General features: G+C 39.1%; 2 protein-coding genes and 2 pseudogenes across 2 annotated transcripts; 3 read left to right on the top strand and 1 right to left on the bottom strand.

Annotated features, from left to right (window-relative positions):
- Positions 1 to 5,552: 5,552 nt before the first annotated feature.
- Positions 5,553 to 6,104, bottom strand: LOC148791119 (auxin-responsive protein SAUR67 pseudogene; annotated as a pseudogene).
- Positions 6,105 to 12,661: 6,557 nt separating this feature from the next.
- LOC104604361 (auxin-responsive protein SAUR64 pseudogene) lies at positions 12,662 to 15,128 on the top strand (annotated as a pseudogene).
- A 28,089-nt stretch (positions 15,129 to 43,217) lies between these two features.
- Positions 43,218 to 47,723, top strand: LOC104604360 (lysine histidine transporter-like 8). Its single transcript, XM_010268663.2, has 5 exons — positions 43,218 to 43,675; positions 43,758 to 43,891; positions 43,989 to 44,416; positions 45,984 to 46,115; positions 46,899 to 47,723. The coding sequence occupies exons 1-5, from the start codon at positions 43,302 to 43,304 to the stop codon at positions 47,385 to 47,387; spliced, it is 1,557 nt and encodes a 518-aa protein (XP_010266965.1). The 5' UTR covers positions 43,218 to 43,301; the 3' UTR covers positions 47,388 to 47,723.
- Positions 47,724 to 60,071: 12,348 nt separating this feature from the next.
- Positions 60,072 to 64,406, top strand: LOC104604359 (lysine histidine transporter-like 8). Its single transcript, XM_010268662.3, has 5 exons — positions 60,072 to 60,780; positions 61,058 to 61,191; positions 62,137 to 62,564; positions 62,709 to 62,840; positions 63,714 to 64,406. The coding sequence occupies exons 1-5, from the start codon at positions 60,311 to 60,313 to the stop codon at positions 64,203 to 64,205; spliced, it is 1,656 nt and encodes a 551-aa protein (XP_010266964.1). The 5' UTR covers positions 60,072 to 60,310; the 3' UTR covers positions 64,206 to 64,406.
- The last annotated feature ends 7,683 nt before the right edge of the window (positions 64,407 to 72,089 follow it).

The following is a 72,089-nucleotide window of genomic DNA, read 5'->3' as shown; positions in this document are numbered from 1 at the left end:
CAGATCCAGCCCAGATCCAAGAGCCTCCAGTTCATTGATATATCCCATCATCCGGAGACAATGGTCGTGAACTTGTTGGCCCTTGGACATTTGCGCGGTCATGAACTGTTTCAAGACCTTCTGCCGAGTAGAACGATTCTGCTCTTCGTACATTGTCTTGAGACTGTCCAATACGTCCTTAGCAAGTTTGATCTGATCAAACTGCCTCTGAATTAGGTTGTCCAAGGAGGTAATGATATAGCAGCGGGCAAGGGAGTTTTTCTCCTCCCATTCTTGGTATTCTCTTCTCCGGGCCTCAGAAGCCCTATCTCCTGGACGATCCGGGGCAAGATTCTTGGCTACCTTGTCCAACTTTTCAGAGGTTAAGACCAATATAAGTTTCTTGTACCAGTCGGCATAGTTTGGGCCTTTCAGCTTGTTGTCATCAAGCAGCTTTGCAAATTATCCGTTTGCCATTTTCTGATAAAAGAGCAAACATTAGTCCACAACCCAATTTGATTCACGTTCATTACATAGAAATGGATTTTAATCTACGTTCCATTTTCATTTATTCATCTCTGAGATTTCCCTCCTTTCTCAGTGACGGAGACCACGGGTTGTCTCTGGAAATGTGGGAAATCACATAGGGTGCATGGAGCCAACTGTTTCAGCTGCAAAACCCCACCACCTTTCTGTGAAGGATCATATCCACTCATCATATGAGTTTTCCCTTTAGCCTTTGTCAGATAAGGTTCAGAGCCGTTTTCAGGTAAACATTTCTGTCCAGTGAGTGCTTATCCATCATGTTCGTGAACGCCAAGGTACCGTGAGAGAGTTCCCATTTTCTGGTGAAGCCCCTCCCACATCGGTCTATGACGCCCCTATCATCTTATGAAACACTTAGACAAGCCCAACAGCAAATGGATAGTCCATTTTCTGGTGCGTTTCCTCATTACTGAAGGACCCATCCTCATGCTAATGATGGAAGGCCTTTAGAGAGTTCATCATATGAATCTCCCTATCACATGCACTCATATTAGCCGGAGGGAACAATCAATTACGCCCTAGTTTGATCTAGGTCAAACCCAAGTGGCTCCCACTGACTTTCATAAAGTCAGATTTCGGTGGGCCCAAATCGACTAGGGTCCCGCACGTAACCTCTCCATGAGGTGTGGGGCCCACCACTGAGGGAGGTCATCCAATGACCAAAAGGGACACAATGGCAATGATGTGCATTCAACCATGGTGTGTGCAAGAGCCATTATCGATTCAGCATGGGCCAAGCACTTATGGCCCATGTACGTAACACATCACACATCCATACATCACATGCAAGGATAAATTGATCCAATCAATCAATTATCTATAAAGCCCACTTGAAGCCCATTTTAAATCCATAATATTAACCATTTAATATTATCTAGGTATATGGGGCGAATTAGGGTTGATGGGTTCGGCCCATATAGCTTTATCCATAGAGTGGGCTTTTAGCAGTTTTAACCATTTAAAACTGGGCCTTTATAGGTTGGGCCGAATTAACCATTTAATTAAATATCAATCCTCAGGCCCATTAGTGGGAAAATTACGGCTGACTTTCAGCCTAGATCGAACCCTAGATTTGGTCCAAACAATTTGAACCAATCTTGGTTCGAATGGGTCTAGGGTTTGATCTTTAATTAAATCTTTAATTCAAGAAAATAATCTGAAATTAAATTATGACAAAAGAACAATCAAGAATCAGTGTATCAGGGCTGTTCGCACAATCCTTCTTGCAAAACAGAGGTTAGATCACAATTTGCAGCATAAACTGCAAATCGCAGATTGTAATTCTCCCATCTGCGAAATATCCTTCTCTACGAAATGTTCTTCTATGTGCCGCCTTCTTCGATCGAAAATAAAAAAAAATAGAAATCCTAATTTCTATTAATAATTACATCAGATCGAATACCTATACATTCAGTCTAAAAATAAAAAAAAAATTATTTTATACACCAAATGTAACAAAATAATCCATAATCTGCACAAATCGCAGGTTCCCTGCGCAAATCAAGATTTCGATCTCCTCTTGTACGAATAGCCCATAAATCAAGAAAATCATAAAGAACAATTCTAAACAATAATCAGATTTATATAAAATTAATTTCAGATTATTTGCCCATAAATTTTGGGAACAAATTTCCCAAAACCCATATCTACGCAAATTGGGTAGAATGCCTTCTGCCCATTTGCGCAGGTTCAGATCTGAAATAGATTGGTTCAAGATTTGAACCATGGCTCTGATACCACTGAAGGGATGAGAGATCCATCGTATGGACGCCCAAATCTTGCGGAATAAAGGGGCGAATTTCAAAAAAAATTTCTCTCCCAGTTGGGCTCACTTAACCTTCCTAACTGCTGCCCAGTTGGGCTTCCTTGTATGGCGTAGGACCCAAGCATTGATCTACACATCAGCTACATGGGTTCGGCCCAGCCTTTGTTACAAGGCCTGGCCGAATACACTGTTATGGGCAGTGCACCCCCTGAAACCCATCAAATGGGCTCTATGGGCTCAACACTTACCCTAAGTGGTCCCTGGGCCAAGCCACCTTGTAACACCTAGGGACTGTGGGCAGATACAAGATTAGCCCATCAGGTATTACCCTCAATGGTCTTACACTCAACCTCTCAGCCCTTAATGATCAAACACTGCCCGACAAGAGAGGACCTCTCCATCGGCTGCAAGGAACAGTGTTGCACTCTCTGCTTATATGGATCCCGGGAATTAAAACCTTTTGCAAACATTTTAGAAACCATAATATATATACTTTTATATCTCATATAAAATATACTTTGCAAAAAACAAATCTCAACGATTGAAATCGGTTGTCAGCAGTCTTGGTTTCCATCAGAGAGAGTGCATCCCCGATCATTACATTTGTCCGACAAAGGGACTGATCCTGTCACTATGATCACCCACTCAGATGAACTCTCAGATTGTCCCAACATACCCAGGTTTTGACCCCGCTAAGAATCTCACTGATTGGTACATCAAAGACAGCCCAATCCGACACCTAGTGCAGTATCATAATCGAGTGTAGGGGTCGAGTGTAACTTTTCAGTTTTGCCCATTAATCTCCAAGGTCCAGGGCAATACTGGAAATCTGGTCCAGTTCAAAGATTCAAGCCTTATCAGGATAGGTCTCCCCAGACCAACCCACTGGCTGTGAACATTCTAAACTAACACGAGTCTCACTAAGTGTCCAGTTTAAGGGTATTACACAGAAATATACTAACGGAACATGAATTAAATATGCACTTTTATTCATTTACAATAAACTCATAAAGTACATCATTCTGATTGAAGCTAAGGGCATACAAAACTGTCTAACAACTGATTCCCCGAATTCAACATCATCATCATCCTCGACGTTGTGAAACTGGTCATTCTCCACATAAAATCTAATGTGCTTGAATCTCTTCTTGAGCCAGTGATTCTCTATGATTTCTGGAATTGTTATTTTGGTCAGGGGGTTTGTGTCAAGAAGACAAGAGAGAAACTAAATAAGCTCCGGGGTGAATATCGACAAAGGCACTGGAACTCGCCCTAGTAAATCTTCGTGTACATGGCGATGATGTTTTAATCATGAAAGGGAAGATAACCAGCAATCAAAACAAACAAAATCATTCTCCAAGACTAGATATCCGTTTCCTAGGTTAAATGGGTTTTAAGAGAAAAAGGGCAAGAAAAAAAAAAGTATAAGGGGAACTTTGTAACTGACCCCATAAAATACAAAGGGGGTCTTTGTAATTTACCCAAAAATAAATTTATAATTTAGACAAAAAAATTAAAATGGCCATTTTTCATCCTCAAATTATGATGGAAAAGACTAATTTAAGGCAAAAACAGACGATGTTAGAGTGAGAGAGAATCATGAGGGCTAAATATTGAAAAATCAAGAGAGAGAATTTGGGAAGGAATCAAGATTATTCAGGAAACAAATTTTCTAAAAGAGATGCATGTATCCACCAGTTTGTTGACTGGCTATAGTTGCCAAAATTTTTAAAAGTAATAAATGAAAATTATTGGAAATTGAGGTTTCCTAATGGGTTAGAGAAGTTTTGGAGGTGTTTCAGTTATTTAGTGATTTCACTAAATATTGATGTTTCACTATTCACAGTATCAATAATTTTCTGATAATTACTAATTAATAATTCAGTTATTTAGTAGTTTATAATAATTTAGTAATTACTACAAATTAACAATTACTGATAGCTATTGATTGTTATTTGACTAATAATTCATTGTTAATTTTCAATAATCATTTTCAGTACACATTGAAAATTAATAGTAAATTTTGTGATAATTTACTGTTAATTTTAACAAAAAAATATAAATATTGTAAGTAAATTACAATAAATTAGTAATTACTGTAAATTAATATTTAGTTATTATTAGTTTTTGACAATAAATTTTATGATAAGTTGCCACTAAGTATAACAAAAAAATATAAATAGTTTGCTGAAATATCATTAGTTAACTATTAATTAATTAGTAATCCGTAAGTGATTTTTAGTTCATTTGTGGTAAATTATTAACTAATTCATTCAATCATTAATTTCTAAATAATTACCAAAATTATGAAATTAAACCAGTCCACAACTAAAAATTAAATAATTATTGTCGGGTTTCTATCGGATTAGGGTCCAATATGGATTGGACCCAACCCATTTGTATCTTCCTAACCCGTTTAGAGCTACCGTACTCACACAAACCAGCGAACATATATAATAGCCGTTCTGTATCATTTTAGTGCACTAATAGGCAAGTGTTGAGCACGTACAGCACTGTATAGTTGTCGGTAGCTCTTCCAAGTGCTGGTTGACCAAAATTGGTTTATTTTCACCTTGGTGGGTGAGGTGGAAATGGCTATGTTTGGTTTGAAGGAAAAAGTAGAGAAAGGAAAGGAAAAGAAAGGCAAGAAGACTTTTATAAACTTTGTATAGGTTTTGATACCTTTCCCTTCCTTTCCCTATCTTTTCATTCAAACCAAATATAGCCGTAAGAATTGCAAAAATTAAACTTCCTTTTTCCCTCACTCTAGTCCAATTCCAAAACTGCAAAATATCCTTGATTTGAAACTCAACAGATGTAGAATAGAGTGAAAGATCAATTCCACAAAAGAATGTACAACAAAGGAAAAACAGGTTGGGAAGGAGGAGTGGGGGAAGAAATTGAATGAACAAAATACCATTATTAGCAGGGCAAAAAAAAACCCATTGTTATCTAAAGATGTGAACTTTGGATAAAAATGCAAGAATAGAAGGGGAAAATTGAAGAAGGGGAAGACCTTCTGCTGGGGGCAATTTTCAAGTTAAAAGATGATGTCGCCTGAGCAAATTAAATACAACTCTTGTATAGGAATACAAGCATAGATTTCCATGAGAAAAGTGAACTCAATTTCATTCTCATCCAACAATTCTGCTCATGAAACAACTACAAAATTTGTATATGTATAATTATTTACAAAATTCAAGAAGAAAAATAGAAAAGTATTGAAGATCATGGTCCCCATGGACATAGCAATATGACTTGTTCAAAAGCAACTGGCAAGTATAGGCTGATTACTCTGTTCTTGATGGAGAGAAGAATATAATGAACACTGACATGTAGATAGGATCATAACTAAGGCCTTCTCTAAGTCTCTCGAAGGACGTCTTTGCACCATTGAGATAATGTACTTGGCAAACTCTGAATCGCATGGCAATGTGATAGGCCCATCGCTCGGTAGTCCAAACTCTTCTTCAGACATTCTAAGCAATTCTATGAAGATGGGATTGCTGAGATATGCCAATGGAATAACAAAACGTTTTTGATCAGCCGTATACACAACAAAGTGGTCTTTAACAACCACTATTGCGTTGCATTCATCCACATCGCTTTGCAGTTTAGTTCTTGGTGGTGAGATTTTTCTCCTGCCAATGGCTGCCATCTTCTGCCACTTTCTTACCATGGCTAAAAGCTTCCTATTGTTGATCATGTTTTGTAATTTGAGATTGAGAGAACTAAGGGCCTCGAGGATGAAGGAAGAGATTTGCTTAAGATTTGGAGAAGAGATTGTTTTGGGGATGGAAAGAGCAATGGGCATAGCTTACTTATATATAATTGCAAGCGGAGACAAGCCAGAAGAGAATGGCTTTCCTTCTGTCGGGTTGCATGGAATGCATAACCATGTGATGATTGGACTATTAAGTTCCATCTAGATTAAAGAGCTTGGCAACTTGGCACGATAGATTGTTGAGTGAATGATGATGGCATCCATATATGGAGGTCGTAGGGCATCACATCCGATGTTGGATTTCTTTCCTCTCAATCGGTGAGGTAGATGACATACTGGCTCCATTTATTTTAATGTGCCAATTCATTGACTGAAATTGTTGGCATGGCAATCACTAAGTACTGCTATACTGTTGAAGATGAAAATAATCTTGTGAAACATCGTACAAAGGAGTCAACATGATGAGTGCATTAAGGGGGTGCTTGCAAATGTCAATGGTTCAGAAAAAGTATGTGGGCCTGTTTGGTTTATGGGAATCGGGGTCCAGAATCGAAAAATTGGAATGGGCCATTTGTATTCTAACTGTTTGGTTTGATGGAATTGGAATCTCACCCCCACTGTTAGTGGAATGACATTATTCTATTTGAGAGAATGACTATTCTTTTCCCCTCTCTTGAAAATGAAATTCCATTTTAGCTAACTGATTCCACTTCTCTTTGGGATTCCTATCTAAAACAAAGACTATATAAATAGACTATTCCGATTGTCATTTTGATGATTGTAGGGTTTGGGTGGCATTTCGTTGCAAGAAGTCAAAGAAAATGGACCATTAAATTTGTTTTTTATCCTTTCTTGAAAGGGTGAATGTGGACAAAAAAGGAAATGAAAATAATAGTTGTGCCACATATTATACTCTTTTTTCTTTTAATTTGGTTTATTTAAGGCTGTGTTTGGTTCGAAACAAAAGGTAAGAAAAAGATAATTTCTTTAAAACCAAACCAACACTGAAATCCCTCCTTCCTTGTTAGGTGACCATTCACCAATGCTTAAACCATATATATATTCTCATTCGAACAATCGATGCATACTTAAAACCCTAAGTTTCACCATTCGCGCCTAATTTGATAAGTGGTCTCCACACCGGTACCCCCTAATCCCAAATATATGCATTTATCTATACAACAAAGAAGTATATAAATGAAGATAACGAGCAACGACAAGTGGTGAAAGACGCTAGGACAGCCTTCTCTATATCTTTAGACGGATGCCTTTGCATCAAATTGATGATTTTCTCAACAAAGTCTGTTTTGCAAGGCAGTGTGATAGGCCTATCGCTTGGTAGTCCAAAACTCCTTTTCAGATATTCTGAGTAATTCTATGAAGATAGGATTGCTGAGATATGCTAATGGAATGAGAAAACGTCTCTTATCGCTTGTGTAAACTACCTAATGGCCCTTACTGGTCACCAATTTGCTGCATCTGTCCGCATCTCTCTGCATGTCAGCTGTTGGTGATGAAATTCTTCTCCTACCCATCACAGCTAACTTGTGCCACTTTCTTGCCAAGGCAATGAGATTGTTGTGGGTAACCATGAATCTTAATATGAGCTTGATCAGAAAAGAACTTAAGCCCCAAATGACGAAATTTGCTTGCTAACAAAGGATATATATGTTTCGGAGGAAATTTTTTGTTGGACAAAGAAGGCAATAGGAATAGCTCAGTTATATATAATTGCAAGAGGCGACGAAACCATGCAAGTGTAGTTTTACTTTGTGTTAGGTTGTAAGGCAAACAAAGCCATGTGAAATTTGGGTTGGGGAACTGAACTGACATTTTAGAGGCGGGCATGTCTGGGTTGTTGTTAAGTCATAAACATACCCTCATGAAGACAGTAGGCCATAATTGAATTGAATCTCAATTTTCCTGTCATGCACAAACAATTATCCAACATGCTGGGTCCAATCAATTCAGTTCCAACTCATAAATCTTATAAATGTCTGTGGTTTCTGGAATCAGATATTAATACAGAAAGGATGGTATCGTGAAACATCAAAAAATTCAGCAGTAGAAGCAAAGAATTAAGGCAAGTGTTGGGGAGCTTTAGTGGGATCATACATTAATTACTCCTTTCTTTCTGGTGTTACTCTGCTCGCCTTCGTATATCAAACAATTTATACTTCGCCAGTCCGTCATCTGTTTTGGGAAAAACCACAAAAAATGAAAAGGTCTTCTATGGGACATTAATGTTCAATTATTAGCCCTAAACTAAGCCTTGATAGATGATCTGAATCATTTAGATAAAACGTCAAATAGATGGGTTATTTCTTGAAACTTGTCGGGCCAACTCAAATCCTATGGGACACTATTTGATTTATTTTGGCAGGTTTATATGGATGGCCCTAAGTTGAAGGTGGTTTGATGCTGACATCATGATTGTGTAACATTGGCAAATCGGTTCAATCAAGTGTAAACCATAACACTAACCTTATCCTTGAAAATCATCAATGTATTGGTAATTTAATATATCTTTATATGAAATCAGGCCCATGATATTTCTTGGTGGTTGAAATTGGTAACTTGTGTTTTGGATAAATGTAGGGAACTTCTCTTCAGAGCTGTTGGCGTCAAGATGCAAATAAGCTAGTTAGGCCCTCCACGTAGATGTAGGCCAGGCCTCTTAATCCTTTTTATTTTTTTGAAAATTTGTATATTAAATCATAACCACCCTTTATAAAAAATTCTAACCATGGTTTTTGAACCATTATTGATTCAGATGGTCAAATTATTTAGATTGGAAACCGTTCAGGCAATTGGTTCTATTTTACCCTAAATGTAATCTTATGTTAAAAATTGTTGATTTGGTCAGCAACCTGTTGACCTAGGTGGTTGAACTGTCGATCCGTTCAACCTGTTGAATGCTTTTTGACCATTTTTTCTGTTTTTAAATTGTGACGAGTCATTCGTTTGGACTAGGCGATTGAACCACTGACCCAGAAACCAGTGCCCAAAGTGGTTTCAATTCCAGGTCAGTTTTTAAAACATTGATTAGAACATAATTAATGATTGATGGAGTTTAATTCAGAATCTAAAGAGGCATATCTATTATTATATATTAAAACAAATGTGGTCACTTGGCCCACGTCAGATGGCCTCTCCTTTCTCTAGCTAGCTCTTTCCCCAATCAAGGCTTCTCCTTAGTTGTTTCTCTCTCAAAATACCACTCCTTACACTCTCGACTTGCCACATCAGCAAGATCCCTCTCCCTTTTCCACCGCTATTTGTTATGGTTCACACTCATTCACATTTCTAACATTAATAAGAATTTGCACAAAATAATTCTTGGACTAATTTCCCACCTCTCTCTTTTCTCCACATGGAGTAGTCGATTTAGACAGGGGCTTTCCTGTATTTCTTCAAGTATTATATATTTTTTTATTTCCTTCTTACCCTTCGTCTTGCTTAGAGATGAAACAAGGGCTCCGCCATATTGGTTAACCCTTTCTTACAAACAGTGTAGTTATTCAAATATTTCTCTTTTATCTTTCTTTTTCAGGGTTTATTAAATTTGAAGAGAAGGGAGAAGAGACATGGTGGATTTCTCCTTTTTGTCATGTATCCTTTCTCTCCACTGTGTCTTACATAGAGGTTTTGACATAGAGGTCCTCTTACTTTCTTTTCGATAATCTTTGGCTTCCTCGGTGGTGATAACTATGCTTTCGTTTGAATTTGTTGTTTTGTTGGGCAAGTACTTTTTACCCAATTTCTTTTATTTTCCAGGTGAATAAAACAATGATTGTTTTATCCATAAAAAGTCACTATTAAAAGGGTCAACTTTATCCCGTCCAAGTTTTAGCAACTAACTACCGGGTGGAAAAATTGTTTACCCACCTGGAAGATGGGTATCATTACCCAAGTAAATGATATCTAAGAAAAATAAATTTTCTATGAACCCCACACAAATATTAAAAAAGAAAAAACAGGTATTTTGGTCAATGGGAACCAAAATCCCATTGACCAACTTCTCCCCTCTCAAAATGCAAAAACCATACAGGCCCTTAGTGTTTGTTTTCATTGATGTTCCTTACTAGCCCGTCTATTATTTGTTTTGTATTATACTAGTTTATTTTGCAGGATTATTGTTTTGGTTTACCTTTTTGAGGTTTTTATCTGTATTTACTAGTTTCAATGGTATTTGTTTCTTTTTTTTTATAATTGTTCTTGCATTAGACAAAGAACAATAGAATTGAATCTCAGTGCTGTTACTTCTTCTATTCTCTTACTCGGGAGGGATGATGACTTCATGTGGATATAAGAAGTGGCAGTTTATTGCTAACAGTAATTCCATATTTTAAATCGAAAACACAATATTATGATTTTACTCATTGACCTTCTCACAACATTAGAGATTTAGAGCTAAGATATCATGAATGCCATTGCAATAAAAAAAAAAAAAAAAGTGGCGATTTGGTTGGAAGTGAATAAGGGCAATATTTGTGTGTTATATTTTTAATTTTTTAATTTTAAAGAAGTGAATTTCCAAACATAATTTTTTTTTCATTCCATTTGTTATTTAAAAATACTCTAAGGCTGCGTTTGGTAGAGGTGTAAAATCGAACCGGGGTAAACTTTACTCCAGTTCGATTTTGCAGATATTTGGTAAACATATAATTTTACACCGAAATCGGTGTAAATTTACATGTTTACCGTTTAATTGCATCGATAATCGATGTATTAAATACATCAAAATTATCGATGTATTTATTACATCTCTCTCTCTCCCTCTCTCTCTCTCTCTCTCTTCTCCTTCTCTCTTCTTCTTCTCCTTCTCTCTTGATCGCTTGCTCTCTATCTCTTTTTTCTTCTCCTTCTCTCTCGCTCGCTCTCTCTCTCTCTCTTCTCCTTCTCTCTTAACAGCAGGTGGTGTTTATCGGCAACATCGGAGCAAATCCAGATGGGCATTCTCCTTCACCACCACCACTTCCGACGGAGTTTGATTGGGGGAACTTGGAGAACTATTCAGATTGGGTGCAACCCCATTGTTTCTCTCTCTCCCTCCATGGCTGGAGCATCTCGTCGTTTCTGGGCATTTTGTTCCCGTTGTGCATCTGCTGGTAGCATGGGGACTTGGGGATCTGGTAGACTGACAGGGCATAGGGAAGTGAAAGGCAGAAGCACAGACCTCCCTCCATAGTTGCAGCATCAGGCACATTGGTTGTCAGTTTCTTCAATTCAGTCAAGGCAGCCTGGTTCAAATTCCACAGGTCGGTTTGTCAAATTCGAACATGGTATTGGAACTCAACGAGGCACCCCGGTTCCGCCCTTCCCTCCCTCTCCCTCCTCTGATAAATCTCCCGCTGCAACAAGATATAACCAAACAAGACGGTGTAAAAGTGCATTTACACCGGAAACAAATGCAGCCTAACAAACATTTCAAATGTTGAATTATGTCTATGGGATCCTTGTTTAAGACCATTTAATGTGTGAAAGGTGTCCCATTAGACAAGGTGCTCACACTCGTATCTCTGTCTGTATATATCTTTAATCTTTTACCCCCCAAAAAGATAATTGTTCATTATGATTGTGTTGGTTGCACTGCAAATTTATTTGCCTTGATGCAAAATTATGGTAGTGCAAATGACCATGAGAAGAAAAAGAGATAAACAGTGGTCCCTGTTTTTTTTTTTTGCCACAGATTGTGGTCCAAGTATACAAAATTTATAGCGAAGAGCATGAAAATAAGAGCTTGATATCAACCTCAAGTGGTGCACCAAACACCACCCTGACATCGTCTCCTGTAAGCACATGCATTCCAATTAACATCTATAAACTTGGCTCACCTCCTCTTGTATCTACGCAGGACAATCTGTGTCTGTTTGCTAAGATATGGTGTCCTTGTGAGATCCAAGTGGACCTCCATCCAGAAACAAACCTATCCTATCTTCGTACTACGTCCCTAATTGCATGAGATTAGAAGATCAGGTACATTCATAGGCCCACGCTTTATTTCAGTAATTTGCAAATATAAGGCCCCTTCTGGAAGGACAAAAGCTTTCTCATGAAATATTGGTTTTAAGCCGTCTGGATGAGCTCAAAACCACCACAGGAAAACCCTCCCAAAAGGACTCTAAAAATCTAAATATTACTAATTCATGAAATTCCCATTCTTCTGGTAATTATGATTCCCAACTGAGGGACGATGGGCAAAGGCCCATATAGGTGTTACGGTGGATTCATCAAGATTTTCCAAAACCTAATTGAAGGTCCATCTACGCATCTTGACACGTCAATTCCGTATGGATTTTGGAAAATCTACTACCTAAATTCCAAGTTGGCTTGAAAGTTACATCTATATATATATGGCAGTTGAATTTTGGGCAGACAAAGTTACATTATGGTTATGTTTGGTTTGAAGGAAAAAGTAGGGAAAGAAAAGGAAAGGTTGAAGTTTCCACTTGGGGCATAGTTTAGGGCATGATTCATATAGTAAGCCCACTGCCCACATACCTAACCAAGTAGAAAAGGAATGGGTAATGGATGTGTGGAGTGAAATTAAGACGAAGAATGTGTCCCCACAGTGCACTCATCGTGTTGATTGTAGTTTCTTCATCTTCAGCAGTATAGCAAATACTTCAGTCTCAACGGTCACCAACAATTTCATAGTCTATTAGTTGGCACATTAAATTAGTCGGACCCAATATGTCGTCTAACCTAACTGATGATCGAGAAGAAAGGAATCCAATATTGGATGTGATGCCCCCATACCCACATGTACATCAGGTCAGGACCACTCACGTACCCAACAATCTAGTCATCATGCCAAGTTGTTAACCTCTTTAGTCTTGATGCATGGCTCTTGATAATCCAATCATCACATGACTATGCATCCCATGCAACCCGACACAAGGAAAGCTACTCCTCTCTGACTTGTTTCCGCTTGCAATTATATATATAACTAAGCTATGTCCATTGCTCTCTCCATCCCCAAAACAATCTCTTCTCAGAAGCCTATATGCAGCAAATCTCTTCCTTTAATTTTTTCCTCAAAACCCTTATTTCTTTCAAGCTCACACAACAAAACATGATCAACAACAGGAAGCTTCTTGCCATGGCAAGAAAGTGGCAGAAGTTGGCAGCCATCGGCAGGAGAAGAATCTCAGCATCGCCAAGAACTAAACTGCAACGGGATGTAGATAAGTGCAGCGCAATGGTGGCTGTTAAAGATCACTTCGTTGTATACACGGCTGATCAGAACCGTTTTGTTATTCCATTGGCGTATCTCAACAATCCCATCTTCATAGAGTTACTCAGAATGTCCGAAGAAGAGTTTGGACTACCGAGCGATGGTCCTATCACATTGCCATGCAACTCGGCGTTTGCAGAGTACATCATCTCAATGATGCAAAGATGTCCTTCAAGAGACTTGGAGAAGGCATTAGTTGTGACCCTATCTACATATCGGTGCTCATTATCTTCTTCTCTCCACCAAGAACCAGGAAATTGCCCTATACTTGTCAATGGCTTTTGAACATTGCTATAGCCCATCAGGACCGTGATCTTCAATTCTTCTTTCTTTTTGTATATAATTTATACATATACAAATTTTATAGCTGTATCATCAGCAGAATTTTTTAATGAAAATGAAATTAAGTTGATACAAATATGTTAGTATATATTCCCATACAAGAGTAGTACTTTTTCCAGCAACCTAACCTTTATCTTGAGAAGCGCCCACCTCCTTAACCAAATTAAGTCGAATTGTGATTCAGTGATTTCTGTCCAAACTTTTTTTATATATGATAAATAGCAAACATTTTAGCTTAAAAACCAACCCATTGATCATTTTACACATGGGATAGAAAATCTTGATTTACCCTTGAATGGGGCCCTACCAAAAAAACATTTTTATTCAAGAGTTCTGTTTTTATAGTAGTTCAAAATTGTTTTCCCACTGTCCAAGAAAAAATACGATCACCCAATCAGATTGAATCTTCTCTCCTAGATTATCTTCCAAATTGGACCTTAGATTGCTGGTTTTGGCCTTACATTAAATTTATTGATATATTTAAATGAGCTAAGCTCTATAAGAATTATGTCGCCATAACCAGGTCCACGTATTGGGCCTACAAGTCTGATTTAATATCACAATATTCTTGGTCATATTTTGGGTAGTGCTGGTATTCTAGCCTTTTTGATAAAAGTGAAATTATTGTAGAGGACCTCTGGGTCTGGGGTCGCACTATACCTTTCAGATATAAGGTTCTAATAGCTGACCCCATGGCGGGCCCAGCTTGCTCTCTTTTGACATGGCACATGGATGCGGTTGGCCTTGGGCTGGGCCGAAGATGATCCCCATACCCTGTGTTAGATTGGAGTCTGGATATGTTAATAAAAAACAACACTAATTTGCTAGACCGTAAGAATCACACACAAGCATAAAATTTTGGTATGTGGCATATTGCTAGTTTGACTCTTTTAAAAGTTACGAATAAGTATAAGGGTTCATTTGGTTCATTTGGTTCACGGGAATAGAGGTCTGCAATTGGAATTGGATTGGGTCATTCCAATTCCCAGAGTTTGGTTGGGTAGTCCATTACCATTAAAAAGAAAAAAAAAAGAAGGTTATTTAAAGAGAAATTCCCTACATATATTAAACACAAGTTTTAGTTACAAAGACATACATACAAATATATACACATATATATATATACTTAGTTCTATGTAAGAAACATTAAATTGCAAATAAATTTTTCGAGGATAAGATTAATCCTATAGTTTAGATTTGATTGAATTGATCGAGCTCCTCTGTCATTTTTACACAATCATCCTTAGAGACAACCAAACTACATCCAACTTAGGCTTATCCAAATAAACCAGTAGAAATCAAGTCAAATAAGAGTCCCATAGGATTTGAGTTGGCCTTACAAGTTTCAAGCAGCAGCTTATCTATTTGATGTTTTATCTAAATGATTCAGATCATATATCATTTTCATAGTTTCTCTTTCTTTTAATAAACATCCTCCCAAATGATAACGTTTGTTTTATTGGATAGTCCCTAAAACAACGGGTGAAGAATAAGTTGTTTCACATACCAAGGTGGGAAGAGTCCTAGAGTAATAGACCAGAAAGTAAAAAGAATACTAAATCCCTACATGCAGTCACATTGGATGTTCAATTTGTTTGGACAAAAATGGATGATGAACTCCATTTTTACTTCTAAGGGGGTGTTCTTTTTTCTTTTGGATTTTGAGAGTGGAGAAAGTCGGTATCCCATTGATCAAAAAACCTATGTTCTTTATTCAGATTTATGTAGAGATATGGCAACACTTGAATGGGACAAAAATGTCCCTTTTAATAATGGATTTTATGATTAAAATGTTCATTGCCTTATTTATATGGAAAATAAAAGAACATAAATAAATGCACTTATTAAGTAAATCTTTCCTAGGAAACACTTACCTAAATAAATACATTTAAACCAGATAAATAAATTATCGAAAAACAAACAAGGGTCATGTAAATTGCCTACAACAAAACATATGGTCCCCCACCACTTGCCTTCCTTGCTTCTATACCCCCATTGCTTTGTATCTACTATGTACCTGATTCTTTTGGCTACTGGCCTACTACTTTTAATTATTTTTTCACGATACTATGTATCTGACACTTTTGACTCTTTGCAGGATTTATGAGTTGGCACTGAACTTATATATGGGATCAAGCATGCCGGATAATTGTCTAGTACAAGAAAATTGAAAATCAAGTCATGCATGTGATGGCCTATTGTCTATTACCTTCATGAGGGTGCCCACCTCTAAAATGTCAGATCAGTCCTCCAACCCAAATTTCACATGGCTTTGTTTCACAAACAAAAGCTACTCTTACATGATTTTGTGGCCTCTTTCAATTATATATAACTAAGCTACTCCCATTGCCTTCTTCATCCAGCACCAAATTTCATCCTTTGTTGCTCAAGTTTTCTTTTCATCAAGCTTGCATTAGCATCTCTCTCCACTTGTACCAATGATACTTGGGCTGCGTTTGAAAACAATGTAAATATGTAGATTATAAAACGGTTCATATAAATTGTAAAGTTGGGTTAATTTTGCACCGACAAATTTATCTTCTTACCAAACCGACTTTTAGCTGTAATGGTAATAGATGCAAATACGAATTCCAATAAAGTATATATTTTTTTATCAAAAACCCACTTGAATGCAAATTTACTTCTTTTTTTATTGATGTACTTTTACATCTTATTATCAATGTAAATATGCATTGGAAAATGCATTTTCTGTCATTTGTCAATACATAAATGTAACATTGTCAAATACAGGCAAAAATGAACCAAATTACAAATTTACCCTGAACCGAGATTTACAATCCATTGTAGTTGAAGTTGATTTCAGATTCGAAATAACATCTGCATTTACATGTGCCTAACTTCTTTTTTGCTACATAAAAGCATATATTAGGGGGTACCGAGGGTAGTTATTTTATTGAATAAAGCCAAACTGGCCTCATGAATGATGATAAAAACATATAATTCATGGATGGACCTTTGTCTTGAACTTGGATCACTCTAATTTTCGAATGGTGATGGGATGTCCCATATCAGATCAGCCCAGGTTTTGGGCTGGGCCTAAAATATTAGGATCGATCAGCGTCCATGACTGCTCTAGGTTGAGTTAGTTAGAATTCAGAATAATGCGCGGATTAGATGTGTGAACTGTGAAGTGAGTGTTATTTAAAAGTAAGAGCATCCTTGCTAAATCAATAATTTATATTAAATACACAATTGCTGAAGACATCAAAAGATTCGAGTTGGGCTGAAACTTCTGTGCTGGTCCTGGTCCTGACCCGAGGTTGGGCTGGATAGTTGTTGACCCAAAAGATTCGAGTTCACCAAACACTTGCTTTTCTCTTTCTATTCCCAGTCGTTGCCCATCCATTGAATGTTTGGATGCTTAAGTTCATCTATATATGGCAGTTTTGAGCAGACAAAGGTGCCCTGTGTGGGGCGTGTTTGGTGATAGCCCTTCAAGTAAAGAAAACACATTAATGAGAATGGGTGATAGCCCTTCAATGGTGACCGTTAAAGACCATTTTGTTGTGTACACAGCTGATGATGAGAGACGTTTTGTTATTCCATTGGCGTACCTCAACAATCCCATCTTCATAGAATTGCTTAGAATGTCTGAAGAGGAGTTTGGACTACGTAGCGATGGGCCTATCACATTGCCATGCGACTCGGTGTTTACAGAATACATCATTTCAATGATGCAAAGGCGTCCTTCACGAGACTTGGAGAAGGCCTTAGTTATGGCCTTATCTACTTGTCCGTGCTCACTATCTTCTTCTCTCCATCAAGAACCGAGTAATATTAATCGGTCTATACTTGTCAATGGGTTTTGAACAAGTCATCATATTGCTTTGAATTTGGTCCATTGGGAGTTTGATATACAAATTTTGTACAAAGCTGTATCATCAGCAGAGTTTTTGGATGAAAATGATATTGAGTTCATAACTTTTATTCATGCAAATGTAATTGTTCCCATAAAATAGTACTACTTGTTAACATAACACCATAGCCGCACAGTAGAAAGATCTCCCTATAAGTGATAATAAATAGTACAAGAAATTATTGTTCTCATACATCATGCCAGAAACACTTTGATCAGTGAAAAGCCCCATGGATTTTGATGAAAACCCACCTGATTGGTAATCACATTTTTTGGTTGATTTGTTATAAGTTTTTCAGGTATCACAACATTCTTGGTCATAGTTTGGGAAATCAAACAAACACACACTCCTACAAGTTTGATTTAATATCACGGTATTCATGGTCATAGTTTCGAAAGTCAGTGCTGGTATTCTAGTCCTTGTGATTGAATTTTTGTGGAATTATCGCAGAGGACCTCTCTGGGTCTGGGTCACACAACACCTTGCAGATAAAAGGTTATAATAACTGCTCCCATGGCCTATAGGGATGCAACTCAGGCTATTTGGGTCAACCCAAACCCAACCCTAAAGGCGCAAGCCTGTCTAACGGCCAAAGTTCAAGGGGGTTTTTGTTGCAAAAAAAGGTACAGGGGGAACTTTGTCACTGACCCCATAGTAGAAGGGGGGTCTTTGTAATTTATCCATTATATAAATATAATGCATGTATATATGTATTTGTTTGGACAAGCTTGAATTAGGTTGAACCTAGGTTAGGTTGTTCTGGACTCAGATGGCTCAAGCTATTCAATGTCTCAATCCAACCTCAACCCAAATTTAAGCCCGGCCCAAGATTTTTCGGTCCAGACCCAACTCAAAGCCTGAAAATATAGGTCCAACCCAAGCAAAATCTCAAGTTGGGTTGGATGGGGATCAGGTTAGACCCGCCCAAGTTGTAAACATAATGGCCCATGGCCCATGACCAGGGCTCAGCTTGGTCAAATGTATGTGACACACTGACATGAGTGTGGTCATCCGGAGATGATCCCTATCCCCCGTGGTAGATTGGAATCTCTGGATCGGCTAATAACAAACAACACTAATTTACTAGACTCTATGAATCACGCACAATCAAAATATTGAAATGGAATATTGATAATTTGACTCCTTTACAAACCACAAATTTGTAAAATGTCTCTTCAACCAGTCCCGATCTCTCCTGGCTTAGGATTCTTTTGTATTTAGGAGATCCTAATGCCCTTTCATCATTTAGCCCATTTATTTTTCTTTTAATTTAAATGCTATTATTTCTCTATTGGTTTTGAAATTTTATCCTTAATTTTGTTTCAGTTTGTACAAATTTTCACAAAAAAAAAGGAATTAAACAGTCGTAGCTTAGAATTGATTTTTTTTTTTTTTTGTGAAGTTTAGAATTGATTGAGTCGACTGAGTTTCTCTGCCAATTTTACTTAATCTACATTAGATCAGAAACAAATCACATCCAGCATAGGGTTATAACAAATCTGCTAAAATCAAATCAAATAGTCCCACAGGATTTGAGTTGTCCCGACAAGTTTCAAGCAGTAGCCCATCTATTTGATGTTTCAACTAAATGGTTCAGATCACCTATCATGGTTTAGTTTTGGACTAATACACATCCTCCTCCTAGAGGAGAAACTTTTCAGTGAGTAGTCCCTAAGGCTCAGTTTGGGAGGAGTATAAATACAAATACCTTAGAGTGCAAAACCTTGTATTTTATACATATATCTATACATATTTTGAACTTGTATCACAGAATAAACAAGTATAAATGAGAAATCAGGGGTCTTTTGATCATGAATTTCACATATATCTATACATATTAAATAAAATCTAATTAGAGTCATATTCTAACTAATCAGATCAAACAGGATTGGATCTGCATCCAATTATCAAATGCATGCAGTTTTTAAAATCCAAACCTGATCTATCCTTATATAAACGGATCATTCAAATCTAAAATAATCGGATTTTGTCCTAGATTATTAAGTCTGATACAAACAACCTGCTTTCTATTTGAAATCAAGGAGCCTGCAAATGAAAGTTTCCTTCTAAGGCTTGGAAAAAAATTTGAGTGGTTACAATACATTTAGATAGTTGCCACATTGAACCCAGGCCTCGGTCTATAATTGATGGATAGCATAGGGTCCATTTGGCGTGTCTTTTTGGGAAGATCTTCTGGTAGCTCTGACATGCAAAAGACACATTAAGCTTTTACATGAAGATCTGAGCAACCTAAAGCACGTTTGGCAGACACACGTCTTTTTGTGCGTCCTTCCGTGTCTTTCCGCGTGAGAATAAAAGACAAAAGACGCGGAAAGCTTCATTTGAAGCTTCCTGAAATCAGCCCAAAATGGGCTTCTCTCGTCTTTTTTGTGCTCCATCTTTTGGCAGCTAGATCTTCCACAAGCCAAACAGGAATAGACTGAAAACCGGTCTTCCCAGCTTATAAACAGCCAAAAGATCGCACGAAAAAACACACCAAATAGGCAGGTAATTATCTTGAAATTTCTTATGGCATATTTTACTAAATAAGAAAAAATAATAGTATATATAATATATTGTGTGTCATTTTATATATAGATATATTTTGCAGACTGAGCCAGGACCAGGCCGGGCCTAGAGCGTTGGGCCCAAGCCCAGAAATTTGCAGGCATGGCTCGGCTAGAAATGATCGCTTCTGTTGTTTAGCCAATCAAAAAAACAAAAAAAAAAGACCTTTGACTAAATGGAATATAGGTAAAATAATAATTACTCCCTATTTCTTTTTAATCATAAACATAGACATAGGTGTAAATTGGTGAACGTATCCAGCCTAAAACGCTCTAAACAGCATACGCTGTTGGGGGCCAACAGCTAAAGTTAACTCTAACTAAATTATGTATTTCGGACTTTAACCTTTAAAAAGCCCAACAATAAAAATGGGCCTAGATTAGCTAAACCCAAGTCAAGCCCAAATTTGCTTTGGGGTAGAAGTACAGCACTTGGCGCTGTGGAATCTCACACGTAACACCAAATAGAAATCAGTTGCTACAATTCTATGGGTGGGCCCAAAATAAACCCACAATTTTATGGATGGGCCCAATACTTGTAGGTTGACCATTAAACAATTTAAGAGAAAAAATTAAAAAAAAAAAAACTAAACGGATTTTGTGATATTTTGCTGATGATGGATGAATAAAAACAATAAAAAAAAACAACAAGATGAGTAACACCAAATAGAAAACAGAAACCATTCACGTTTTTATTTATTTACTTTTGAAGCTCAAAAAAATGTTTTCATTATTCTTATTTTTAAAACTTTCCATACGAGCAAAAACATATATTCTTGATTGTATATTTCTAAAACTTTCCATATTTTTTATTTGAAGCTCTTAGGCATTTAAGCGCGAGTTAAAATAACAAAAGTGAATTAATATCCATTCTATCAGCTGAATATCGTATGTTTCATGAACAAAAAAAAAAAGCATGTTTTTACCAGTGATTCAAGAATTCATTTATTTATGGTTTCACTTTTTTTTTTAATTTGGGGGGGAGGAAAATTAGCACACAATTAAGAACGTTTTTTAATGTATATTTTGTTTTAAGAAAAAAATATGTTTTCTCAAACAATTTAATGTGATCTTATCATCTTAAAATCACAACAAAGATGACAATTCATGTTGACAACGAAAACAGTGATTGATTGTCCATTTCTCCTCATAAGTTGGTAATTGGTATTGAAAATCAGCCTTCGAAGTAGTTAGACATCACGTCTAATTAATGTTATTATTTAATTTATTGATTTTTCCCATGATTTTTCTCTAAATATCCTGAATTCGACCCTTTTGGCACATCTTCCATGGAGTCCCCAGTCCGGATCTGTTTCTCACACAGCACTCTTCATACCAATCTCACAACCGTCTCAATCATACATCGAAAACTTTTATCATTTTTTTTATTACTATTTATGGAGAGATATCCAAATATACAGTGAAATGGGGTCGTGAGATATGTATTGTGAAGAGCAAATTCCGATCCTCTTTTATGGTGGATTACCATCATTTCATTTCACATACAAACTTTTAAACAAATAAAATAAAACATTATGAAGGCTTAGGTAGTTAGTTTGAACTTTTGAAGTTTGAAAACAAAAAAATCTAATACATCCACTGAGATTGATGTGTTCAAACTTCAAAGTTCAAACTATTCCTGATGGAGGCCCATCTCATCATATGGGCGACAATTCATAGGAAGAATTCAAGATAAGCCAAAGTATTCAAAGAATCCAAGATAATTCAAGAGGTTAAGATACATCAAGAATTCAAAAATCCAAGATACATCAAGAATTCAAGATAAATCAAGAATTTAAGAATCCAAGATCATCCAAGAAACCAAGAGTTCAAGATAATCCAAGATTCATACCAAGATTAGGATAACTCATGCATGGATAAGATCCAGGGAGATCGGACGGTGGAGATCAAGTCAAGAAGAATCCTAGCAGATTAGATGTTTTGATATCTATCCTAGTTCTTTTACACTTTCCTGATGTATTATAAATACTGCTATTTTCCAGTTAATGAATACAATTCATACTTCAGATTTTCATATTTTCTTGAGTTCTCTTCTTTGAGTTTTCGCCACCTTTTCTCTCTCCTAGAGAAATCGGTGTTATTCGCTAGGTGCTAGCGAATGCCCGGTGCTTGCATAGTCAGCTCCGTTCCCATTGCTTCCACGCTGCGTCAACTCCAAATACTAAAAGGATTAATATCAATTTTATAATTAAAGACTTTTGTCTCCTAATTTTTTAGACTATGCAAGTGATAGAGAAGTTATTGTCAAATGGGTATAGACTTTAGAACGGTGAATTGATTGATCAAATATGATATTAATTAACTCTATAGTTTGGACTTTGCTTTGTCAAGTCTGGAGGGAAAAAAAAAAAACCTAAGCCAATTAAAACATAAATAACGGTATGAGAATTGTGGCGTATGTATGTGTTACAAAGACTGCTTAATTAGCATGGGCATCCCTCATCTCTGCTGTCTTCCTTCAACAAAACGTGTTCATATAGCATTTTCTTATTAAAGGAAATTACAGTTGGGGTTTCGTCCAAATACATTAACGTAAAATGGTTTTGTGGCTTATTCTTATTTTTTTTATTTTATTGCACGTTTTCATCTTTCATGAATTGGCTTACTCTTATTCTTATTTTTTTTTATTTTATATTATCTCACAGTTAGAGGTGTAAAGTGGGTCGTATCAGACCGGTTCATGGGCGCCCATGCAAAGTGCAGGTCATATCGTGCTGGCTCACGGGCTATTACAGGCCGTACTGCCCTCCCTAGTGAAAATTTTGGGGTCGGCCCGGCATTGGCCCATGCGGGCCTATGCCGTGCCGTGGGCTGGGCTGGCCTATGGGCTGAGTCTTGGGCCAGGTCGGACCATGCATCGGGCCAAAGCTATTTATTTAAAAAAAAATGACAAAAACTTAAAATTTTAATCTTATATAAATTTTGTGCATAAAATTGGCTTATATATGTAATAATTAAAAAATTAATATAATAAAATTAAAAAATATATATTCATTTTATTAATATATTATATACTATATATTATTATATAATTATAATTTATATAATATTATAATATATTATATACTATATATGCAATAATTAAACCGGCTTAACCAAGACCGGTTCTTATAACCTGATCCATATTCAACCTATGATCCTACCCATTTGATTATTTTCCTCCACAAAACTCCACATCGGTACATGGATGCTCCACATATTCTCCTCCGTTTTAACTGTTCATATGAAATGGGTCAAGGGTAAGGTGGTGTTTGATAATCCTGAAGCTTGATGCCTGAAAAGTCAAAAAGCTATTTTTCAGGTTTAAAGTCTGGAAAGAAACAAAAATGCTTTTCTGTTTTAAAGAGCCTCTAAAAAAATAAGAACGTTTGAGTTGGGGTTATATTCCTTCCAACGTTTGAAATCGGGCTCCTCCACTGCAAAGGGGAAGGTGTTGTGAAAGAAGAGATAATGTAGGAGAAAAGAAAGAAGAAAAGAGCAAGAAGAGAAGGAAAGAATAGGAAAAGAAAAGAAAAGAAAAGAAGGAAGAAAGAGAAGGAGAGGGAGAGGCTGTTGGGCTGGTTCAGTACACCAAAGAAGAAAAGAAGAAGAAAGAAAGAAAGAAAGCAAAATGATAAGATCCCTCTTTCCACTTGCTTTTTGTTTGGAGTTCAATCTTGTTTTTCGTTGTTGGATTGTTGTTCCAACAAAGGGGATGACGAATGATGATCTTCAATGATTTCAGAATGGGTTTAAAAGAGGGATGATGGAGTCATTTTGAAAAATATTTAGGGACATTTAGGACTTAGGCCAAGCTCTTAAATGTGTCTAACCACATTAAGTGACTAAAGTGGCATTTAATAAATCTGAAATCTGAAATCTGAAAAATTAAAAAAATATTAATGGCATCTAAAATCTGAAAAGAGACATAGATACTTTTCAACTTTTTAGAGGCTCTGAACAGAGAAAGTTGTTCGTGTTGGATCAAACCTTCAGCATCTAAAATTCCTTAATTTTACTATTTTACCTCTAAAACATACTATTTGATAATTTTGAGTTCAATTTGTACTATTTCATAAAATATAATTTATTAAATTTAAAATAATATTGAAAAATATGAACAAATTATGATAAATTATTAAACTAAGAATAAAATTGAAAATATATATAAATTAAAAATAAATTATTAAAAGTTAAAATAATAACAAAATAGTAATAAAGTCCATGAAGCAATGAAAAAATATTTAATAATTATCAAATTAATAAATTAAACCTATTGCAACTCTTTGTTATGGGAAATCGAACGCTGTTGCAACTCTTTGCAGCGATGATGGTGAGACTACTGGGGGCTGGGGGAGAGAGAGAGAGAGGGAAACGCTGCTATTGAGAGTTGCAGTGGCGGTGGCTGGAAGACAAGGGGAGAGAGGGAGAGGGTGAGGGAAATCGAGGATGGGCATTTTTTCTTTTAACACGGTCTAAAAAGTCTGAATGCATTAAGTCATTAACTTGCCTATTACAAATTCAGATCTAAAAATGCATTTCAAGTCTGAATTTTTAGACTCAACCCAAACATAGGTGGCGTCTAAAAAGCAACATTTTCAGACTTATCAAATGTTACCTAAGCCATATATGTCTTGCCATTTAGAGGGTTGTATCTGAACTTGTATTTAAACGTGAACACAAACAGGTACTTCCTCTGAAAAATAAGTCAGAATTATCAAATGCCACGTAAGCCAAAATCTGTTTGTCATGGTTGTGGTTGTGGATGCATGTGGGTGTCATCCAAATCCCTGGATGCCAATTTGAATGGATGTCATTGCCTTTTCTTCTTAATCAATGAGCAAATTGATGTCATTGTTAGATGATGAGAGAGTCAAAGAAGGCGAACTAAAGCAACTAATTAGCATTAAATCTTACAAGATTCAATGAGAAAAAGAAATTGAATGAATTACAAATTCAAAGAAAGAAATGAATTATTTTTCTCGCTTGGGAGTAATTTGGTAGTCTCTCTCTTGTTGTCAATTCAAACTACTGTTAATTATGACAAAATCCAAACCATGGATTGTTTGATTTTTTTTTCTTTGACTTGACTAGTATGCTCCATTTATCAGAAAAGTGATGTGCCCAAGTCATCATTCTTTACCTTCTTTTTTTTTATCTTTTGTCAATTTGTAACTTTGCATGGCCCCAACTATACCAGGTACTTCCTACAGACTTTTTCTACTCACACTTTCACGACGGTAAAGTGTGGGTAGAGAGTAGTGGGCAGGAAATCTCGTTTGCATGCAGATACCCAAAGTTTTGTGCTATTTAAAAATTTAAAAATTTAAAATCAAAGACCTTGAATGTTTCTAGGAACTTGCTGATTTGACTCCCCAACTTGTCAAACAACTTTGGTATTGGCCTGCTACAAGTGACAAGCCCTAAGGGAAAATTCTATAATACCATAAAGACATTTGACCAATCAAAGCACCCCGCAAAGGAGTAATTCGAGTTTGAATCTGTGCCCCACATGTACATCTCAGCCTAAATTAAAAACATCTCCTAGAGATGTTCCCAATACAAGGTTGAGATGTGTTGTAGGGTGCAGATCGATGCGAATTCGAATAATTCACCCAAAGAAGTGTGCTTTATTGGTGAGGTTTTGGGTCCTTTGACACCATATAAAGGCAAGGCAAAAATTGAGTGACCCATTACTTAGCTGTCCTATGCTTGAATCCTCGACATGGGAGGAGTTTCGGGTGTCTAACCTAGCTTCAAATCAAATGAAGAACAATTTTGCTCTTTTACAAGTTTAAGGGAAAACAAGAAACTTTCTATGTTTTTTTACTCCGTCTTCCTCTTCTGTTTGGTCTGGTCCAACTGACCGAGGGAGAAAAAACAAAAGTCTACTAGTCCAAACTCCAAAGACAGTAAAGCCCATTAAGTCATTAGTTTTCATTTACTCAAATGGTTTCTTTTTATTTTTATCCACTTCTTTTGTTTGGGCTTGTAAAGCAGTTTACAATAAAAAAAAGGAAAAAAGAAAGCAAAAAAAGGTTTGATAAAACCACTTTATTATTCAGCATTAGTAGCCCAACAATAGGCCCAACTAGCCAAAAGAAAGAAAGGACAAGAGTCAATAGAAATGAACTTTATTGTGATTTTTAGGATTTCGGCCCTTTATTTTACCTTAATTTCTGGAATTTAGAATCTTATCTTCAATGTCATACCAATTAGCAAATTAATTAACTTCAATCGTCTGAGACATGTCCATGATTCTCTCCTGAATGGTTTAGAATTTAGAGCCTTGGTGCCCACGGGGTGGGGCTTCTGGTCCAACTTGCCAGATGGAACATAACATTTGATAATTTGATATTTTCTTTTTCAAGTGTTGATGCATGATTAATTAATGGAATTAGCTCATAGGGTCATTGGAGAGAAACAAGCAACGGTTGATTTAAGTTGTGTTTTATTGTTTCTACCTAAAAGGTTTTGAATAATTATTATAACATATTAATATATGATTCAAAACTTATCATTATAATAATATCCTATACTTTAACGGTAGTGATTCTTAAGGGCTTGGACTTTCATATGTGACATTTTAGTATCCTGAATTTTTATAAATGTACACGTCAGTCCAACTCTGTTAAAACTAACATTTCAGTGAAGGTAAAATTATTAAAATGCCCATATTCAAATTTTCTTTTTTTTTCACCCTTCTTCGTTGTTCCATTCAAATGCTTGTACTCATTATTGAAAAGAAGTATATAGATGGTTTCATATCAAAAATAAAAAGAGTAAAAAGAAAGTTCTGTGAGCAAAAGAGAATCCAAACATAGTCATTTTTGTAATTTTGTCCATTGTAATGCTAGTTTTAACAGAGTTAGACTTAAATGTATATTTCTAAAAGTTCATGGTACTGAAATGTCTCACTTAAAAGTTCAAGCCCTTAAGTGTCATTACCTGCAAAGTATAAGGTATTTATTTGTAATTTACCCTCATTTAAATTTTATAAATATTACCTTTTATCTTACTTATTATACACATTCAAATATTAAAATGAAAACAAAGGCCAGTGGTCAAGTGAGACCATAGTCTTTGTGCCCATGAGTGCTTGGGTTCAAATCTTTACATCCTCATAAGTATTTTGAGGTTTATTTCAAGGTAAATTCAGTTCCAAGGTTGATTCCACCAAGGCCGGTTCATCAGGTTGGTTTGGTAAGGTAAACCCCTAGACCATGAAACTAGCTTAGGTGGGTCAGTTCCAAGTATTTGGAATCAGACCTTACCCTAAAAGGCTATAACAGATTGGATAAGAAAAGTTCAAAGCCAATTTGAGATCAGTTCTATTCGATTCTAGATAGAACCTACAAATTTGCTCATCCCTAAATACCACAACATTATGGTCCTAGGACTAGTTATTGCCAGCAATGTTTGTCAAAGTTGATCACAGAAATTGTAGAACTTGGTGAACTATTAAGGAGGAGAGGTGGTGCAAGAAGAGGAGAAAGGGATTGTATATTGGAATTTCCCTTCTTTCTAACTTCAATAGGCAATTACCATTATAATCCCCCTTCGTGGTCTGATTCGATTTGGAGAAGATCTCAGCCACACCATATCATTTTAGTATAGAAATCAAACCAGACCAAATTGTAATTTAAATATCAAATTGAAATGCTAAAAAGTCACCTAATTATATAAATTAGAAATTGAAACAAAGAACAATAGTGCAAGAAATACTTATATAGTTAAGAATTATGAAATATATTTAAATGCTAATACATACATAAATATATATAAATATATGTATTATATGCAATAATTCGGTTTACGGTTTGATCTGATTTTTCAAAACCACTTTTAAGGTCAGACCAGACCAAACCGCCGATTAAAGTTTGATTTGATATGGTTTGACGGTCTGGAACATCTAATGAACACCATACCGTAATCGATCAAATCAATTGGCACAGCTTCCTGACTTTCTCATGTAGAAATGGATGATTTTTTTTCAAAAATATCATGTGAAACATTATTCTCAGTTTATCATGTAGCAAAACTTAGGGCTAGCAATTTTAACCCCAACCCATCTGACTCATCCAACCCACACATTCTAATGATGGGTCAACATGGGTTGAGTGACCCATTAGGGTCAAGGGAAAAGGGTCAGGGTGGGGTTGGGTCGAGGGTTACCCATTGACCCTGACTTAAAGATTAAACTTTGATGCTTCGACAATTTTCTTCTTCTCATCTTCTTCTCAGTTAGGGTTTTCTTCTTCTCTCTTCTTCTCAGTTAGGACTTTGCAAAACCACCAACAATCATTCCCTCCCTCCACTGTTCTCACTATTTAGGGCTTGCTCAAGTGCATTGTTTCTCGCTCAAATCGTTGTCGTCATTCTCGCCTCCACTAGCAACGACGTTAATCTATTAAATCATTGCACCATGATCTTGAATCAATAGCAAAATGAAGGTTTTGAAACGTTGCTTCAAGCTTACTGTTGGCGTTCCTTCTCCCCGAGCTTTGAATCAACAACATTGATGTTTCCTTCTTCCAATATATTGATGTTGACGAAGGAACAGAGGAAAATATCGATGCCGACAGTTGAACGGAGGAAGGAGCAACAGGGGTGAACAAGATGATGTCGATGATTGAAGAAGGGAGGAGGAGAAATAGGGGCGATTGAACGGAGGAAGGAGGATAACAAGGGCGAGCAAGATGATGTTGGCGAATGCGACGGGACCATCTAATCTAGAGACATTAACGTGACCATTTTGTTTTGATGTTTTTTATTATTTTGTATATTTTACATTTTTATGTATCTTTTTGTTTTTTGATAAACCATTTTAGTTGAAATATATAATGAGGATCAGATGATTATTATTTAATCATTTTTTGTGATTATTTTCTGTAACTTTTCTTTTATTCTATTCTTTGGTTGAAATATATATAAAAAATTTCATAATTTTTATGTACTTTTTTCTATTTTTACCTGAAATGTATAATTTCTAGAGATTTTTATTATCATTTTTTGTGATTACTATTTTTAGTTGAAATATACAATTTTTTGGATTTTATATTTAATTTATTATTTTGCAATTTCTGATTTTTGGATGAAAATATATTTTTTGCCATTTATTGTATTTTTATGCATCTTTGTTATTATTTGAAAAAATTGAATTTTTATGTTTTTGTAATAGAAATATATAATTGTATGTTTTCATGCAATTAGAATATAAAAAAAAAATTAAAGAAAGGTCTAATTTGAAAATTTGAATTAGAAGGTCCAATGGGTGGGTTAGGGTGGTCAGGGTCAAAGTGGGTTATGACCCACTCTAACCCATTAACATGGGTGCCAAATGGGTTGTTGTACAGATCAACCCACACCCAACCCAACACAACCCACCCATTTGTCACCGCTAGCAAAACTCATGATTCGAGGCCAGTGAGCACCTCTCATTTAGAAATGGGTGATTTTTTCTTTTTATTTTTTATTTTTTTGTCTTTTTCAACCAGTAAAACACAAGAAACATAAATGACATTTCTCTAATGGATGCCAAATAGGACCTAAATGTAATTAATGAAGGAAGATTTGGCCCGACCTCGCAAATCATGCCACGTGGCAAAAAAACAAGTAGCTCGGCACTTACCGAGGGAACAAACACCAAAGGGAAGAGACCAGCGGCCCAAACTCCCTACAAGGTGCCCGAACTCCCTACTTAGTGCTCGAACTCCCAAAGAGGGGCCCGAACTCTCCCTTTGGCTCGAGTCACACAAAGCAGAGACCCGAACTGGCCCGTCCTATGACAGTTCGGGGCCCCCTTATCCGAACTCAAGACTTCGCCTCACACACCGCTCCAGGCACTTCGCTTCCGGAGCATTGAACTGGACGAACCACACCGTACCTGACACCGAAGGAGTCCGTATCCAGGGGCGGTGCACCTGACTGACTTGGGATCTGATGCCTGACGGCCGCATTTCAAACGGCCACCTGCCACCGTTACCTGTCAACCGCTACCTCCAGTTACAGAGACGACTCCGACAAAAAGAGCAGTGACGGTTCTGCCCCAGTAGAGGCTATGACACCCGAACTGGCAGAAGCACGGAAATACTCATTCCCGACCTGACAGGAGTCTAGGAGTGAGTGCGCGAGGTGGTTATAAAAGGCTCTCCACCCCCAAAGAGGAGGTAGGCAAACTTTGCGCTATCTGGTTTTACCTTGCCTTTGAAAGATTCTAACTTAAGCTTCGGAGCCTTTACACCGGGTTCCCCCCGGAGCTTCCTCATCTCCTCCGTTTCAGGTTCTCTGCTACTCAGTTCAGAGGCAAGGTCGTTGACAGCTAAGACCGGTCAGATTGCGCATCATCAATTGGCGCCGTCTGTGGGAACGCTTCAAAAAAGCCTCCCTCCAAACTCTCATACCCCCTTTTCTTCAAAAAACCCAACACTCATGGCCTCTTCCAGCAACGCCGGACGTGGCACGGAGACAAACACCACCGGGGAACAACTTCAAGTTCTCATGGTGTGCGTTGGACAGTTCACCATCCCCCTTTCGGTGGATGGAATCCCCAGCTTGAATGCGCCACAAGCAGTGGCGCCCGTAAACCTTCCTGCCACAAGCATCCCCTTTCCTCCCCCTATTGAGACAACCTTTACTAAACCGACTGCCGTCCCCCTGGTAGCCAGCCAAAACTGGTTGGACGACCTGATGCAGTGCATGCGGGCAATGCAAGCCCAAATGCAACAGTTCCAGCAACACCAGCTTCACCAGCACCAAGTGCTGCACAACATCTCCCAGTATCACTATCAACAGCAGTTCCCCCAACTGCCACTGAACCAACCACTACTTCCACCTTGCCACCCTGCTCTGAGGCCGGTCAAGGCCTCCCCGCAGGATGGACGCCCCCACCAAGGAAAGGCCTCCAGAGCCCAGAACCCCCATAACAGCCAGGTCTCGTCCCCAGGCCGAAGAGAGAAAAAAATCATCCCCGCCTCGCAGCTCGCAGGCGGGTCGGGAACCTCGCCCGCAAGATCGGCACCTCAGCGCTCCAAGCCCGAGTTCCCACTCACGGAAAACCGATTCGGCGCCCTAGCAGCAGCAGACTACTAGCATTCCGGGCCCATCGAGCTCGGCAACACGGAGGCCAGCAGCGCCAATACAAGGCCCACTCAACAACGAAGGCGCCAGCGAAGTCGCCGAACCGCCCCCCGAGTCCTATCAGAGCTCAGAGGCAAAGAAGATACGAGCTCGGACGAGGTAGGAGTTGCCCCGATTCTCTCAGTTCCTTCCCCCCTCGCATCAGAACTCCTGGCGGTCCCCTTGCCCAGAGATTTCAAGCTCCCACCTCTGGACAAGTATGACAGGTCCTTCGACCCCAACGACCACGTTGACGCTTTCCAGTCCCAAATGCACCTCGCCAGGGCCAGCGAATCGTGCATGTGCGTGGCCTTCACCACCACCCTCAGGGGGGTAGCCCGCACTTGGTACAGGAACCTGGCCCCCGGGTCGATAAAGTGTTGCGCTCAGTTCGTGCAGGTCTTCACCGCACACTTTGTCACCAGCAAACAGTGCCCCAGAACAGAGGAAAGCATCTTCGGAGTAGTCCAAAGGGAAGGAGAATCCATACGGGGCTACATCAAGCGATTCAATGAAGCATGCTTGTAGATACCGCGGTTGGACCCCACGGTGCAGCTCGCGGTGGCAAAAAGAGGGGTAACGCACAAAGAATTCAAATGGCACATGGTAGCTAACCAGCCCGCAACCGTGGCCGAATTCCTCAAGCTCGCGGACAAGTTCATGAGGACAGAGGAAGAAATCAACCAACGAACCGAGGGCGGGAACCAGAAAAGAAAGAGGGAAGGCAAGCCCTCCAACCCAGTCGATAGGAAAAACCCGGCCCGAGAGCCGAAGCCGAACCAGTCGTTCCGGGCTCCCCTAGTAGTTCAGACGGATTACACGCCGTTGAACACAAGGCGGACCGAGATCTTAATGACGATCAAGGACGCCCCATACGTGAAGTGGCCACCTCGCCTAAAGGGAAATCCGAACGAAAGAAATAAGAATTTGTATTGTAGTTTCCATAGAGACCATGGTCATAGTACCGAGCAGTGTAATAATCTCCGGGACGAGATAGAGGGGCTCATCCGTCGCGGATACTTGAGAAACTTTGTACAGCACAACAATAATAACAGTAAGGCAGGTCGACAAGGGGAGCACGAAAAGGATGCCCCCGAATCTAGCAACAGACCTGCCGAACCGTTGTAGTGACAGCCTCCGGAGGAGAGGCCAGTTCGGGGAACCATCCATGTAATTGTGGGAGGTTCGGTGGTAGTAGGGTGTACCTCGGCAGCAGCCCGGACTTCAGTTCGCGAAGCGGCCCTCGAGGAACGGAACCCCCCAAAGAGACCAAAGACCGAAGAACCAATCTTCTTCACGGAGGACGACGCGCGGGGGGTCCGCTACCCCCATGATGGTGCGCTCGTCATTAAACTAAGGATCAGCGACTTCGAGGTCAGACGCGTACTCGTAGATTCGGGCAGCTCGGCGGACATCCTCTTTAAATCAGCATTTGACCAGCTACAGTTACAGAGGAGCGAACTAAAACCTGCGAACACTCCCCTGGTGGGTTTCAGTGGAGAGGAAGTCAGGCCCCTCGGAAAAATAACAGTACCTGTGGAAGTCGGCACATGGCCTTATGCGGTTAGACTCAACCATGATTTCCTGGTGGTCGCGACCCCCTCCCCATACAATGCCATAATAGGGCGGCCGATCACGCATATCCTACGGGTGGTGGTCTCCACCTACTATTTGGCCATGAAGTTCCCTACGGACTTCGGTGTGGGGGTAGCGCGGGGCGACCAACTCAAGTCCCGCAAGTGTTATGTTGCCGCCCTGAAGGGAAAAACCAAGGCAGCCGACGACCTCGAACTGGAGCGGCCTGCGGAGCAAGGCGAGGAACGAGCTTCGCCCACAAAGGAAACAATCGCAATCTCGACTTCGGCTACGGACCCAACTCGCACACTCCAGATCGGTGCTTCCAACGAGGAGCCCCTACGAACCGAACTGGTGAGTTTTTTACTTCAAAATTTAGATATTTTTGCATGGTCCGCGGCCGATATGCCCGGTATTAACCCTGGCCTTATAACTCACAAACTTAACACTGACCCTGTAGTCAGACCCGTTAGACAAAAGAAACGCAACTTAGCCCCAAAACGCTGGAGGGCGGTCGACGAGGAGGTCGAGAAGCTCCTCACAATAGACTTCATAAGGGAAGTCCATTATCCGAGCTGGGTGGCCAACCCTGTGCTGGTAAAAAATGCGAACGACAAGTGGCGCATGTGCGTCGACTACACCGACCTGAACCGAGCTTGCCCGAAAGATTGCTTCCCCCTCCCCAGAATTGATCGCCTAGTGGACGCGACCTCGGGACATGAGTTGCTAAGCTTCCTGGACGCCTACTCAGGCTACAACCAAATCAGGATGGACCGGTCCGATGAGGAAAAAACCAGCTTCATAACCGAGTTCGGCCTGTACTATTACAAGGTCATGCCCTTCGGATTAAAAAATGCCGGGGCGACCTTCCAAAGACTTGTAAATAGGTTGTTTCGGCCCTTGATTGGCACGAAGATAGAGTGTTATGTAGACGACATGGTCGTCAAGACACAGTTTTCACAAGAATTAATACAAGACTTAGATTCTGTCTTCCAAATCCTGCGTCAGTTCAGCATGAAATTGAACCCCAACAAATGTGTCTTTGGTGTCACCTCGGGCAAATTCCTAGGCTACATTGTCAATCGGCACGGTATTGAGGCCAACCCGGACAAGATAAAAGCCATCCTAGATATGAGACCACCTCAGAAAGTAAAAGAAGTTCAGAGGCTAAACGGCCGCATAGCCGCTCTGAGCCGCTTCATGTCCAAATCAGCAGACCGCTGCCTACCTTTCTTCAAAGCAATCAAAAGCAAAGGGTTCGAGTGGACCCAAGACTGCCAGCTCGCGTTTGACGAGCTAAAAGGTTACCTCGCTAGTGTGCCAACCTTAGCCCGGCCCGAGGAGGGCGAGGTCTTAGAACTGTACCTCCCGGCAAGCGACGAGGTGGTCAGTTCGGTACTAATAAAAGAAACAGACCGGGTCCAGCGACCCATATACTATGTTAGTAAAATTTTGCAGGGAGCGGAGATAAGGTACCCGTAGATAGAAAAGCTAGCGTATGCACTAGTGATAGCAGCTCGTAAACTCCGCCCGTACTTCCAAGCTCACACCGTCATCATCTTGACCGACAAACCTCTGAGACAAGTTTTACTCAAACCCGAGGTTTGCGGTCGACTGACGAAATGGGCCATCGAACTCAGTGAGTACGACCTCCAGTACAAGCCAAGAACTGCTATTAAGGCCCAAGCTTTGGCAGATTTTATCGCCGAATGCACGTTTAGCCTCGAAGCCCCTGAGTCGGTCGAGCTCGAGATCCCCAGCTCAGGCGAGCTCGGAGCTCCCGAGCCAATAGAGTCTAAACCCCATGAAGTAGCAACCAGTGTAGCATCTCTCCTGGTTAGACCAAACGCGAACTGGAGTGAGGAGCCCTGGATCCTTCACGTAGATGGCTCCTCGAACCAGCAGGGCAGCGGGGCTGGAATAGTGCTATGCGGTCCGAGCGGAACAAAGATGGAATACGCACTACGCTTTGAGTTCGCGGCATCCAACAACGAGGCGGATTACGAGGCACTGATAGCCAGGTTGAACCTAGTGCACAAGGTCGGAGCAAAGCACGTAGTTATCTGCAACGATTCCCAGCTCGTGGTCAACCAAGTTACATGAGAGTACGAAGCACGCGAGCTCACTATGATTGCATACTTGGCAAAAGTAAAGGAGGCCCTGCTCAACTTCCAGTCACACTTCATCAAGAAAATCCCGAGGTTAGAGAACACTGAGGCCGACGCCCTGTCCCGACTAGCCAACACGAGCCACAATGCCATGAAAACCGTGTACATAGAAGACTTACCTCGGCCCAGTATTCTTGGTGGGGCAGAAGAGGTCGCTCCCGTCTCTGAAGCAGAGCCGAGTTGGATCGACCCACTCGTGAGCTTCCTGCTAGACGGAACCCTCCCTGCGGACTGCAATGCAGCCAAGAGGGTGCAGCGTCAGGCAGCCAAATACGTCATAATAAACGAACGGTTGTACTGACGATCCTACACGCTCCCCTACCTGCGATGCTTGCGCCCTGCCGAAGCCGAGCTCGTACTCCGCGACACTCACGAAGGCTTGTGCGGCGGACACCTGGGGGGCAGAGCCCTCGCTCAAAAGGCACTTCGACAAGGATACTACTGGCCAACGATGAAGACAGAGGCCATTGAGCTCGTCAGAAAATACGACAAGTGTCAAAAGCATGCCAATATCCACCATCAGCCTGTTGCCGACCTCAAGTACCTCACCAGTCCATGGCCCTTCGCCCAATGGAGCATCGACCTTCTGGGGTCATTCCCACCAGCGACAGGCGGGAGAAAATTCCTAGTGGTGGCAGTAGATTACTTCACAAAGTGGATAGAAGTTGAACCTCTGGCGACAGTTACAGCCCGAAACATACAGAACTTCTTTTGGAAGAACATAGTATGTCGCTTCGGGCTACCTCGGGTACTGATCTCCGACAACGGCAAACAGTTCGAGGATATCAAGTTCCAAGAATGGTGCCAAAGTATGGGAATTAGTCAGAACTTCACGTCGGTCGCACACCCGCAGGCAAATGGCCAAACAGAAGTAATGAACAGAGCCATCCTCCGCGGACTGAAAGCACGACTAGACCGAGCTAAAGGGTTGTAGGCGGACGAGCTACCAAGTGTTCTATGGGCTCACCGAACCCCCTTTAACCTCACCTACGGCACCGAAGCGGTAATCCCGACGGAAATCAAAGTACCTACGCTGCGACTAGAAGCATACGACGAACAGGCAAACGAAGACGAGTTACGCACCAACCTCGACCTACTGGACGAGGTGAGAGACCTCGTGCACATCCGAACTACGGCCTACCAACAAAAGGTAGCTCGGCACTATAACACCAGAGTAAAGAAGAGGAACTTCCGCGTCGGCGACCTGGTTCTCCGTAAGGTCATGGTACCCGAACCCGGCGTAGGAAAACTCGGACAAAATTGGGAAGGACCCTACAGAGTAAAGAAAGCACTCGGGGGGGCATACGAGCTCGAAACCATAGAGGGAAAACAAGTACCCCGAGCATGGAACATTGTCAACCTAAGGCGATACTACCTGTAGACCACCAAGCAAAGTGGATAAAATCACCACCAAAGCCTACGGGCTAGGATGCCGAACTAACGATGGAACCTCGGCACAAGCAAGCAAAGAAAAGAGCTAAAGGCGAAACGGAGACAACGAACTAATAGGGACATCAGCATCTCAGAGCACCAAAACAGGCCGCGCGAGTGCAGTAACACGGGCAGAAACAAACATATAGTCAGTTCGGCAAATACGTTCAGTTCGACAAATATGCTCAGTTCGGGAGAAAGAATAACCAACACTTAAACAAAGTCATTCCATTTCAAAAGTAAGGTAGTACATAAAAAAAATTTACAAGCCCGGAGCTATTTCTTCATCATCAGAAGGCACTTCAACAAAACCCGAAGGCCCCGCCTTGCCCTCAGAGTTTGGCTCGGCGTCAGCAAGCATTAGCCATCTCCTAAGTTATGCGCGAAGTGGATATGACGCTAACATCAAGCTCGGGGTACGTATTCCGGATCATCCACCGTTTTAGTTTAAAACCCCTCCTATATGAATCCACCATCAGATAATCAAAGCCCAACGAAGCAATGTACTCATCGACGGCCTTCTTCTTGGCATCTTCAATGCCTTGAGAAAAGATCTGCGTCCTCTCCCTGATATCCTCCTGAAGATACTCGACCTGATGCTGTAGATCCAGCCTCAAGTCCGCCATGTGCTTCACCACCACTCCCATGGCCTCGACATCTCTCTGAGACCTCGCCTGCCTGATCCGTGAAAAACGAGCAGTCTCTTCGGCAGCACGAGCAACCTGCTCAGCAGCACAAGCAGCCTCCTCGGCAGCGTGACGAGCCTCTTCGGCAGCTCGCGCCTGCCTCGAGCTCCTCTCCACCTGAGCCGCCAAAGCGTGAATAGAAGAATTCACCTACCAAAAGAGACCGAATGATCAAAAGAACCAACAAAACAAAAGCCAAAGAGCTCTAAAAAAGGAGAACACTTACCACCATGGCATGGGTAACAGCACGGCAGGCCACTTGATGCAGAGGGAGATCAGTCCACGCCGCGACCTCCTCGAGGAAGATAGCCTCTTTACTCTTTTGAAAAGCATGGGTCGGCGTCAACACACTCCTGAAATCCCCCGGGGCCCTCGAGCCCGAGGGCCCAGCTCTCATATGAGCAGACCCGGAGTAAGTAGGAGCACCGGAGTATGTAGGAGCCCCTGTGTATGTAGTCTCAGCATAAGGGCCCCCTGCCGGCTCCTGCATCGGAGGGACCATCTCAGGCTCCCTGGGTGGATCTTCTGGCTGATAGCCCGACACCTCGGGCTCCGCATCCTGGGGCATCTCAGCACGAGTTCGCTTGGCAACCCGCTTTCTCCTCTTCATACCTTGAAACAAGTGCCCACCCTGGGTCCCTCGCGAATCCATCACACCTGCGAAAAGAAGTTCACCATCAGTAAAATAGCAAGAAAGACAGCAAGATAAGAGTCTCTAAGTGAAGAACCTACCCGAGCTCAGGCCGGCCGCAGTGAGCTCCGTGAAAAACGAGCAGTCTCTTCGGCAGCACGAGCAACCTGCTCAGCAGCACAAGCAGCCTCCTCGGCAGCGTGACGAGCCTCTTCGGCAGCTCGCGCCTGCCTCGAGCTCCTCTCCACCTGAGCCGCCAAAGCGTGAATAGAAGAATTCACCTACCAAAAGAGACCGAATGATCAAAAGAACCAACAAAACAAAAGCCAAAGAGCTCTAAAAAAGGAGAACACTTACCACCATGGCATGGGTAACAGCACGGCAGGCCACTTGATGCAGAGGGAGATCAGTCCACGCCGCGACCTCCTCGAGGAAGATAGCCTCTTTACTCTTTTGAAAAGCATGGGTCGGCGTCAACACACTCCTGAAATCCCCCGGGGCCCTCGAGCCCGAGGGCCCAGCTCTCATATGAGCAGACCCGGAGTAAGTAGGAGCACCGGAGTATGTAGGAGCCCCTGTGTATGTAGTCTCAGCATAAGGGCCCCCTGCCGGCTCCTGCATCGGAGGGACCATCTCAGGCTCCCTGGGTGGATCTTCTAGCTGATAGCCCGGCACCTCGGGCTCCGCATCCTGGGGCATCTCAGCACGAGTTCGCTTGGCAACCCGCTTTCTCCTCTTCATACCTTGAAACAAGTGCCCACCCTGGGTCCCTCGCGAATCCATCACACCTGCGAAAAGAAGTTCACCATCAGTAAAATAGCAAGAAAGACAGCAAGATAAGAGTCTCTAAGTGAAGAACCTACCCGAGCTCAGGCCGGCCGCAGTGAGCTTGGCCTCCGTCAGATACTATTGACACTTCAGCCCAAGCCGCGCCCATTGCCGGAGGCCCTTCGTCGTCTCCTTGTCAAGCATGACCCCGGAGTCAGGAGCGGCCATCCCCCACCTGGTCTGAAAAGGCCACCCCAGCGCACTTCGCACCCCGAAATAGTCCCGCTTCCATGCTGGGACCTTGTTGGGGAGCTCGTGTAAAAGCTTAAAGCCCGGGCGAGGAGACAGGTAGTAAGCCCGCTTGCGCCCAGGGAGGGGACCCGCTTGCTTCTTAAGCATCAAGATTGAAGAAAAAATCTCCAAGTCCAACGGAAAGCTCTCGTCACAGAATAAGGAGATTGTCCCCACCATGTTTCGAATGGAATTCGGGTGAAACAGGCCGACCGTCACGCCGAAGTGGTTCAAGACTTCGACAAAGAGGGGATGGAAAGGCAATCGCAGCCCTGCGGCAAGCTGCTCCCGGAATATCACGATCTCATCAGGATCGTGTTCCCAAGGAAAGCTACCCAAAGGTATGAAATAATCATACTCCCCGAGCAAGTTATAGTAAGTAATGAGGGATTGGAGCCCCTCGGGCGTCATGGTCGAAGGGCCGAACTTGTCTAACATCCGACATCGACGAGAGGTGGACGCCAAACTACCCGAAGCGCCACGGCCTACGAGATCGAACTCTACCTCGAGCTCTACCTCCGGCTCGCTAGGGCTATCGGGGGATGCAACTTGGTTCGTAGAACCTGCATCAGACCCGCTGAAAGGACTATCTGAGCCATCCGAGCTAGACATCGGGAGTGATGAGATCCAGGAAAGTACTCACCCGGGCAAAAGCTGTAGACCACAGAAGCTCGGACGAACGGAAGACCTGGAGCGCGAACTGGAAAAACCTGGACACGAACTAGATGCGAGCTGAAACTCAGACGTGACCTCGAGAGAAGTACAGAAGTGACAACTAGGGTCCCCCCCCCCCCCCGCTATTTATGCTCACAGTGACCGAAAGGCAATGGCTTAGATCAAAGCCAATCCGATGGCCTACGGCCGCACTAATGGCACGTCCCCCGAGACCGAGACGTGATTGGCGCACGTCTTTCTGAAACTGACAGAACGCCAGCACACTTCTCCTCAGAAAAAACGGCAGCGGCACATCTTTTTCAAATTTGAAAAAATGCCCGCTATTGCGCCCCCAAGTGGCACGCTTTTTTTGAAATTTCGAAGTAACGCACACGCCGCCACATCCATCAGCATTTAGACAGGCCGGCGCACTTCCCGCCTAAATGGACGCTCGAAGAAGCCCAAGAAACCCTGACAACGCACCTCGCGCCGGCAGAACCAAGATTCAAAGTGCAGAACAAATCTACCTAACACCTCGCGAACTCCCCGCACCAAGGCAAGACCCTTAGCACAAGGAGTGGGGGGCAATTGATGAAGGAAGATTTGGCCCGACCTCGCAAATCACGCCACGTGGCAAAAAACAAGTAGCTCGACACTTACCGAGGGAACAAACACCAAAGGGAAGAGACCAGCGGCCCGAACTCCCTGCAAGGTGCCCGAACTCCCAACTTAGTGCTCGAACTCCCTACGAGGGGCCCGAACTCTCCCTTTGGCTTGAGTCGCACAAAGCAGAGACCCGAACTGGCCCGTCCTATGACAGTTCGGGGCCCCCCTTATCCGAACTCAAGACTTCGCCTCACACACCGCTCCGGGCACTTCACTTCCGGAGCATTGAACTGGACGAACCACACCGTACCTGACACCGAAGGAGTCCGTATCCAGGGGCGGCGCACCTGACTAACTTGGGATCTGATGTCCGACGGCCGCATTTCAAACGGCCACCTGCCACCGTCACCTATCAACCGCTACCTCCAGTTACAGAGACGGCTCCGACAAAAAGAGCAGTGACGGTTCTACCCCAGCAGAGGCTATGATGCCCGAACTGGCAGAAGCACGGAAATACTCATTCCCGACCTGACAGGAGTCTAGGAGTGAGTGCGCGAGGTGGTTATAAAAGGCTCTCCACCCCCAAAGAGGAGGTAGGCAAACTTTGCGCTATCTGGTTTTACCTTGCCTTTGAAAGATTCTAACTTAAGCTTCGGAGCCTTTACACCGGGTTCCCCCCAGAGCTTCCTCATCTCCTCCGTTTCAGGTTCTCTGCTACTCAGTTCAGAGGCAAGGTCGTTGACAGCTAAGACCGGCCGGATTGCGCATCATCAGTAATGTTTTAAAAACCAATCCAGAGGCCGAATTATTTTTGCCTCTTGGTCACTGATCATCAGTTCAACCGACTGTGTGTGTGTATAAATATATATTTAAATAATGTATAAATATGTTTTAGATATGTTATATGTATTATTTTATATTTAATTCATGTTTTTAATTCAGTTTTTAATTTTGTATTTATAAAAAAATATTAAAAAATGCAATTTGAGGCTAAAAAATAATTTATTTTGTGAAAATAGCGGGACAAGGTGCCTACGATACCTTGGGATGTATAGATCTCAAAAAATTACCCAAAATAAAAAGAAAAACCCCAATCAAACATCAGAGTGCAAAGTTATAACCTACAAAAGTTTGTATGCATTGAATAATATAACCTACAACCTGGTCCGGTCATGAGATGAATGAATCAATGGTCGAACCGACTAGTTCTTGACCAGGTCAACAGTTTTTAACCGTCTGACGAATCTTGAGTCTTGACTGAATTGGACTCAGAATTTTGGCTAGTAACGGTTCCAACAATTTTACTGACCTAGTGACAGCGGGTTGAAAACATTGCCTAAAATGTCCAATTCAGTGTTCAACACTGCATTTACAAACCTGCTTGAAGTTTGAACCATCGGAAATTGGAACAACGTCTATTTTGAGTAATTGGGTTGTTGCGAGTTGTAGCTCGACACACCCCGGTCACCAACTCACCGGGTCACCGTTCGTTAAATAGCTCTTGTACTTCACTAATATTAAGATGGCAAGTCAACTACCCCACCAACCTGTTCATCGAATGGGTAGTCCAATGGGCCGGCCCTACCCCCGGATGGGCTTGCACATAGATATTATCCCACAGGTTTGACCTCGGGCTTAAAAGCCCGAGTCTAACTATTTTACAGGCCAGGCTCGGGATTTGCCACAAAAGCCCGGCCCGGCCCGACTTTAATATATAGCTTTTAAACCTTAACCCTTCTCATATTTCATTCTTTCTCACTCTCAATTCTAACCGATGCCACTAGTGACCGACGATGAGTTCGTTCCCATTTCCCTCTTTTCATTCTCCACCCTTCCTCTATTGGCGTTGGAACCGTCGTCGTTGACATCCTACCAGGGAATACCAGCGAAGACAACCTCCGCTACAACTTACAATCACTCATGGTGAGTCCGCTACAACTTACAATCACTCACTCAGATTATCGAGAACTTAGTCGGACGGAACCGCACATCGTCGTCGTCGTGAGTCTCGTGACAACCTCCCTTTTCCGGCATGTGACGACTTTTCCTTTTCTTGGATTTTTCTTGTGGGTCCAATTGATATCCATTGTTGATCGCAACCCAGAAGAAAAAAGGGAAATTTGTTCATCTACAGACTCTCAATGATTTTGCTTGAGCCCGTGATGATGTAAAAGAAGAAGAATGCAACACCTTGTCTCATTCCGTCACCATTGCGCCGCTATTTTTTTTTTTTTATTTTAACTACATACACCAATGTGAATTCTATCTGCATCTAGTTTTTTCACCGTGCCCATGGTTTTTGTGTAATTTCAAAACAGGAAGGCAGTACTCAACTCTAGTTATTTTGAATGGTCTACTAAATGATGACCAAAAAGAAAAATAAGTTTTACCTGTTTCTCTCTTCCTTGATGTTTTAATTCAATTGTAGATGAACAATAGATGATTGTTTTTCCTTTGCACCGAGCAACAAAATTGTATACACAGTCAGGCTTTGGATTCGGGCTCGGGCTTTGAGCTTTTTATGAAGGCCGGGTTCAAGTCTAAATTGTAGGCTCATTGGTCGGGCTGGACTCGAGCTCAAGCCTAAAAAAATCCTGTTAATAAAAAGTAAAAGCCCGGCCCAAACCCAACCCGGCTCAGCCCATGAATAAGTCACCACCACACACATATTCCCTTCACCTTCGTTAGGAACGAAGAGAAAAAAAAATGTTTCCAACTTCTCCTTTGGCAGTAAGCATTAAGTAATAAACAATGTTACGACTTCATAAATACGTGGGTGTAAATTTTCCTCCATTTCACAAAGTCGGTTTACTTATTAACCAGTTCAAAGCAAACCAGGAAGTAAGTCATTCATATTGTCATATTTGGCAATTCTTTTTAAAAGATCTTTTGACAGTTCAAAGTTGTGAATCTAAACTTTTACATTAAGATCTTAAAAGTCCAAATGGACTTTCCTAAAGATGTAACTTCTATTCATCAAGGTCCAGGGCCGCATTCTTCAGAGTTGAGACTTGAGATAGTGCCTTTTTCCAAAATGAGATGCCGGTCAAGATGGTTGATCAGAAGACGGTTCCTTTTCCAACCATTATTTATTCCCCTGGCCCCGGCGACCCAAATTATCATTTCCTCCCTTAAACCATAAACCTGGTCAGCATATCTTCAGCATATCCACACCTATCTACTTAGTTTTACTTCTTCCATCACAAATCGTTTGCATGTAGCTTACAATTAAATACACCTATATATATATATATTAATGACATGCCAAGAGGCAAGACTCTAAGAGAGATCAAAGAGACAGAGAGAAGAGAAGAGAGTACAGAGGATAAGGCATGGGTGAGGTGGTGGAAGTAAGTTCAGTCCCAACTACACCGAGAGCCAACGTGGCGTCGACGACTCCACCCATCTCGGCACCTCCCTCACAGTACCATTCTCCGTCCCTGTCTAGATCGCCTCTCCTCTCCGTCGAAACAACAGAGCATAAAAGCAAGACCCCCAGACTCTCTCTAACTCCGCGCTTCATCACCCCTCTGGGCAGCCCCATAAGGAAGGCCCTTCACCTCACCAAGCTCGACCCACAAGACGCTTGGCTTCCCATCACTGAATCCAGAAATGGAAACGCCTACTATGCTGCCTTTCACGCTCTTACCTCCGGTATTGGAATTCAAGCCCTCATTCTTCCCGTAGCATTCACTGTCCTTGGATGGTAAGCCTATATCTTTTAATTTCGTGAAGTAATCTTTCTCTAGAATATTAATTCATTTTTTAACAAGAATTGGCAAATACAGGAGCTGGGGAGTCATAACTTTGACGTCGGCATTCATCTGGCAGCTGTACACCCTATGGATACTGGTCCAACTCCACGAGTCTGAATCTGGAACGCGCTACAGCAGATACCTCCAACTCTTCAATGCAACTTTTGGTAAGAAAACGGAAAATGAGGCTTTCAGCCTTTCATTGAATATGCAATATTTGAGGAACGTTCTGGTACGAAAGTAAAATCTCAACTAAATTCTCAGGTGAGAGGCTAGGGAAATTGCTAGCGGTATTCCCGATCATGTACCTATCAGGGGGTACGTGTGTGGCCTTGATCATCATCGGAGGCTCCACCATGAAGCTCTTCTTCCAGATAGTATGTGGGGCCACATGCCATGCGAAGCCATTAACAAACGTAGAGTGGTACCTGGTCTTCACCTGTGCTGCCGTCCTTCTATCTCAGCTCCCAAACTTGAACTCCATCGCCGGCGTTTCGCTTATCGGCGCCATCACGGCCGTCGGCTATTGTACGCTGATATGGGTGGTGTCTGTCACCGAGGGCAGAATGCCCGACGTGTCGTATGATCCGGTGAAGGCCAAATCCGAGATCGCCCGGATTTTCGGGATATTCAATGCACTCGGGATTATAGCTTTTGCTTTCAGGGGCCACAATCTCATACTTGAGATACAGGTAAATAGTTATCCCCTTCTAATTTTTCAATGAATAAATTGAAAAAGTGAAGGGAAACGCTCGGTTTGTCACCCATCTCTTCAAAATATTTGGCCAGTTGGTTTGACAAGTCTTAATGCGGTTCTTTTAGCTTGGACAAATTTGAAAAAGTGACTTTTTCTATTGGATTTTAATAGAGATTAAATTTAATGGATTTGATTGGTCAATTATACGAGAAATTGCACTTACACACTTGATTGTAAAATTAGCTTTTCTCTTACAAAATCCAGTTTTGAACTTGTTCACATTAGAAAATTATAAGTTTTGTTTTCAGTATTTTAATAGGAGCTGATTTACACTCCTTAAAAATAGTAGAGGAGAGTATGGGTGTGCACAGCATAATGAGGTGCACTTTGCTCGCACCCGTGTGGCTCGCGAAGGACGGCTTTGATTTTGGTGTGATGTTGACCGTTAATCACCATTGATGAGATCAACGGTTACGGTTCGATCAGGTGTGATCAAGAAACATAATTCAAAGTTAACAGTCATTAAAGGTTTCTTCGAAGATTCTTCAACTTTGTTGGTTACTGACCCCATTTTCTAACATTTTCTATTTGGTCACTAAGGCTACACATACAAATGTGAAAGAGTACAAAACGTTATATTTTGTATTATTTAATTTATATGTATTTATATTATATATATTTGCATTTGTACTCTTTTCAAACTGAGCCTAAAAGATAAGAATAAGATGGAAAATGATGAATTTCAAAAAACTTCAAATGAAACTTTTCAATTTTTAAAAGCCCAATATACCTTTGTCTTTAAAGACAAGACCTTAAGAGCTAAATGATTCTTTCAAATTCCAATCATCTGAAGTGCTGCTAAATGAAAGACTTGCCAGGCAACACGTAGCGTCTGTTTAGTATCAACGCTGTTGCTCCAAAAAACGGTGATATATTAGTGTCATGTCGGAATAAATGGTGCTCTAAAAAATGTCTATTTGTTTGGAATCTATAAAAAACAGTGCTCTAAACCATGTCATAAAAATCAAGAAGGCGTAGTTTGAAGCAATGCCGAATTTAATGTTTTCTCAAATTACAGTTCATTACTTCCAATGCACACATTAGGCTGTATCTACAACATTGATGCCAAACATATACTTAATTTCTGACATATAATAGTCCTTTTATTTGCAAGGCCACAAGACCCAAGAACTGATAACCATCTGTGGCTTTACTGAATGGTTGTAAACTGAAAAAGCCGGAACCAACAAACTAGTCCGACCAAAGTGGGCCGTTCTGTTATAGATGTTGGCTTATTTCTGTTAAACTTGTCCAGATATATTCAATTTGACTTATTTATTTGAATAAAGCATGATTAAATTAAACTACAAGATTTGGGAGTCATGAGTCCTCTATCTCAATTGTCAAAACATTGAGGCAAAACCTTTGACAATTGAGTAGCCGAAGATGCTGACTGGCCATTATTATATTATTATAATACTGAGCACTTATAATTAGCTAAGAACAAAAATAACATCGAGTGCTGTGTGGTTAATTTAAAAGAAAAATTCCATTGTTTGCAGGCCACAATGCCTTCAAGTGAAAAGCATCCATCGCGGGTGCCCATGTGGAGAGGTGTGAAGGCTGCATATGCACTCATTGCCATTTGCTTGTTTCCCCTTGCAATAGGCGGCTACTGGGCTTACGGGCACAAGGTATATAACAGTATTGAGGTTGCTTATTTATTAGCAAAGTTAACTATTGAATTAATTTTTTAAATTTGGGATTTTTTAGATTTTGATATGGGAAAAGTTGGTCTTGGTGTCTATCAATTAAGATATTAATATTTTTTTTTTCAGATTCATGTGTGGGGTTGATGAAAAATTTATTTTTTCTGGATATTATTTAGGGAAATTTCCAAATTAGTACAATGTATTTAGGGCCTAGTGCCACTTTAATCCCCGAACCTTAAAATGCGACAATAAAGTATTCAAACTTCTAAAACATAATAATCCATTAACTATCATTAACTAGCTGTTAAGTAGCATTTAAAAAAGACATAAATACCCTTCAAGTGTTATTTAATTTTCTTTATCATCCATCTAAACGTTGACAAAAAATTAACAGTCATAAATCTTTGCCTTTTCCATTCAAGAAAGTTGGTTAGCAGCTAGTTAACAGAAGGTACTGGATTGTCAAGTTTTAAAAATTTGAGTACTGAATTATTGCATTTTAAAGTTCGGGAACCAAAGTGGCACTAGGACCAAAGTATAGGGTACCAATTGGGAATTATCTCTATTATTTATCCGGATAATGGATAAATAATTTTCTCACCAATTTAGGAATAAATTATAAATAAATGCACTTAATATTAAACACTTACCTGGGATAAATAGCTTCTCAAAAAACAAATGGGGCCTTGGATGAATGAAAAATAAATAAAAATAAATAAAGCCATGCTTAATGTGCTTAATTAATTTGCATGATTTTGATGGCAGATACCTCCAAACGGCGGGATGCTAACTGCACTGTACGCATTCCACGGGCGTGATACCTCAAGGGCTGTCCTTGGGTTAACAAGCTTATTGGTGGTGATTAACGCAGTGAGCTCCTTCCAGATCTACGGAATGCCCATGTTTGACCACATGGAGTCCCAATACACCAGTAGGATGAAGAAGCCATTGCCGTGGTGGCTACGTGCAGTTTCTCGGGCCATGTTCGGTTACGGTTGCTTCTTCATAGCGGTCGCTATCCCCTTCTTGGGAAGTTTGGCAGGTCTGATCGGAGGGCTGGCTTTACCTGTAACCTTAGCTTACCCATGTTTCATGTGGGTGGTTATTAAGAAACCCATGAGATTTAGCAAAATGTGGTGCCTTAATTGGGGGCTGGGACTCTTGGGAATGGGTCTCAGTGGCCTTTTGGTCGCCGCTGGAGTTTGGAGTGTGATTGATACCGGCATTAAAGTCAGCTTCTTCAAGCCTCAATAAGCCACAGAAAAGTCAGATAATTAAGAATAGGGTAGTTGACTTTTTAATGTTTCTATAGCTTGTTGCTATATATGCTATTAATTCTAACAGAAGCAGAAGAAACATTTGTTTTCATATGCTATTAATTCTAACAGAAGCAGAAGAAACATTTGTTTTCACATGCTATTAATTCAAAGTACTTTTTTTTTCTTCCCCTACAAAAAATCTCTCTATGATGTCTCACTCTTGTATAAACTTTTTATCATTTCTGTTCAATGACTCTGCAGAGAAGATTTTGTAATTTTGTGTGTTAATGTATAAAGGGTGATTTACTGAGGAATCGTTTTGGGATTTGTTCCTCACAGAGCTCTCTTAATATTTTCTTATAAATAACAACACATAAGTATAATGTCCTATGAGATTGGTGTGAGGAGAATATAATATATTTGTTTGAAATGGTCGTGTAACCTCTTAAAACAGTTCATTCCAGGAATACCCCTAAACATAATAAATCAGATTTCTTCTCAAAACAAATAATTAAGAAAGAGAAACACCCAAGGACAAGGAGTACAAAGCTCAGCCAGATATTTTGTCTTTGCCCATTTGGGATCGGTCACAAATCTTTGCAAACAAAGCTCAACCAGAAGTAAACTTCAAGTGTTTTTATTAGTGGTCTTCTCATGGCTGACATTAGTCCTTGGAAGTCTTTCTTCCAAAGCTCTTTCCTTACCTGTTTGGTAAGCTTCTCTTGTCTTAGGCTGTCGGGCTTCCACAGAGTTCCTTTCTCCGCATCACCCAACATGTTATCATAATGTTGCATTGCAGCTCTTCCATGAAGCGTTTCTTCTCATGTTTCAGTTGTTTCTACTCAGTATAACGCAGTTTACTTGAGCTCTCTTTGTTTCAGAAGACACTGCTCCACACGATGATCCAGAAACCATCTTTATCTTTACATTGATGTTGTTTGAATCATAAACGTCATGAAGCTGAAGCATCATTTGGGAGCAGTAGGGGTGTCAACGAACGGGTTTTGGCTTCCACCTGTCCAAATCAAAATCAATTTGGATAGATTGGATGAACTAATAAAACATTAAATTGAACCAGTTTAGACTTAATAGTCCAAAATATTTATTGGACTGGATTTGGCTTAATCCATCTATAATGAATTCATATTGAATTGATCGGATTGAACCAATATCCAGTCTATTGATAGAAAATAAGAATACAGGTGTGAATAGACCATGTTTGGGTATAAATTGAAACCAATTTGAATAGATGGGATGGTCTACACATTGAATTGGACTCGTCCAAAATGATTCAAAGTATTCTTCAGATTGGATTGAACCTTATCTATAATGGATTCTTATTAGATCAGATCGGATTGGACCAACTCCAATCCAATTAACACCCCTAGCAGGAATCAATAATATCAAACTTCTACTCCGAACTTGTCCCTGACTGACACTTCCGGTGATAACTAGTATGGTCTCCATAGAATCTTAGAAAACCATATAGTCTAATAGTCTTCTACCTGAAAAAGCATTTCTTATCCCTTTCTGTTTTTACTGTTGTCCCTTTTCCTCTTTTTTTTATCATCTTACGATGTTTATCCATTTTCTATCTATTCTTTCGGAAAAGAACTTAGGGCTGTTTGGTTTATAGTTAGAATTGGAATTGAAATGATTTATTCCCATAGTCTGTTTGGTTTACATAGGATCAAAATGGGAATTAGAATCAGCTGAAAGGGGATTTTATTCCAAAGGGAAGAGAGGGAATGACCATCAAATAGGGGGGGAATGCCATTCCAACAGAACTGAAAATGAGATTCTAATTCTGACCAACCAAACAATTACAATCCGAATAGCCCATTCTAATTCCAATTCTAGACCCCTAACCAAATGGGCCCTTAGAAGAAAGAGGACTCGATATTTCAGTGGGATACTTTTTGATCCATGGGTTCTCTTTTTTTCAAAATAGATAAGCCCATCTCAAAAGAGGACTAGAAGAAAGAGCAGGAAGAAGAAGAGATGGCAGATAAATGTTCTTCTTCACTTCTTTACTAGAGATATATGTGGACCCATGATGCAAGGTCCAATGACGTTCAAGATGGTGTCCACACCAAGAACCAGTTTGCAAGGGAGCATTATTTGGAGCATTGTATGAAATAGGGCATAAGTGGATCAACCCGTCTTGTTGGACCAATTGTCATCTGACGTCAGGTTTGATCCCTGGCATGTTGACTCTTAGGCCCTGTTTGTTTTCCACTCACCAACTTTACAATGTTTTATTTGTTTTTAATAAATATTGCGCTTACGGTAAAGTTACCATTCACCAACTTTACATTATTCTTTTTCCAATAAGTATTGCACCCACGGTGAAGTTAATTTTATTTATCCGAGTAAAATTTATCTATCTCCCAAGTGGGTAAATATGTTTCCCAAAAGTTTATAAAACATAATAAGGCAAATTTGCCCATTATAATATGGATTTTTTATGAATAAAAAAAGTCATTATATTACTTACACGAGGATTAGAAAAAACATAGGTAAGTGAAAACTTACTCGGATAAGTATTACCTAGGTAAGTATAGTTACCTGAGTAAGTGACCAATTTGTAAATGAACAAGACCTAATAAGGGCAAAATAGTTGCAAATATAATCAACATTTCAGTACAACCATGCTTAGAAATAGCAGAAAAGCCTTTCAACACAACCATTGTAGTAGATTGGGACAAAATAGTTCCATATATTCATTCATGGAAAATAGAAAAAATAATTTTTTTGTCCGAAATAATAGAGGGGAAAAATAATTGCAGATATTGATGTTATTTGTTAACAGCTCAGCAGCCATTAGTCTAACTTGAGTCAAAAATGTAATTTTATACTTCCCTTAAGGCTAAGTTTGGAAAGAGCATAAATGCAAATATATAATGTAAATATATACAAAATAATACAAAATACAAGATTTCGCATTCTACATATTTATATTTTTACTTCTTCCGAACTGAGTCTAAGGTTTAGTTTGGGAAGAATAGAAATACAAATATGTATGGTATAAAACCTTATATTTACACTGTATATACTTGCATTGGTATTCTTTCCAAATTGAGTGTAAGGCCTAGTTTGGAAAGAGTACAAATCAGGATTTTTAAAACTGAACAAGACAATGAATCAGTCAGGGGTCCAGTTCCTAGGTTAAATGGTTTGACTATTTGAATAAGATTTGCCAAAAAAACGTTGGTTTGACCATTTGAATAAAAATTAAAAAATAAAAAATAAAACAAAAATGGTCAAAAATGCTGAATGGTTCGACTACCCGAGTCAACGATTTGCTGACCAAACCAACGTTTTTTTGGCAAAATAATAGTTTTGGGCTAAAACGGAATAGTCACTTGACCGGTTCCCAGTTTCCGATCTGATCATCTAGTCTGATCCGATTTTGAAAACATTGGTACAAATACAAATATGTACAGTGGAAATACATAAAAAAAACAAGGTTTTGTACTCTATATTTTTGTTTTTGTACTCCTTCCAAACTAAGCCTTAGGCTGTGTTTGGTTACAATGTAAATAAATTTGCATTGATGCAAAACTATGACAGTGCAAATGATTTGAGTGTAAATTCTGACTTATTTTTGTTTCAAATTTTAGCTTATCTTGTTTGATCGTAGTACAAATAAAGTAAATTAAGACATGAAGCAGAATAAAGTAAAATCCAAAACAAAATTAAATAAGAATTTGCATGTTTTTTCATTTGCATTTCCATACATTTATACTAGTGCAAATAAAATTGCACTGCAACTAAACACAACCTTAGGCTCAGTTTAGAAGGAGTACAAACACAAATGTACAAAGCGCAAAACCTTATATTTTGTATGCATTTGAACTGTACATATTTGCATTTGTATTCTTTCCAAATTGAACCTTAGGTTCAGTTAAGAAAGAACACAAATACAAATATGCAGAATGCAAAACCTTATATTTTGTATTATTTATTTGTATCTGCTCTATACATATTTGTATCTACTCTTTCCAAATTGAGCCTAACTATTGAGTAAAAGAGATACAAATTACAAGGGTGCTTTGGTAATACACAAGCTACATGGGGTGTTTCAGTTAATACAGTAAAGTATGTGTACATGAGTATCTTATAAATTAGAAAAACTATGTATTTTGCATTTAATTATGCATTGTAAATTTGTAATGCAAGAAGTTAAAGACCATGTAGAATTGAGAATTGTTAATAAACCCAATGTTGGTCCCGGCTTTTTGGGGTCTTCCAAAGTGGTGAATTGGAAAACGACTTAACCTTGGCCATTTTGTTGAACGAAGTGGCCTGGCCACTCTCTAATAGATTTAAAATTAAAATCCAACGATCGCTTTTCTGCCCGATATTTTACCTATGAAATTGTTGAAATGTTCGAAATGGTTTTACTCGGTGTTTTAAAAATCGATCTAGAATTATAACTGTTCTGATCACCGATTTTTGGGTTGACGGTTTAACCGTTCAGTTAAAATAAAAGATCTATTTTTATGAAAAAATAAAAGAAATGGCCAAAAATTATTAAACAGGTTAAACGGGAGCAAGCCTGGATTGGGGATGGACTACCCCCGTTGTGGCTCTTGAAAAAATAAAATAAAATAAGATTATATTCTTAATATCATTTCATAACCTTTTTTTCTTAGGATTTAATTTATTTGATAATTTGAATATGCAAGTCAAGAAAAAGAAATATAGTTTGTATTTACTTTGTACGGCTGTTAATGTTATGCTTAAAAAGCGTAAAGCTACATATCATTTTTGGGCCGGGTATTGTCTTTCTTAGGCTAAACTCGATGAGAAGTAATATATAGGCTTGAAAGTGCTTGGATTGGGTGAGACTGGATCACATAAAAATCCTTATGGGCTTCATTTTTCAACCACGGGCGTGCTCCAGTTAAGTTTGAGCTTAGAATGACCTGGCCCATGTTCATTCTACTGCCTCAAAGGAGCCACATGCTCAATCCTGTGGAATAGTGGTAATGTGGTATTCTGGTTCTGTTATGCCTAGGGGATTTATTACACGGCATTTGGTTACACATTTCAATAGAAAGTATCTGGTATTCCAGAGGCAAAATGAGCAATCACTGCTTGCTTATCCACCTAGAACTGTAAAGTGGGCCAGTACAGTCCAATACGATATGGGCCATTCCAGGCCTGTCACTGTAGTAATTGGGCTTTGCCATGGTCTGCCCAGATTCCTAGGCTGTGCTGTGTTGGGTTTTAAGGCCCATGGGCTAGTACGATACAACATGATAAAGAGGGCCAGGCTTGCAAAGCAGCCCGGCACAATCCCCATATACACACGTAGTGGCCCAGCACAATAAATCTGTATATATATATATATATATATATAAATTTTTATGTATACTATTTTATTCCAATTTTATTGTTATATTTTTCAACCTCATTTTATTGTTTCATATATAAATACATCAAAATTCATATAAAATAAAATTTTAAGACATTTTTTAATTTCCTATTTATCTTGTTAATTTATTTTAACTTTTTATATTTTTCTAAAAAAATTGTATCATCCACAGCCCACCCTGGCCCGGTCCGGCATGACGGGCCCATCTAAGCTCATACCACAGGTCGTGCTAGGCTTTCCCTTTCAAGGAGTTCTGGGCACAGTACGACCTGCACCGAAAGTGGGCCACGGTCCACATTACACCTCTACATCCACCAAATGTCGCCTAAGTGCCTATCGAATGGGATGGGCCAACCTGAGCACATCCCATGCGCAATTTCCAATATATGCTTGATTTTGAATTGGACATTGACTTTGAGGACGACCTGGTAGTCTTACTACGCTCACGCACGGGCATGGTTAAGGTTTCACTGATAGGATTGGCTCGCTTGAGCGAGAGCACATGGTCTCACTTGCCAATCCCAACTCCACTTGGGCCTCCGCCTCCTGTCCAGTCGACCTTTCCTAAAATCCATGCCCACACCATTCTAACAGTTTTTTGTAATCTTGCATTGAGATTGAGAATATCTCTCGATAAAATAAAATACATAAACAGGAAAATATTTTTAATGGAAGGCAATAAAGATTGCTCGAACAGGTTTTGCTCTGACCGAAATCAAACTCATAGTGATCAATCTAAACCATCTATAATCCTTAGATTGGCTGTGTTTAGTTCCTTAATCGGAAGCTTAATCATTAAGGTTGACAGTCACTTTGGGGTAGAAACATGGCCCATGAATAACACGCATCAAGCCCAGACAAAAGTTCAACATTGGCCAGGTTGAACGAAAGTATTGCTTTTATTTGTCTACTTGTTTATCGTGAAAATTTTTTTTGTTTGGTAGCTAGGTGACATGAGATACCTAATCTAATCTCTTCACCAATCGCTATGCTTGATTTGAAGGAAAGAGTAGGGAAAGGAAGGAAAATGTCGGAAAACCTGTACAAGATTTGTAAAGGTTTCTTCCTTTCCCTTATTTTTTCTATATTTTTCCTTCAAACCAAACATTAAGCAAATGATAGAAGATATTGATAGTCCCACTTTGCCACGAAACTTCTAATTATTTATATCTACTATCACGTTAACAAAAGGTGGGGTGCTGGACACTGGGAATAGAAAACCCGTCCCATGGTCCCATCCCTTTATTATAGTGTTCTTTCCTTTTGCTTCATATAAAGCACACGGGTCGTGATAATGCTAATTAACAACTAACGTTGATCTATCATCCCATTATCAGATGTGTTTGGCAATTGAACGGGTTTGGGTTGAGCTTTAACCCAATACATCTAACCCGCCAAGCCGTACTAATGATCCATTTAGATGACGGGTTGGGTTTAACGGGTTTAACAGTTGGAAATTGCCACTACTAATGTGATTAAACACAATGAGCCAGATGCCTGTATAAGGAATAAGATAAAAAAAAAAGTCATTTATTAAAACACTATAATTTCATAGATTTACTAAATCCTATGTTATAGTGTATATTTTACTAAAGCATCTCCTATAGTTTTCAGTCGATTTATTTAATTAACCTTTCATTAGATGATTGTAGAAAATGATAGTTTTAACTCTAAAGTTCATTGAAATAAATTTAATAAGATATAAATAAAAATGAAATGCAATTTTGCCCTTAGTAAAACAAGATCAACCACTCTATTTGTCTCTATTTGGTCAATTTTGTTTTTTGTACGAAAGAAGTGTTAGAGGCAATTTTGGATAAATAATCATGGGCCCATGACCTTCATCATTTTCCAATCAGTTTAGGTGATCATGTTACTATTTTTAGATGGAAAAACAAACACTTTTTACTAAAACATCTCCTATGGTTTACAATCAATTTATTTAATTGACCTTCCATTAGATGATAGTGGAAAATGATAGTTTTGACCCTAATGTCCATTGGAATAAATTTAATCAAAAGGAAATAAAAATGAAGTACAATTTTGCCCTTAGTAAAACAAGATCAACCACTCATTTGGCTCCATTTGGTCAGTGTTATTTTTTATACAAAGAAGTGTTAGAGGTAATTTTGGATAAATAATCATGGGCCCATGCCGTTCAAACACTTTTTAATGAAAAGTAGATTGAGTAAATAGGTTGAAAACTATAGGGGATGTCTTAATAAAATGAAAACCATAGGGTAGGTTTAAATAAATCCATAAAACTATAAGGGTGTTCTAATAAATGACCCAAAAAAAGATGTTCACCTATGGCCATTTTTTTGGTAAAAAAATAGAGAAACAAACAGCTAGAAATAAAACAAACAAAAAAAAAAAAAACAAAGAGAGAAAAACAAAGAAAAAAGACCACCCTAGGGAGGTTTTATTAGGGGTGCTCACAATTCGGTTAATCATACCATGGGCCTAATTTTCAAACCAAACCAATAGTATTGGTTTTTGGAGAACTGGTAACCAAAACCAAATTGAAGCCGATCAGTTATCCAGTTGATCAGTTTAGTTAACTGCCAGTTTAGTTTGTCAGTTTTTCAGTCTTTTTGATTTTTATAAAATATATTATAAATAAATATATACATATATAATAAAAATTAGAAATATATAATATTATATTACAAATAATATATTATATATTATAAATATATATATTCATTTTAATATATATATATATATATACTAGTTGGTTCAGTTAACTACTGATTTTTTATATTGATTAATGAAAATTGAACCAGTATCTTTGATTTTTCAAAAATATTGAACTAATCAGTTCAATTAACCAGAATTTTCCGTTTGGCCTAGTCAGTTCAATTCAAAATTTCGGTTTTTCTTGATAACCGTAGGATTTGAAACCTCACTAGCTAATAGCCTCGAACTCACCCCCAGCCAGCAACGAAGCCAACCCCGAAACAGCAACTAAACCAGATCTTCCTTTGGCTGCAAACTCATGAGCTGCTCCATTATAAGTTCTATTAATAAGGGACAACCTGAGCCATCTAGGTTATACAAATCCTTTAACAGCGGCCACATTGAAGGCGAATAAGCAAAATATTACTGATTAACAACATTTATTATGTTGGCAGAATCACAATCCATACAAATGATGAATAACTTGAAGCCCAAGTTCACCTATGGCGATGAACCCTAGTCCAATGTTTTCATAACCGGACTTGACCAGATGGTCGGATTCGAATCGATCACTTGACCGGTCCCGTTTTATTCTATAACTGTTTTTTGGCCAAAATTTGTTGATTTGATCAGCAAATCACTAATCTGGGCAGTCGAGTTTAACAATTTTTTATCATTTTTTGTTTTTTTACTTTTTTAATTTTTTTTTTTGTTTTTTTATCAGAATAGGCCATCCATTTGATTCAAATGGTCAGACTGCTCGACTCAGGAACTAGACCCCTGAATGGTTTATTGTCCAATTCAATTTTAAAAACCGTCCCCTTGTCCAGGATATGTGGTCTGTTTCGTCTTATGAAAGACATATTAAGAGTCAAAGACTCAAAGTAGCTTGGCAGTGCAGAGACGGACTATCGGTCTATTGCGAGGGTTGAGGTCTTTGAGGAGGTGCCCAGGCTCCTCATTAGCTACTAGTGTACGTTCTAGGGCTGTTCATGGGTCGGGTTGGGTCAGCTTACTAGGGTTTTCCCAACTAACCCGACATGGTCGGGTTACCTGAGATGGAAACCGAAACCAACCCAGTGTTAAGCAAAACCGACCTGGTCGGTTTGGGTCAGTTTTGGTTTTTCTCCTGTACAAAAAGGACATAGAAGTCTAAAAGAAAATATCTATTCTGAAAACTGAAAACTGAAGTTTTTAAGATATTTTCTGGAAATATATTTAAAAAGTTAGAATTAAAATAGAAGACAAAAGTTATCAAGAAAATAGAAAGTCAAACTGTTTTATAGAAAGAATGCTGAAATTTGTATATTTCAGGAAACTTTCTAAGTTCTAATCTAAGTAAAAAAGGACACCTAATTCTAATTGTAATTGTCTAATTGGTTGCCTATTTGGTGTAAAAGACTATAGAAAGTAGGATAGAGACAACTTAGTTAAATAGGAACTAGAAGACTAGGTTAGGTTGTAATTAGGAATTATGATGGAGTCAACTTAGTTAAATAGGAACTAAGTCGGTTCGGTTCGGGTCGGTTTTGGTTTTCACACAAGATAACCGAAACCGACCCGAACCATCGGTTTATGAATTTATACAACCCAAAACCGACTGGTGCTTATGAAAACTTGGCCAATTCGAGTTGGATCAGTCTGGGTTGGTTGGTTTGGTCGGGTTGGGCCTTCTTATGAACAGCCCTAGTACGTTCATATTTTCTCTTCACATAAACGGCAATGATCATATGGAAATTTGCAGCCTACCGCGTTTCAGTTCACACTTTTTCCTTTTGCACTTTAGGTTGCATTTGGATGTGATGTAAATAAAGAAGTTTTGTAGGCATTTGGAAAAAGGGTGTAAATTATTATCGATGTAAAATTTCACTTTGGTTCAGTTTTGCATGCGTTTGGATGGAGTGGAGTTTTACGTTGATAATTGATGTAAAATCTCATCAGTTTTAAAGTTCATTACACTCTTCCACCCATCACTATTTTCAAAAAGCAAGGGTTACTTTCATGGTTTAGTGTAAAACGTCATCAGTGTATTTTTACAACGATGACGTTTTACACTGATTCCAAACACAGCCTTAGGTTGTGTTTGGTTGCAATACAATTTTATTTGCATTAATACAAATGCATGGATTGGGAATGCAAATGAAGAAAATGCAAATTCCCACTTAATTTTGTTTTTTATTTTACCTTATTTTAATTCATGTCTTAGTTTACTTCATTTTTATTACAATCAAACAAAATAAGCCAAAATTTGAAACAAAAATAGGTCAGAATTTACAATCAAACCATTTGCACTGTCATAGTTTTGCGTCAGTGCAAATTTATTTACATTGCAACCAAACACAGCCTTAATTTCATTTGGTGATTCTTCAGCACTTTCACGGGTGTTTCTGAAAAAAGAGAAGTGATACTTTGCACTATGTCTATCGATTGTGTTGGCCACAAACGAGACTTATTGGGGTTCCTTTTAGTGTCAAATGTAGACAATCTGCCAAGAATTGGGCTCTTTTATAGAATCTGAAGATGGAGATTGTTGCTTCTTTCCACTGTGGTACCTCCATCTCCTTTTCCTTCTTAATCAACTTGCTTTATCATTACCACTTGTGAGAGACAAAATTAATCCGACTTTGTTTTTCTTTTTCTTAAATAACAATCTTCATTACTTTCCTGGTTTAACTCAATGGGGACCTCATGAGGTTTTAGGTATAGGATAAAGTGTTTTTGCTCTTGTTTTGTTTTTTTTTATGTTTTTTTTTTTTTTTTTGTTCTTGTAGGCTGGGTTGAGAGGATGAGGTTGTGCTTTATATTTGAGTTTCTGAGAAAGGTGGGCTACGTCCTCCCCTTTGTTTAATCTTCCTCTTTTTTCATAATGGTGGATTAATAAAAGTTTAAGGTGACCACCCATTCATACATATCCTAGTCTAGTCTTATAATATGGATCCCAAGTTTTCACTTTTGACTGTACACACCACAAAACAAGGCCCCATGTCCCATTGGGATCGGATGTGTCTAGCTATTCCTAATTTAATTAATTTCTAAAGAAAATAAAGGGAAAATTCTATATTAGTATCTTATACTTTGGGTTTAGTGCCACTTTATTCTCCTAACTTTAAAATATGACAATTCAATATCTGAACTTTCAAAATATGACAATCCAGTACTTGTTGTTAACTACCTGTTAATCCGCCACTAAGTGGCATTTGAAAAAGACACAAATGTTCTTCAAGTATTATCTAATTTTCTTTATCAACCATTCAAAAATTGACAAAAAATTAACATACTCAAATCCTTGCCTCTTCTATTCAAGAAAGTTGAGGTCACCAGAATGCCCACTCATATGTGACCCCAACTTTCTTGAATGGAAAAGACAAAGATTTGGGACTGTTAATTTTTTGTCAACGTTTAGATGGTTGATAAGGAAAATTAAATAGCACTTGAAGGGTATTTGTGTATTTTTCAAATGCCACTTAACGGATGGTTAACAGCTAGTTAATGGTAAGTATTAGAGTGTCATGTTTAAAAGTTTAAATATTGAATTGTCATATTTTAAAGTTTAGAAATCAAAGTGGCACTAGGCCCAGAGTACAGGGTACTAATCCGAAATTTTCCCAAAAATAAAATACTAATACCAACCCTAATAAGTGTTTTGTTTTGATGAATGCCGTATACAAGAAATTGCTTTCCCTGTCCAAAGCACTAAATAAGAGAATCCTGAGGTGGCATCAACAATTAACACTCAATTAATTTCGCTTAAATCATGGCTTTTGTTTGACCTAAATAAAGGGTTTCCATCAACTTTTAATCAGTCTTCGTCTCAAAGACATAAAGTTAATTTAAGTGAGCGAGTAGTAACCTCTTGCAAACACTAAACCTAAAGGAAAGGGACAAGAAACCCCATACAGTGCTAGTGATTAGACCCTTCACTAGGCACCGCTACCCAGTTCCAGCCTTCCAGGTAGTGCACCTCACAAAGGGGCCGCTTATGCCCTAAAGTGAACAGATCTTCTAAGCATCTTCTCTGCACCGTCCGATATGAAATATGTAGTAGCTAGTGTGGTGTTGTTCAAAGGGCCTGGACGGCTGAACCCCAAGTCGCAATCCGATGGCGAGTCCACACATGTGGGCAATCATCCAGAATATGGACTTGGACTTGGAATTTTGGCTTGTCAACAACGAAAGTGCTAGATTATTTGGATGATTCTCATGTAATAATTCAACCACTAATCTCTCTGTATGGACATGAAGAAAATCATAATGTCACATTCTTGAGTAGTATAAAGATAGATCGGCCCCCACTGTCTTAATATTCATATATTTCCTTATATTAAGGCCCATTCGTTTACCGGTAACTATGTATGTATTCATCCGGGCAAAGGCAAAAGTTATTCGAATAAATTGTGGTGTCTATATTTATTTGCATCAACATCTTACCCACATTAGGAAAGTATCAATTACCCAAAAAATCAATACTAAAAAATAATCTTTTCATGAGACCCAAATTTAATAAATTGATTAATTATCCGGTTACCGGTAAAAGAAAGAGGCCTTAGCATTTAGCTAGGAATCGATCGCTTTAAATAATTATCAATTATATTTCATTATCACTATGTGACATCAACCATGTAGCAGCCAATAGTGATTAGTCAGTCTACGGCTTCTGCTCGGTCCGGTCTCTTCGCCCAGGCGGCCCTCATGAGTTCTCGGTGTTTGTTCTATTTCCGAGGCTCCTACTTTCTGGTTCCTGACCGTCAATAGACAAACCAACCTCAATCTGCCTGAATAAATAAAAGATTAAAGAAAGCCAGCCATCAACATCGACACCTACCAACTTCACCGCTGCAAACAATTAGTATATATACATGAGTGTTTTGGGTGTCTCTGTGATCGAGTCGAGAAGAGAGAGAGAGAGAGAGAGAGAGAGAGAGAGAGAGATGGGTGAAGTCTGTGAGATGGTGGAAATGGAATCGGTTGAAGTAAGAACAGCTGCATCTGTAGCAAGGACACCGCCCATCTCGGTCCCTCCCTTCCAACTCCATTCTCCATCCCTGACTCGATCGCCACTACTGGATTCCGCCCCAAGAGCACCCACAACCCCGCTGGCCTCGCGCTTAATTACCCCATTAACCAGCCCGATGAAGAAAGCGATCAAGAACATGCAAGGATACCTGGAAGACGTGGGCCACATCACCAAGCTTGATCCCCAAGATGCATGGCTTCCAATCACAGAGTCCAGAAATGGCAACGCCTACTACGCGGCTTTCCACACCCTCAGTTCCGGAATCGGATTTCAAGCCCTTGTGCTTCCCTTTGCCTTCATCTTCCTTGGGTGGTAAGTAATTCAGTATATCGCGCACAGAATATAATACAAGAATATACTTAATTATAATTGGAATCCACGATCCGAGATTCTGATGAAACTTCTAAGGATGCATTATCATATTGATTAATTCCCGGTTCACAAGATCGGAAAAGAAATTCTAACAAACAATTTCACTGGGTAGCGTCTGACTAGTCTGTAAAAATTAAATAAAAAACAATCTGGAAAGGAGAGCTGGCTTTATCTGATGTATCCTTTTCCTCTTTTTCTTTTCCCTTCTTTCTTTCAGGACATGGGGGATCCTATGTTTGTTGACGGCATTCGCTTGGCAGCTTTACACTCTGTGGTTGCTCGTCAATCTCCATGAATCCGTGCCTGGGACTCGCTACAGCAGATACCTCCAGTTAGCCATGGCAACTTTCGGTAAGCTCGCTGCTAATCACAAAGGACTTAAGATTTCAACATTATCGGAATGCCCTTAAAACCACATATGCTTAATATCAGTTTGCGAAAAGGCTTAAGAACTGGATGTTTGTAAAGAGAAACAACCATCCTATTGGATCGATGCCGAACCCCCCAAAACGTTGATGCCTGCAACGTTATTCCCTCTTAATTTACGTGTTCTAATTAAGACTTCAATCTGAACAGAAAGTGGAAGAGTGTAGACTTTTAGGTGGGTATATAGTGGTAGAAGCGCCAACCAATTCTGTCCACCATAATGAGAAGGGAAAACAATAATCAGCTAAGCCGTTCCTTGTCCACAAGTCCTGATAAATAATTAATAAAGGGATCAGTGGTCAAGTTAATAAGATCATCTGATCAAACAGCTGGTGAACCAAATCCCATCGCGATGAACCTACGCATAAAACATCAAAACCCCTGAAATTAAAAGACAAAACACGTTTTGTCTTTACCGCAACAACGACGTGAGAACACACGCAAAAGCAAAACTTATTGGGTCTTTCGTCGCGGAGACAGAAGAATTTCTGGTTAATTTGTGAGACACGATAGAGAAGGGGTTGCGTCATGTTAATTTCATTGTGTATGTCATCATAATTTGAGTCTCAGCAGCAGATAAAGCTATTGATTGACCCATTAATGCCACAGACCTCTCTGGACGGGAATTACCTAGTCCCTTCTCGATATCGATTCGTCATGGCGGTGAGGTTGGGAAAGCCGAAAGCTTAAGTACTGTATAACCCAGCACCGGCTCGAACTGGACTCCGAACCAGTTGCCAGGCCCACCATGAAAACGATTTAGGGATTATCAGATTCTAGAAAATCTCATCTCAGGCACCGATCGATGCAGATGCACGCACCTTTACACTGCTCTAATCACATATATGTGATCAATGGTGGTCATCCCAGGTGAAAAGCGAGGAAAGCTGCTGGCCCTGTTCCCCCTTAAGTACCTCTCAGGTGGCTCCTGCGTTGCGCTGATCATGTTCAACGGTGCAACCATGAAGCTTTTCTTTCGCACAGTGTGCGGGAACATGTGCAACGAGAAGCCATTGACGACTGTGGAGTGGTATTTGGTGTTCACGTGCCTGGCCATTGTTATAGCTCAGCTACCCAACTTGAATTCCATCGCCGGAGTGTCGCTGATCGGTGCCATCACCGCTGTGAGCTATTGTACCATCATATGGATCCTGTCCGTCAGCAAGACTAGGCCCACGAATGTCTCTTACAAGCCACTCGACGCAAAATCCGACATCGATAGGATTTGCGGTATACTCAACGCACTTGGGATCATTTCTTTTGCTTTCAGAGGTCATAATCTTGTGCTGGAAATACAGGTTGGTTGGTCCCTTTTTAATTAATTGTTTGCTTTGTTGTAGATATATATATTGGAAGAAAGCTAGTCATCTTGTTCCAAAGGAATTTTGCTTGATGCTTTGCCTTTGACATGATATATGGTTATTGACTTATTGTTGTTGCAGGGGACAATGCCGTCAAGTCTAAAACATCCGGCTCGCGTGCCCATGTGGAGAGGAGTGAAGCTTGCGTACCTGTTCATCGCAACCTGCTTATTTCCCCTCGCAATTGGTGGCTATTGGGCCTACGGAAATTCGGTGAGTATCCTAACTTAATTAGGGAGGTGCCGTTTGACAAGTTTTTTTTAGAAACAAAGCTCTTCCATAAGCCCACAAGATGGCCAAAAGAAGCATTGAGATTTTTGGGGTCTCGCTTTTAAAGCTTTAGGTGGTTTAGTCTAAATTCATTTAAAAGATGTTTATCGTGCAAAAGATCATAAAAGCTTTATTTGAAACTTTCAAAATGTGTCATTTTCCGTCTTTTTTTTATCCTTGCATCTTTCAATCTTTTCAAGGAGGTAGACTGACTTTTATAGAAACCCATAAGACCACACTAAAAGACTTGCCCAAATGCCACCTTATTCTCCCTCTACCACTACAGCTAGACTCTGAACTTGAATCTTCTCCTCACACAAACCTCATAGCATGTACCAATTGCATATGAAAATTTCTCCCATATTTGTATATTATTATTTATGAGAGATATTTTTAATACGTTCAAAACAGATCCCAATTGGATTGGACCGGTAGAGAACATGTTAGAAAATAAAACCTATTCAAATACCTCACTTAACAATTTAAGCTTTTAGGTTGAATGGTTTTTTGACATGGTATCATAGCCACTTTGACCAAGTGGTCTAGTACTTGATTCTTGTTATCCCATTATAATTAATTAAGTTTTTGCTCAAAGTATGGGTGGACTTGTTCTGTACACCCTTCAAGCCCAATGGACCCTTATGTGAGAGGACATGTTAGAAAATAAACCTATTCAAAGACCTCACTTGGCATCACTTAACATTTTAAGCTTTTAGGTTAAGTGGTTCTTTGACTCAACACAAGCAGATAATTGTCTTATTCTCTGTAATTTTATTTCTAATGCATGATGTAAAGCTTCCATATATATAATGGCAGATGCCTAATAATAATGCTGGGATACTGAGCGCCTTGTACAAATTCCATGGCCACGAAACGTCAAGATTCGTGCTAGGGTTAACATGCCTGCTCATTGTGATCAACGGACTAAGCTCATTCCAAATCTACGCCATGCCAATCTTCGACGACCTGGAGGCCGCCTATACCAGGAAGAAGAACAAGCCATGCCCACGGTGGCTCCGCGCAGCATTCAGGGCCCTCTTCGGCTGCATCGCATTCTTTATAGCGGTGGCTCTCCCCTTCTTGCCAAGCTTGGCCGGTCTGCTGGGAGGGATTGCCTTGCCCATAACCTTAGCCTACCCATGCTTCATGTGGATCGTCGTCAGGAAGCCTCAGCGATACGGTGTCATGTGTTGCGTCAACTGGGCGCTCGGATGCCTCGGCCTGATTCTCAGCGTTCTAGTAACCATCGCCGCGGTGTGGAAAATTGTTGACACCGATGTTAAATTCCACTTCTTCAGGCCCCAATGAAACTAGCTAAATTCCACTAACACCCATCCATCAGGATTCAGGCCATCGCTAAGCTATATATAAATTGAAGATTCAGCCGGCCACCCAGTTCTCATGATGTACATATACATCAAGTCGCACTTAAATGAATGAAATTTTGCATGCATAAGTGTACAAGTGTAAAACAGAGTTGAATATATCTTGCACTGTTTTAGTCTGTTATACTTTTCTTCCATTTTTTTCTCTTTGGGCACTATTATTTTTTCTCTTTTCTTTTTTCTTTTTGATATAATTGTAAGTAGATCCCTTTTATTAGAATTCTCAAAGGCCTCATTCGTTTTTCAGTAAGTTATTTATCCCATGCTCTTTTATTTCCCATGTAAATAAGGCAATAACCATTTTAGTCACAAAAAATTAATTATTAAAAGGGGCATTTTTATCCTATTCAAGTATTGACAACTTTCTCTCAGTGGGAAAGTTATTTACCTGTCCAAGAGATGGTATGTGATACACAGGGAAATAAACTTTCTCTACACCCCACATAAATCTGAAAAAAGAACATGAATTTTTTGGTCAAAACATTTCCCTCTCAAAATCCAAAAAAAAGAATGCCCCTAAAATGAGGCATGAAAATGTCGAAAATATTCATCTAGTTACTTCTGACTGAAATATTTGTTTTCCAAATTTGCCCTTATATCAATTGTTTAAATATAAAAATGCATTTTTAAATTCTCTTTATTTTATTGTTTTATAAAATTTATATTTTTATAGAAATCACCCTCGATAAAAATTTTGGATACTTTCATGTCGGTGGATTCAGGGGTCTACTTATAATTAAAGTTTTAAGGGAAGTGATTACATTGCAAATATCAAATTTAAAAGAAGATTTCAGCTGCTATGAGTCCTTTTTTTTTCTCTTGCTAAGAGGAATTTGTATAAGATTGGGACCCACTTTTGCTGCTGCTATGAGGCTATGAACCGAACATTGGTAGAATAATAAGTGTCAAAATTTCATGGGCTCCGCAATTCCGCATGAAAGACACATAAAATCTCGTGGTCATTGTTTGCCCTTTTCAGGAGTTAATAGTCTGTTTCCGCTTTTCAAGGGTTTGTGAGATCCACATGTATAATGGCTTACATCATGCTGATCATGTCATCTCTATGACATACTTCCTATGATGAACGTTCACCGTTGACTGAAACTCTCTCGATTCCAGCTTCTCCGAAATTGCTTAAGGTCATCTCGTTTCCTGGCTTGCCGCCATGAGAATGGAAAGTTTTTATCAACATGCACTCCTTCCATTAGGATTGCAAATTTTCAAAACTATCAAACTCTGGCTTCACTTTGTTACCTTTGCTACCAAAAAAGGCAAAATCTCTTTCTAAAACTGCGTTCTATTTTTTATTTTCGGGGCAATGTCTCTTTAGCACAAACATGCAACCATATTAAACTTATATTAATCCTTCATTGTGGCTTTGTATTGTTGCACTAAAATATTTCGTACCGTGTTTTCCTTTTTATTTTTATTTAGTTTAGAAAATATATACGTTTTGTTTTATTTCTGGAGACGATACCATCGATCGAAGGAAAATATATATATATATATATAGTAACAGAAGGATGAATTTTAATGGCGCACAGAGATAGAAGTAGAGTTAGGCAAAAAGGGGGCCTATGGGAAAGTTGGTTAACTGGTAAGCACCAAATGGTAAAAGCCAGCTGCGAAAAACGTGAAAATTAATCGAGTATTACAAGCTCTAATTTCATGTTCACACTTCACACCTTTACCATATAAATCATGCTTTGCACAGTGAGTTCATTTTGGAATTAGTTAGAATGAAATTTCTGTTTTCAAGAAAAGTGGAGGGAATGGTCCAAATAAGAATGAGAATGGGATTTCAATTCCATCCAATCAAATAGTTAGAACGGGAATAGTCCATTTCCATTCTAATTCTGATTCCGGAATCCTATTCCCACAACCCATATAAACCAATAGACCTTAAGAAATTTCCTCTATGACCCCTAATTTAGCCACATGGAATGATGACATCACATGTAGGGCCCATCCTAATTTCACTTCTGTAGTAAGACACGTTACCATGATGTGGGGTAAAAGAATATTTGCACCCAATGTTCTTTTAGTTAAAAAAGACAACGATGGGACTGAGTGGAAGTGTGGAACAATGCATAATGCGGTTGAAGCACTCCCTATATGCAAAGTTTTTACCTATACCAAAGGCCATGGTTTTGAAAACCCAGGAACCAGTCACGCAAACTGGTTTGTTTTACCCTAAATTCATTCCTGGGCCTAAAATCGTTGATTTGGCCAATAATTCCCTGACGTGCATAGTCGAACCGTCGAACTGCCAATATAGTCAATGATTTCTAGTCATTTTTATTTTAATTATTTTTTAATATTTTATTTTTTAAAATAGAATGGACCATCCGTTCAAACCAGGCAGATGAATCATTTGACCCAGAAACGGTAGCCAAAACAGTTTCGTGTCCGATCTTGTTTCTAAAACCTTGCCAAAAACCGCTTGGGGTTTACTAGTAACTGTGCATATGTATTGTACATAGCAATTTTTTTTTATGATAATGAAAACAAAAGTATGTTTCCAAAATTTTCTATGATTTTTTTATATATTTTTGTCTATAAAAATTTTTCTTATTTGTCACACTTATTTTTGTTTAATATGATTAATATATGATATTAGAGATATACCCAAATATTTTCTACAATTTTTTGTTTTTTTTACTTTTGTGTGTTATTATTATTATTATTATTAAATTAAATGCAATGTAGATCTCTTTTCCCGCAGTTTGGTAAAGGTGTGAAAGAACCCTGAAATCGAGGAAAATATGCAATCTTATCAACATTTTCCTCAATTTTGAAGCATAATTTCACATCAAAATTTTAAAAGCAAAGCTCTGTACTCAATTTCCATCTATAAAAATAGAACATTGATTTGCCATCTTCGTCGCCTCTTATCTCCAAGGAGCTCCATAGCTAAGCATCATCAATGGTCACCTTCACACAGCTCTGCCATCAAAGTGATAGTTGCCTCCATTGAGAAACCCTCTCCACCGTCCTTCGATGATCAAATTGTTGTTCCGCCATTCCCCCAACACGTACATCATAGTCTGACGGTGACTTGTGGCAGTGGTGAGTGAAGATTAATTACTAGCACCGAAACACTTCAACAAAGATCAATAGTCGTGTTCATGGTGGGTACAATCAGCGTAGTTCTACATGTCGATTACCAAGAGAATGGAGGTTTTCATAGACCGAGGTTAGCTCTCTTGTTTAGGTTTCTACCTTCTAAATTTTCTATACAAGAGGGAAAAACCCAAATTACACATTTAGCCTGGTCTTTTTAACAAATTACTGGAACTTGTTTGTGGCTACTAGCTAGTAGCTACAGACGCACAAAAAAAAAAATCGCAGCTAAAAGATTCTATTTGCCCGTGGCCATAATTGTATAGGCTTTAACTACAAACATATTGTCCATGGCTAATAACTATTTATAGCTATAACTATGGATTTTAGTTATCCATGGTTGCTGAGAGTGATCATTTCAGCCCAGCCCAATCTAGAAATTTTAAGCTTGGGCCTGATTTTTTATTTAGGATCGGCCCAATTCTAGGCTCATATCATACCCACAAATTTTAGGGTCAGACTTGGGCCTATTATTTCAAGCCCAGTTCGAGCCCAACCTGACCTGCATATATTTAAATATATGTATTTTTACACATAATATATACATACATACATACATATATATATAGTTCTTTTATGTTATACTATATTATATATATATATAAATATTATAATTTGACAATTATAATATTATATATATAATATATATGATATTTTATATTATATAAGGTATAAAATAAATTTATATGCATATTAATCATATATCATATTTAATATAAAATATTATATATACATAAAAGACTTAGGCCCGAGCATGTGTAGGGCCCGACCTTGGCTACTATTTTAGGCTTGGAACTTAGGTCGGGTCAAGCCCTAACCTAGGATTTGTTATTATTATTATTATTATTATTATTATTATTATTATTATTATTATTATTATTATTATTATTATTATTATTATTTGATTAATTAATTAATTAAGGGTTTTTTAATACACAACTAAGCACAAATGTCCGACCCACACCTAGGTTGGGCCTGGGCAGCCATAAACATCATTGATACCTTATTAAAGCTCGAATCCTGATCATCCCTACTAGGGGTGCCTAGCCTGAAACTCCTAGTACGGGTAAATTAGCCCCATTAATATATAATTATTAATTAATTAAATGTTAAATATTATTTTAGTTAATTTTTATTAATAATTATTTAAGTAATAATGTTTTGTATTATTTTCTATTTTATATTAATTATTCATATTTTATTAATTAGTTAATTGATTGATTTTAATACGACTAAGCCCAAATGCCCAACCCGCACTCTTGTTGGGCTTGGGAAGACATAAACATCATTGATACCTTGTTAAAACCCGTCTCATGATCATCACTACAAGGGCTTGAACTAAAAACCCGGCTCAGTCAAACCCACAAATCCTGGGCTTGCACACAAGTTTTTTGGTTTAGGCCTAGCCCAACTCAAAGGTAGGATCATAAAAAAAAGGGTAAAATACAAAAAACTCTCCTCAAGTTTTGAGTTCTGTGTTTTTTAGACTCGATTTATGATTAGTTTAAGTTCTAAGTTTTATGTTTTTTAGGTTCGATTTTTTATGTCTTTAAGTTCGACTTCTGATTTATTTAAGTTCGATTTCTGTGTTTTTTATGTTTAAGTTCTGAGTTCTTTTTAGGTTTGATTTCTGATTTATTTATGTTCTGAGTTCTGTGTTTTTCTAGGTTCGATTTCTGATTTCTTTAAGTTCGACTTCTAATTTATTTAAGTTCGATTTCTGTGTTTTTTAGGTTCGAATTCTGATTTATTTAAGATCTGATTTCTGTGTTTTTTAGGTTCTATTTCTTGAGTTCATATTGAGTTCTGATTTTTTAAATTCGAGTTCTGATTTCTTAAGTTTGATTTCTGATTTTCTGAGATCGGAGTGATGGAGTGATAGGAATTCTAATTTTCTTGTAGGAGCTCAATTTTGTGCCATATTTATGTTTTGCATAGGTACTTTATCTTACAATGTTGAAATTGGTCCCCCACTACGACACTATCAAGGTTGACTTTAGTGATCAGATATAGGTCGGCTTTAGTGATCAAAAACGTTTTTAGGAATGCATGCATGGTTCAGATATAGGTCGGCTTTAGTGATTAGAAGCCATTACATCCTTAATATATGGGTATGCATTTTTTAGTGTTTGGTAATTTATTTGTACTTGTTTTCAGTCTGGTTAAATGGAATTTTCTATGGGTCATCATATTGATAATGAAGAGCATGAAGTAATTCACTATGTTGATATGAATGTATCTAATGTTGACCTAAATGTGCAAGATGAAATGTTTGACTACAAGTTTAGTGAAGATGAAGTCAATGATGGGGATGATAATATTATTATCTTTGATGCTGAGATGAATGAAAAGGATATCGGGATTCAAATAGTGAATGATAATGGCCTATCAGACAATGAACCCATATCAGAATATGAGAGCCTAATAGATTCAGATGATAATGGTGCAAGACATGTACTTGAAGTACCGGATGGAGATAACCAACCAACCAAATCAGAAAGCCATGACAACAAAGGGGCATAGTCCAAAAAACCAACCAACCAAATCAGATTTGTCAATCTAGGGCTAACTTTCATGATAGAACACATTTGATGGTAGGTCTTGCTCCTCTTGGTGAAGGATAATATACTTATACCCAAAGAAAAAGACAAAATCACAAATGGCATGGCCCCATATCCAATATTCTGCCTTGATTTCTATACATCTGCCTGGCTAACTGTGATGTATGGACAAAGTCCGGGTGTTCAATTAAGTAACTAGATTATTTGGGATTGTAAAGAAGAAGTAGAAAGTTCTAGTATGCCATTTTGGGTGGTTGGCAGCACATCTGTTTCATTTTTTCTTTTGGGGCATATGGGAATTTGGTTCTCTAAAATTGGGGTCGAGTGGGTTGTTGGAGTGTCCTGAGGCTTCTTGGTAAGGGTGAGTTTTGTTTATTTATGGCTGTTTGTTCTGGGTTGAGCATTCATATCCAGCATTAAACATGTTCTACTCTATTACAAATGTTCAATTACATATCTATAAAACTAAGACTCTCTTATACTTGTGAGTGAACCTTGAAAATGGCCCAAATGACGATAAAGAAAATAGTCACCAGTGCCATATTACTTGGTTTGCATGATGAATTTTGTCCATCCACCTTTGCACCCAAGTCAGTCAGTACTCCTTTCATTTCATATAACTAAGCCACTATTTTTTCCCTCATTACCTTTAATTCTGGATTGATTACCTCTTCCCATTGTTCCATCACCATTGAATAATTATCTTGGTCATCATCTTCATCGAAAGGGTTACACCATGAAAAAAAAATTACACTCTTTTGAATTTCCACCTATCTATTTGAAGAATAAAATAAGCATAAATAAATCATAGCTCCACAAATCAAGAAGAAAACTTGAGGTAAACTAAAGGGGAGGTTTTTATTATTGTCAGAAACTTGAGGGGAGGTTTTTGTATTTTACCCTGAAAAAGAGAGACTTTGTTGTACTTTTCCTCCTTCCCTCGTAAAACCCTCCATTCGCACCCAAACACTTTATTCTATTTTTCCCCTTCCCTCCTGAAACCTCTTATTCTGTTTTGACCTTTCTTTCGTTCTTCTTTCTATACCTTCAAACCCTTGTTGTCTTTCATCAAAGTGTTTCTATAGTGGACAGATCAATACATTTCCGAGTCTCAATTATTACAAGACTAATCCACCTAAGAAAGTAACCAAATAACCCATAGTAGATTTCCTTTAGTCAATGTCACCAATTATATTTGCATCTGTATAACCATCCAACACAAAAGTTTGCTCTTTCCAAGACATGACTCATCTTGGAGGTGCGAGGTGCCTTAGAGGTATCTAAGGACCCATTGCATTGCAGCCCAGTGTCTTTTGGTAGGATTTAAGAGGAATCTGCTTACAACTCAAACAACATGAGTGAAGTCAGATCTTGTGCAATTCATGGAAAATGTTAGACTTCCCACGGCTGACGCATAAAACATACCATTCATTTCTTCTGCTTCTTTTTCATTTGTAGGACATTGTTGTGAGCTTAATCTGAAATGTCCTACAAGTGGAGTATTAACTAGTTTAGCTTTGCTAAAATTGAATCTCTCCATATCTTTTCAATGTACCTCTCCTAAGACAACCATAGCCTTTTGTTCTTCCTGACTCAAAGAATCGTCATGCCTAGAATTGTTTAGCTAGTCTTAAATCCCTCATAGCAAAGGATTTCTTTAGCTCCTTCAACATCTCAATTTTCTTGGTATCTTGGCCAACAATCAACATATCATCACCATAGAGAATAATAATGAAATTAATTGTTTGAGAAATACTTTACAATTATACAATGGTCAAACGAGGTTTTGTTGAGCCTATGATTTGTCGTGAAGGATTCAAATGTCTTGTACCACTACCTCGGAGCTTGTTTGATTCCGTAAAGATTCTCCTTTAATCTTTTTAGTATCTTGGCCAACGATCAACATATCTGTTAAATAGAGTATGCCCTTAGCTCCAATCAGATTAATATACACAAAACATTTATCAATAAATGAATAAAGTACATTATTATTTTATGTTATAATTTGTTTATTTCTATGAATTGCTCCTTAAATTAGACACTTATGAGACTTGTGTTAATTTAAAATGTTCTCAGCCATTGGATAGACTTGGAGTTTATCCTAACAAGGGTGACACTAATGC

This window comes from Nelumbo nucifera, chromosome 6 (assembly GCF_055504915.1).
Source record: "Nelumbo nucifera cultivar China Antique chromosome 6, China Antique-T2T, whole genome shotgun sequence".
In the NCBI taxonomy this organism is placed as follows: domain Eukaryota; kingdom Viridiplantae; phylum Streptophyta; class Magnoliopsida; order Proteales; family Nelumbonaceae; genus Nelumbo; species Nelumbo nucifera.
Note: the sequence above shows the minus strand (reverse complement) of the source record. Positions and strands in the feature narration are given on the sequence as shown.

Bases quoted from the DNA above. Each gene is read 5' to 3' on its own strand.
- LOC104604360 (XM_010268663.2), top strand. From the start codon at position 43,302: ATGGGTGAGGTGGTGGAAGTAAGTTCAGTCCCAACTACACCGAGAGCC. The intron at 43,892-43,988 runs GTAAGAAAACGG...CTAAATTCTCAG, and splicing joins ACTCTTCAATGCAACTTTTG to GTGAGAGGCTAGGGAAATTG. The intron at 46,116-46,898 runs GTATATAACAGT...TTTTGATGGCAG, and splicing joins ACTGGGCTTACGGGCACAAG to ATACCTCCAAACGGCGGGAT.
- LOC104604359 (XM_010268662.3), top strand. From the start codon at position 60,311: ATGAGTGTTTTGGGTGTCTCTGTGATCGAGTCGAGAAGAGAGAGAGAG. The intron at 62,565-62,708 runs GTTGGTTGGTCC...TTGTTGTTGCAG, and splicing joins ATCTTGTGCTGGAAATACAG to GGGACAATGCCGTCAAGTCT. The intron at 62,841-63,713 runs GTGAGTATCCTA...ATATAATGGCAG, and splicing joins ATTGGGCCTACGGAAATTCG to ATGCCTAATAATAATGCTGG.